This window comes from Rutidosis leptorrhynchoides, chromosome 10, assembly GCF_046630445.1.
Source record: "Rutidosis leptorrhynchoides isolate AG116_Rl617_1_P2 chromosome 10, CSIRO_AGI_Rlap_v1, whole genome shotgun sequence".
Lineage (NCBI taxonomy): Eukaryota > Viridiplantae > Streptophyta > Magnoliopsida > Asterales > Asteraceae > Rutidosis > Rutidosis leptorrhynchoides.
The window spans coordinates 148,785,575-148,857,663 of record NC_092342.1 but is presented as its reverse complement, the minus strand read 5'-3'; positions in this window follow the sequence as shown (position 1 = coordinate 148,857,663).

The window sequence follows — 72,089 nt, the reverse complement described above, 5'->3', positions numbered from 1 at the left end:
ACCTATGGGCTCACACACGTTAGCATTTGGACACCGTTTAATTATTATATTGTTGATATATAATTATATAATCTATAGTTCGAAAAGCATAATTTAATTAAATTTGATTTAATTAAATATAAAATACTCAATTAGCTGTTAAAACACAAAATACTAAACGAGCTAACTTTGTGTTTCATGTTAAAAAAGATAAATAAAATATTTGAAATATGTCTTGGGCTTTTGTGTTATATGATAGTCACAAAGTAAATGGGCTATTTAGTATTAACAAAAGGGTTTTCTAAGTAATATGAAATTACTCCGTGTGATTTTTGGTGTCTGACATCACAAACACACAAAAAGGGTTTTACCCCTTTTGTGTAATTTTTTTGATCAACGTATAAAACTAAAAGAAATAAGAGGTAGCCGTTTTGTTTTTTTCAGTGGTACGACACAATTAAAAGGATACAAATTACGGTGCAACTTGATTTCAAAGGATACAAATTAATCGTTCTCTTCTTGTTTTATATAATTAAATGATCATATTGATTATGTAATTCAACTTTTGATTGTTGTTGACAATCTAGACGTAAACAGAAGGAACGAAAGAAGTGTTTTGATTTTGCTTTTCAACTTATAATTATAAACAATATATGATATTGTTTTGGGTTATACGGACTAGCATCCGATTGGTGTTGATTGACGTGTTGTGTGGATCAACTATAGAGATATTCATATACTTTGAATAAATGTTTCAACCAAAACGTGGACAGTTGTTTCTTCCGTTCTTGCATCGCTCGCTAAAGGTATATCTAAACTCCACTTTCTGAATTTATTATTTGACAATTATTAGTGGTGTAATTGGATCTTGTTGTGAACCGTTAATCATGTGAAAGTTTATAATAAAATAAATGATGTTTATTTTAATGTTAATAAAAGATGTTATTTTAGTCGTTCCGCTGCGTTATAAAAAATTAAAAGTACATACGATATTCCATCACTGGTAATCAGAGCCGTTTTTACACCGTTTTAATTGTCATGTGATTATTCTTTAGATTTAGCTTTGTGGTGAATTGTTGAAAGTCAAAACCTTTATGTTGAAAGTCAAAACCTTTTTGTCAATAATGCATGCACAAATATGATTGAAAGAATATCACTATTTTAAATTGTAGATTTAATTATTTTAGCTTGAATAAATCATATTTATTTCATTCCATGATTGTACACATGCATTTTAACCATGGACAAGCCATATGTAGGTTTTAAATATGTAGTTATTAAAATTCTGGTTGCATACATAGCCCATGATGCCCTGACCTGTGTGATTGTGGGTCATGGTAATTTTAAGTCATGTTGGTTATTGATTTATTAAGAGGCCATGAAGCCAAAGTTGCGTTGTATTTATTTTCAATTTCATAGTTTTGTAATTTGGTTTATTTCAAATTGTAAAGGTATTAGATTAGTTGCGTTTTTCAATTTTAAATAAATATAAAAGGATGAAGATTGAAGAGAAAGATATGACACGAGGTTTTGGCTTAGAAGATGGTGTTTGGATCAAGTTAACGGCACTGGCATTCAGCACAAGTTTTCACTTGGTTCTTGAATTAAGTAGGAGCTATGGTACTGTCCTTAGTTTGACCTCTTGGTCCCATGTCGGCTCATGGGATCAAGCATAGGATTTTTGAGCTAGGGTATGTATGTGTGTGATGCGTGATTGTGTTTTATTTTTTTCTCATATTTATATATAATATATGCTAAATGTTTTTGATGGAAATGTTAAATAAAACACGTAACAAGTTTAAGGATTAAAATTGCTGATTTTAAAAGTTAAACTCTAACGAGTTTAAAATTGATGATTTTAAAACTCAATTAATATATATGAGCGACATCTTTTAAAATTGTTTTACACGTTTGTGTATTTGTTATTTTTATATGCTATAAGTTAAATAACAAATTAGACGCACAAACATAATCGACATATATAATTGATTAAAATATTTTTTAATTTTAGTGTAGCGAATCTTATGTGCATGCATTATTCGTTGACACGAACTTTTTCTAAAATACCCGTCAAATTTAAGTCATGCCATCCAATGAGCTTGCAAACACTCCTCATTATTTTTCTGATCTAGTGAGACTAGGCTAAATTATAGCCACGAGGTGGATTTTTCGATCTAGTGAGACTAGCGTGAATTTCCACTGTTTCCAAATTGGACGACTTAATCGTGTTTACGGTGAGACCTAAGTTCGAGGCAAGGATGGGACAAACATGCCAGTACATAATAGTGGCTTGTTGAACTACATATATCTCTAGGTCCCATAAAGATCTAAGAGTTGTACTTTAATGCAATTGGTACCCGCTACCTACCAATAGACTCCATAACTGCTAGCTGATCAACAAATGTGGCTATGGAACCTTTATGTGGATCTTAGGCTTTCGTAAATTAATTGTTTTTAAAAATTATAAAAACGTGGGTGGTTAATTTATAAAGCTCAATATCAAAAATACTAAATTGAATCTTATATCTGTTGTAGATGTCAAATAATCAAAACGTAAACCAAAACACACATGAGGTCTTTGTTGGAGAAGGATAAACTCAATGTTCAAACTTCCTAGACTGGCACTGCAACCTGAGAATAGTTCTCAAACAAAAATGGAAGTTGAAAATAAATTAGAACCCTTATATGCTTCTCCTGGTATGGCAGCAGCTGCTACTCAACAAAATGCTTATCGGATGTTGTTCGATGATCAGGAAGAATTAAGATGGAAGGGTGAAAAAGAATAAGACGAATACTTTGTGGAAGGGAAATGAAAAAATATTCCACCTTCCAAGAAAGAAAGCCCAACAAAAGACACCGAATGTTTCCATTGTGGAAAGGTTGACAATTGGAGAAGGAAGTTATCCTATCTACCAATCTGAGTTGAGAAAAAGCAATGCTGGTAAGACTAGCATACTCAGGTATATTTCATATACAGTTATATACTTCTTCTAGTGATTCTTGGATCTTTGTTAACCGGTTGTAGCCTTCACACCTGCAACAATATAAAAAGAATGAGAAGAAGTAATAGACTGAAGAAAGGCACATGGAATTTGCGAGTGGGCGCTGGGAATCAAGCTCTAGTTGAAGCCATTGGTCACTATGAGCTTACTCTTCCAAGTGTCCTTATTTTTTTGTTGGAACAATGCTATTTTGCTCCTAGTATTAGAAGCAATATAGTTTGAAAGATGTTGCTTTTCAACTTGCATTTACGCACTTTGGTTTTTCAATTTCTAAGGATGATATTTTTTATCTTAATGCCTATCCATGTGATTGTGTTTTTGAAATTAATATACATGGTGTGATTTCAAATGATAAATTATGTGTATACCTGTACTGCCAAATAATTCAAGTAAGACTTGAATAAAACCCATCTATGACATTGTCTTCTTGGGCATATAAACAAGGCATTTCAAAACTCCATTTAAATGGATTTTTGAAATCATATGGCTATGAGTCATGTAATGTATGCGAGTCATGTTAATATAGAAGATGACAAACACTCCTTTCTCTGGTTTAGATGAAAGAGCTAAAGATCTTTTAAGACTAATACATACTAATGTATGTGGCCCTTTTAGAACAATGTCTAGAAATGACGAGTGTTACTTCGTTACAATAACTGATAGTTATAGTAGATATGGTTATGTTTACTTGCTGAAACATAAATATAGAAGATTTTGAAAGGTTCAAAAGTCTTCCAAAATGAAGTAAAGAGTCAGCTTAGAAATACCATTAATTCACTTGTTTGTGATGGAGGAAGTGAGTTCATGAATCAAGAGTTTATAGACCACTGAAGAATTGTGAGATTGTCTCACAATTCACTTCATCTTACACACCACAACACAATTGTGTGTCTGAGTGGAGAAATTAAACTTTATTTGATATTGTTTGATATATGATGAGTCTGATTACTTAACCACTATCTTTTAGGGATATATATTAGAGTCTACTACAGGCACACTCACTATGATTCCAACCAAGAAGGTAGAAAAGACACCATATGAACTTTGGCATAGGAAGAGTTCCAAGTTGTCTTATTTAAAAGTCTGGGTTGTGAAGTGTTATGTGAAACATAACACTTCAAACAAATTAGAACCCATAAGTATCAAATGCCACCTTGTGGGATACTCAAAGAAAATAACGGGTTACTACTTTTACTACTAAACTGAAAACAATGTGTTTTTGGCTCGGTCTACTAAGTTTTTAGAAAGAGATCTTCTCTTACAAGAATTTAGTGGGAGTAAAGTAGATCTTGAAGAAATTCATGAACCACAAAGTAACATACCTTCTATAAGCACTAGTTATCCACACATTGAATCTGAGCGCATTGTTGGTGAGCCAGAAGGTGTTGCACCTGCAGTTCATAGATCTTTGATATCGGCCAAAAAGTCACGTTTTACTCCCGATATTGAGCCTTAAATCAATAAAGTTCCAAACTTTGTTCGCAAAATTGTCACTTTGTCAGTTTATTTTGTAGATTAAGTAATTACAAAGGCGATGCAAAAGAATCAAGTAAAACGGAGCTAAAATGAAGAATCTAGAGCGAAAACGGTGAAAGATAAGTTACGACCAAGGAAATCAAATTACGATCCAGGAAACAAGCTGACCAGGGCAGACCGTACGGCTTGTCATACGACCTGCCATAAGGGAAAACGGCCTGTCATCCGGCCTGGGCAAACGGTCCTGCAAAACGGCTGACCAGAGCAAACGGCCCTGCAAAACGGCTGACTAGAGCAAAAGGGCAGCAAAAACGGCCTGCCATTTGGCTTGCCAGCCGTATGGCAGCTGAAAATTTGCCTATTTAAAGGGCCTCTTCCATTCATTTTTACACACACTCAATTTGTACTTAACTTTATATTTATAAGCCTTTTAGTTAGTTTTTAGTGGTAGCTAGGTTAGCTTTTATTTTCTAGAGGATATCCCGGCGAGTCGCTGCGATCTCGGGCAGATTTCTTCAGCCTTTTCAGGTTTTTATCCGAAACGCTTATCTTTTGTATTAGACATATATTGTTACCATTTATGTTTAATGCGTTCCGATATTACCATGTTAGCTTAATTAATCTGTATGTTTCCATGATAGAAGTTTGGGTTAGCGTAGTTATGTTGAATTAGTACGGTTACTATTGTTATGCTGAACGTGTGAGTCTGATAGATTTGTATGCTAGCATCTTAAGAATTGACCAACCTAGGTTGTGATCAGGACTTGTCCACCAATATGAACTTAGCTACTTCATAGGATTAAGACCCCTGGTTATACTTTATCTGAAGATTCTATGAACTCAGTATGGCTGGAGTTCCCGAGAGGCATCTAATGCGCTTTTAGGACCCGAAACTTAGGAATTGAGACATGAATGACCTAGTATGCCTATTGACTGTTCCAAATAGACTTCTTAGAAGTTGTTAAGATCTAGTTAGTGCCTTGACTGTATGACCCAAACCTATTGCATGTTCTTGTTTGATTGTGCCCTAGGATTAAGTCATATCAACCGTTTAGGTATCTGTTAGGTTTCTATCTACTTTACTTTCATTATATCAACTGTAATGTTGTATAATGTTTGGATTGGTATGATCTCATTAGTATGATAAAATGGTTCTTAGTTTTCATTTAAGGTTTTTTCAACTTAACCCGACGGACTCCTTCCGTTTGTGATCAGTGTTTAATCAACATGGCACGTTGTTATTCAGTTAACTAAACTGATAACGAGGGTTAGGGTTAGAACTCAACTCACTAATAAACCTAGTGCGTTACTGAGGATAACCTTCGAGGTATAGTTACCTTTCAATTATACAACCAAGTGACATACTTTTCACTACTCAACGAGAACTCTGAGAGTCTAAAGATAAGTAGGTCTGTATAATTGGATCATCCATCCAGATCTACGCCATTCTAATCTTAGCTTTAACATAAACATAATTACCTTTTCCTAGCCCAAACAGATATCCTGGTCAACATTTCCCTGATCTGCATACTCCGGATATCCTTCCACTTTCTTTACTTTTCCGCAATTAGGACTATTAGCTTAAAACCAACTACTATCCTTTACATAGGTAATTTAAACAAAGACAATTATCACTTGATCTTCAATTCGTTAAACCATTCAAAAGCACGATCCTAGGTTAACTTACACCTTCTACCATTAGAAAGTCAAAAGTAAATTTAGGCCCCGCAAAATATAAATAATAAACCACCATTCGCTGTCCTGATCAGTTGATTCTGACGCCTTACGGTCTAATGACACCGCACGAATAAAATTATCCGTTTCGATCATATCAAGGTAGTGACAAGTTTTTTTCACCGCTGTCGGGGATCGAATATTTTGATTGAGAAAGATTTTAAGCAGACAAAAGTATTGTTTGGTGATGTCAAAGAAAGACAATTATACAGGGACTTGGTTGTTGTTGAATTTTTGAACAGTCTCCAATTATATTGTAACCAAAAGGATCCTGCCTCTCCGTAGTTGGCCTGGCCACCTAGATACCAAGTAATCTGTAAAAATTCATATTAGTTGAAATATCTGATAAGGTTAGCGACCGAATTTCAAGAATAATTGCTTTAATTAAATTATCGATCCTTTTAGTTAATTAATATTTTCTGAAAGTTATTTTTAAGTCTTTTAAACAGAAAATCAGAAAATCAAAAAAAATAGAACAACAAAACACCCTTGCTTCTATGCAAAAGTCATGCTTAGAAGAGAGAGGTGGACCAATCACCTTAGGAACCGAAGGAATTCCTGAAATCAGTTCACACATGATCAAACTGGTCAGTATGATCTGTAAATTTCAAGGATTACCGACTGACGATCCGAACTTTCATTTAAACAAATTTATCAGTCTGGTTGACTCTTTTAAGAAGGAAGTAAACGAGAAAAACAATTTGAAACTTCATCTTTTTCAATATTCTTTGTCTACACGCGCTTTAACATGGTTTGATGAGCATAAATCGAATTCAATACATTCATGGGAGGAACTAGCCACCAAATTTTTTAACAAATTTTATCCACCCTCCCAGCAAACCTGTTTAAGAAATGACATCACAAACTTTTCTCAAAAAGTAAACGAGTCATTGTGTCTAGCATGGAATAGAGTAAAGATGATGCTTAAAAGATGTCTGAATCATTCATTAAGTAGGGCGGACATAATCTGCACGCTTTACAATGGTTTGACCAAGGATGATAAGTCTCTCTTAAACATGGCCTCGCAAGGCATTTTCATGTCACGAACAGCAGACGAAGCATGGAATCTCTTAGATACAATATCTGCACAACAGGAAGATTGGAACAATGAAGCTGCTGAGAAGGATGACGTCTTCACTCATACGGTAAAAGTGCTGGAAACCAGGTTACAAGATCTCACCCCTCAATCTTCAAAGTTTACCAATTCCTAAAAGTACCTATTCTTCTAGAACCAATCTAAGGTATCCTTACCCTAGATGGGCATATAAACAGCAAAATAGCTCGGACTTTAATCTAATCCTCCCACTACACCAACCTACTCTCCACTCTAAGGAAACTTTAGTTGAATTTATGAAAAAGCAATACATGATAAACCTTCAAGTCATAGAATGCCAAAACAAGTTTGACACTTTAATAAAGACTTTTGAAGAATTAATAACCAATTTTCAGCTTACGCTTAAACGATTAACCACTGAAGTTGAAATAGAGTGTAGTGAGTCTGATGCCCTAGTAGTCACTAAAGGTGGGAAGGAAACAATTGTTAATGTACCCATACAAGATTTTTCCGATACGTAAACTGTGTCAATTGACCAGTCGTCAATCTACGGTACCGTGCTACCTGCAAGATGTCCAAATTAGCAATGCGTTAGCAGACTTAGGAGCCAGTGTAAACCTAATGCCCTATTCATTATTCAAAAAGCTAGGACTAAATGACTTAAGGCCTACCAGAATGACTATCCAACTCGCGGACAAATTAGTTAAGATTCCTCGAGGAATAGCTGAAGATGTCCTAGTCAGAGTGAATAAGTTTGCTTTCCTCGTTGATTTCGGCATTATAGATATTGAGGAAGACAAGAAGGTCCCACTCATACTTCCCAAACCATTTGTGAATACTGCCAAATTCGTAATTGATGTACACGAGAAATCATTGAAATTAAGAGTTGGCAGTGAATAAGTCACATTTAATGTTAACCGACTCATGAGCTATCCTCGTGAAGAAGATCTCAATCTCTGTGATTCTTTTCAAGAACTCGTCAACGAATTTCTGGAGGATACCATGGCTATATGCAGTCAAGATCAAATTTCTAAGGATCTGTTCTTTACACCTCCTAAAGAAAATCTCGACATCCATTCGGCCATAGATCCTGGTCAATATAAATCTCCCCACTCCGAAAGTAACTTTCTTGGTAAGACTATCTGAATACCACCGCTAGGTCAAGGCATTCCTAATACTCTATGAAGGAGAAGACCGAATGAAGAAACAGATTTCATTCCAGTATTTCAGGAACCACAGTTAAAAGAGGACTGTGTTGAAATATCTGAACCAACCTTTGAAACTAAAGAAGAAGTTTCTGAAGAGGAAGCATTAAGAAGGACAATTTCCAAAACCAAAGAACAAATAGCATCAATGACCGCTATTAAGGAAGAAGAATCAGAATTCCAGGAGAGATATGACTCCTTAGATAGAGAAGAGATAGCTAGAATAAAGTCATCTATCGAGGAACCTCCGAATTTGGAATTGAAGAAATTACCCGAACATCTGAAGTATGCATTCTCAGAATGAGAATCGCAACTCCCTGTAATCATTTCGAAAGACCTCACGCCACAAGAAAAGGCGAAATTGATTCCGGTTCTGAAATCACATAAGAAGGTAATTTCTTGGAAGATCCCCGACATAAAAGGAATCAGTCCCAACTATTGCACCCACAAGATCTTCATGGAAGATGAATTCAAATCTTCAGTTCAGAGACAAAGAAGGGTCAACCCAATGATTCAAGAAGTCATCAAGAAAGAAGTAATCAAACTTCTGGATGTCGGTCTGATCTATCCTATTTCCGATTTGCCATGGGTCAGTCTTGTTCAAGTGGTACCTAAGAAGGAACGGATGACCATAATCCAAAATGAGAATAATGAACTTATTCCAACATGGGAGGTCACCGATTGGAGGGTTTGCATAGATTATCGTAAACTAAACGATGCAACCGGGAAAGATCATTTTTCATTACCATTCATTGATCAAATGTTGGAACGTCTATCAAGAAATGAGTTCTATTGTTTCCTTGACGGTTTTTTCGGCTACTTTCAAATTCCCCTCGATCCAAAGGACCAAGAAAAGACAAAGTTCACTTGTCCTTATGGAACATTTGCCTATTGACGCATGCCCTTTGGGTTATGCCATTCACCAGCTACATTTCAGCGATGCATGGTAGCAATATTCCACGACATAATCGAACGTTGTATGGAAGTCTTCATGAATGACTTCTCAATCTTCGGTAGTACCTTTGAGTCGTGCCTTTCTAACCTTGACAAGATGCTCACCCGATGTGAAGATTCGAATTTAGTTCTAAATTGGGAGAAATGTAACTTCATGGTAATAGAAGGAATAGTTTTAGGATATAAGATTTCAAATTCATAAATATAAGTCTATAAGGCTAAGATTGAGACCATAACTAAGCTTCCAGAACCTACCACAGTAAAAGCTGTAAGGAGTTTCCTTAGACACGCCAGTTTCTACCGACGTTTTATCAAAGATTTTTCAAAGGTCATGCGACCTATTACTCATCTCCTTGGAAATGAAGTTCCCTTTGTCTTTAATGAAGAATGTTTTCAAGCATTCAGCTATCTGAAGGAACGGCTCACACATGTACCCATCATGATAGCTCCTGATTGGAGTTTACTATTCGAAATCATGTGTGATGCGAATGACTTCGTAGTTGGAGTTGTACTAGGACAACGGAAATATAAGCACTTTCATCCAATCTATTACGCCAGCAAAACCTTAACCGGAACTCAAGAGAATTACACCACTACAGAAAACGAGCTGCTAGCGGTAGTTTTCGCCTTCGACAAATTCTGTTCCTATCTCATCATGTCTAAAACTACGGTTTACATAGATCACTCAGCCCTAAAATATCTATTCACTAAGCAAGATGCTAAACCAAGACTCCTACGATGGATCTTACTCCTTCAAGAATTCGATATTGAAATCAAAGATAAGAAAGGAGCAGAGAACGTCGCAGCACATCATCTTAGTCGTTTGTAGAACCTAGCGATGGAACAACTTCCTGAACAAGATATCAGAGACAAATTTCCAGAAGAACAGCTTATGAGCTTAGGACAAACTAACATAGGATCACAATTCACTGATACTCCTTGGTATGCTGACATAGCCAACTACCTAGTTGCTGGAGTGGTACAAAAAGGAATGAATACATCCGGGAGAAGGAAGTTCTTCAGGGACGCTAAGTACTACTACTGCGAAGATACGTACCTGTTCAGAATTTGCCCTGATCAGATAATCAGGAGGTGCGTAGATGATAAACAAGCAACAGGGATTCTTCACCAATGTCACCACGGACCAACTGGAGGTCATCATGGAGCAAACTTAATCGCAAGAAAATTGTACGAATCAGGATTTTATTGGCCGTCGATATTCCGAGATGCTCAAGAGCTTGTAAAGCGTTGTGACACATGCCAAATACAAGGTATTATCTCTATGAAGAATGAGATGCCTCAGACCAATATCCAAGCTTGTGAGATCTTCGATATATGGGGATTAGACTTTATGGGGTCATTCTCTAAGTCTAATGGAAAAGAATATATCATCGTAGCAGTAGATTACGTCTCCAGATGGGTCGAAGCCCAAGCGTTTCCAACCAACGATGCAAAGGTCGTCACCAACTTCCTGAAGAGACTCTTCTACCGATTCAGAGCTCCCCGCACCTTAATAAGTGATAGAGGCACCCACTTCTGTAATACCCAATTTATGAAGGTAATGCAACAATACGGAGTCACCCACAAGATGTCTACTGCCTATCATCCGCAGACAAATGGACAAGCAGAAGTCACTAACAGAGCACTCAAGAGAATTTTAGAACGTACCGTCAGCCATCATGGGAATAAATGGGCCGAGAAACTAGATGATGCTCTGTGGGCATTCTGGACTGCTTACAAGAATCCTCTAGGGACTACACCCTGCTGCATGATCTATGGAAAAGCCTGTCACCTTCCACTGGAACTAGAGTATAAAGCTCTCTGGGTGTTGATGACCTGTAACATTGATCCTTCAGTAACCGCTGGGCATCGGAAGATGCAGATGAATGAAATCGCTAAATTAAGAGATCAAGCATACGAGACGTCATATATCTACAAGGAACGGATGAAGCTGACACACGATGTAAAACTGATATCTAAAAAGTTCACTCCTAGAGATAAAGTTCTACTCTTTAATTCTCAGTTCTAGAAATTCGCTGGTAAATTCAGATCAAGATGGAGTAGGCCATACAAAGTAATACATGCTTTTTCGCATGGAGCAGTAGAATTAGAAAGACCTACTGGAAACTTCAAAGTCAACGACCACCGATTGAAAGCTTATCTAGAAGACCACGACAGGGAGGAGCATCTCTTCTCCTTTGATCCATTCTGAAGACATACCAGGAGTAGTCGAGGTGTAATGACTTGATAAACAAAGCGCTCTTGGGAGGCACCCCTTTCTTATCCTTTTTATTTTCTTAATTTTTATTTCAAATTATTTTCAGTCTACAAAAATATTTTTCTGTGCACTAACCCTAAGCGTCGTACTTGCGCTTAGAACAAACGAGTTTGTTAAATGTATTCTGGAAAAAATGCCAAGTTCAGGAGCTTCCTATTGCATTCCAGTTCACAGGAGGAGGACTCCCTGAGTTTACCTATCAGAGAGTAGCACAGATCAGCACAGGCGTTCAAGGAGACAGTTAGGCTCGAGGGGTTTGATCCTTGAGAGTGTTGAGGAGGACATCAGTACAGCACCCCAGCTCCTCCAGTATGATGCTCTAGGCGTTTATCTTTGAGACCCGCTGAGCATCCAGAGCCACTAGAGACACGTGAGCTGCAGACTGTGATTCATTATGGAGCCACCTTGAATGACCCAAATGTTGCGTGGGCATTACTTAGAGACCAGCAGAGACTCTATCGAACTCTCAGAGCATACCTTCAGCGTGAAGGAATACCCTGGAATACTCTAGAAACTTTGTCATTCAGACTAGTACGCCGTGTTCCACAAAAAGAATCTAGAAAAACAGAGCTAAAATGAAGAATCTAGAGCGAAAACGGTGAAAGACAAGTTACGACCAAAGAAAGCAAGTTACGATCCAGGAAACAAGCTGACTAGGCAGGCCATACGGCTTTCCATATGGCCTGCCATAAGGGAAAACGGCATGCCATCCGGCCTAGGCAAACGGCCCTGTAAAATGGCTAACCAGAGCAAACGGGCAGCAAAAACAGCCTGCCATACGGCTTGCCAGCCGTATGGCAGCTGAAACTTTGCCTATTTAAAGGGCCTCTTACTTTCATTTTTACACACACTCAATTTGTACTTCACTTTATATTTCAAGCTTTTTAGTTAGTTTTTAGTAGTAGCTAGCTTAGCTTTTATTTTCCGGAGGATCTCCCAGCGAGTCCCTGCGATCTTGGGCAGATTTCTTCAGCCTTTTCAGGTTTTTATCCGAAACGCTTGTCTTTTGTATTAAACATGTATTGTTACCATTTATGTTTAATAATGCATTCTAATATTACCATGTTAGCTTAATTAATCTGTATGTTACCATGATAGAATTTTGGGTTAGCGTAGTTATATTGAACTAGTACGGTTACTTTTGTTATGCTGAACTTGTGAGTCTGATAGATTTGTATGCTAGCATCTTAAGGATTGACTAACCTAGGTTGTGATCAGGACTTGTCCACCTATATGAACTTAGCTACTTCATAGGATTAAGACCCCTGGTTATACTGTATCTGAAGATTCTATGAACTCGATATGGTCGGAGCTCCCGAGAGGCATCTAATGCACTTTTAGATTACGGAACTTAGGAATTGAGACATGAATGATCTAGTATGCCTATTGACTATTCCAAAGAGACTATTAGGAGCTGTTAAGATCTAGTTAGTGCCTTGACTGTACGACCCAAACCTATTGCATGTTCTTTTTTTTATTGTTGCCCTAGGATTAAGTCATATCAACCGTTTAGGTATCTGTTAGGTTTCTATCTGCATTACTTTCAGTATATCAACTGTAATGTTATATAATGTTTAGATTGGTATGATCTCATTAGTATGATGAAATGGTTGTTAGTTTTCATTTAAGATTTTGTCAACTTAACCTGACGGACTCCTTCCGTTTGTGATCAGTGTTTGATCAACCTGGCACATTGTTATTCAGTTAACTAAACTGATAACGAGGGTTAGGATTAAAACTCAACTCACTAATAAACCTAGTGCTTTACTGAGGATAACCTTTGAGGTATAGTTACCTTTCAATTAAACAACCAAGTGACATACTTTTCACTACTCAACGAGAACTCTGAGAGTCTAGAGATAAGTAGGTCTATGTAATTGGCTCATCCAACCAGATCTACACCATTCCAATCTTAGCTTTAACATAAACATAATTACCTTTCCCTAGCCCAAACCAATATGTTGTTCAACATTTCCCTGATCTGCATACTCCGGATATCCTTCCACTTTCTTTACTTTTCCGCAATTATGATTATTAGCTTAAAACCAACTACTATCCTTTACCCAGGTAATTTAAACAAAGACAATTATCCACTTGATCTTCAATTCATTAAACCATTCAAAAGCACGACCCTAGGTTAACTTACACCTTCTACCATTAGAAAGTCAAAAGTAAATTTAGGCCCCGCAAAATATAAATAATAAATCACTGTTCGCTGACCTGATCAGCTGATTTTGATGCATTGTGGCCTAACAACACCGTACGAATAATACTGTCCTTTTGGCCATATCAATCTTGTAGAACTCCTCATCAGCATAAGAGGTTTGATTATCTGATTAATTAAGATGAACCTCACCTAGGGAATTATGATTAACCCTCGAGCTATCGTGAGGTCTTATTAGATTTATCTACCAAATGACGAGATGATGTGAATGCAAGGATGTGGTCCATGAAAGATAATCAAGTATGTGACTTGATTGATCTTCCACCCAATTGTAAGACAATGGGGTGTAAACGAGTCTTCAAAGAGAAGACTAGCATGGACAGTAATGTAAACACTTTTAAAGCTCGATTCCCGATAAAAGGTAATGATGAAATTTTTTCACTGATCGAGAGCTTTATAAATTAGGATACTTGCTGCCATAGCTACTTTTTATTATTATGAAGTATGGTAAATGGATATTAAAACCGCTTTCCTAAATGGCGACCTATGCAAGGACGTATATATGGTTCAACCGAAAGGGTTTATATATCCTAAGCATCCTAACAAAGTATGTAAGCTTCTAAAATCCATTTATGGATTAAAGCAAGCATTTAGAAGCTATAATATTAAGTTTGATGAGAATATCAAAGAGTTTGGTTTTTCTCAAAACCAAGATGAGATCTGTGTTTACATTAAATCTAGTTAGTCTTCTTGATCTTGTATGTTGATAACAAACTGCTTATTGGAAATAATATTTCAACTTGCAAGATGTCAAGTCTTGGCTTGAAAAATGTTTTTTTTCATAAAAGATCTTGGAGAAGCTACTTATATAATTGGAATCATGATCTATAGAAATAGATTCAAATGGATTATTGGTTTGAATTAATGTACATATCTTATCTAACAGAGATTTAGCATGCACTACTCCAACCTTGGAGCATTGCCTGTGCAAAAGGGCATAACATTGAGCAAGTCTCAAAGTCTTATCAAACATGATGAGATAAGACGAATGAAATGTATCCCATATGCTTCGGCTATAGGATCCATTATGTATGTCATGTTATGTACTAAAATGATATCTTGTTATTTTTGAGTTTGACGAGTCATTATCAACAAAATCTAGGTTAAGAACATTAGATTGTTGTTAAGAATGTTCTTAAGTATTTGCAGAGTACTAAAGATATGTTCTTGGTTTACGGTAGTTTGGAAGAAGAGTTGAAATACTGGTTTCCGAACTGATCGAGATGATTCTCGATCCCACTCAGGCTATGTCTTTGTCATGATGGATAAGATAGTTGATTGGAAGAGCTCAAAGCAGAGCACTGTTGCACAATCTACAACAAAATCGAAATACACTACTGCCTGAGAAGCTGCTCAGGAAGATGTCAGGTTAAGAAGTTTGTTTCAGAACTCAGAGTAGTACCTAACATTTAATCTTCTATAAAAGGTGTACTGTGATATTTCGAATGTTAATATACTATCGAAAGAATCACATGTACATAAAAGTATCTGACACATTCTTTAAAAGTTTGACAACATTCGTGAAGTCATTGAGAGGAATGAAATTAGTATTCCTAAAGGTTCACACAGATGATATCGTGGCTAACATGTTCACGAAACCCTGGATGCATAACATGCATGATGATCATGCTAGTAATATTGGACTTCGTTATGCTACTGATCTTTTTCATCTGTAATTTAGTATTTGGATATTTTGGAACATTAAGCAGTTTTATCATAATGAATTGAGATACTAGGTATGGTCGTTTTTATTTATATCACTGTGTTCTATATTAGCATGTTTAATCCAAGAATAATTTTTGATTATTCTAAATCTCCATAATCGATCATGTATGGAATAACATGAATTAAGATTATTATGAATATTGGTTTTATTCATTGATGATGAATTGTTAACTTGTTGAGTCCAAAATTCATATGTATTCATTGATGATGAATATTGGAATGACCCAATCATGAGATGTCACTACATGGATCGTCATCAATAGTGAATCTCATAATGATTATGTCTTTGTATCCTTAGACCTGAGATGTATATATTGGTTCTGATTATGTGACATATTATATTTTGATGTGGTTAAACGTTGTCCTGAACAAGTAGTTATAAAAGCCATTATTGGGTATGATGTGAAGTACATGATGAATGCATATAATCAAAATGGGATTTATTCTTCTATGTGAAACTATAATACCACTGGGCCCCTCGATGAAAATGAATGGATATTTACACGGTCGTGTCCAATCTATATTAATTGTTAATCAATTTTTAACTTGGTGATCGCATTCAGTATTTCAAGATTGAGAAACAGAATTAGTTGACAAATGAGAATGACTAGATCCATGTCTCATGTCAACTTGGTATCGGCAATAAAGGGACATTAGACACTCAATCATTAAATCATTTTTAATAATGATAGTTCGTTTAGCTGAAACAAACACTTGAATATTTTTGGGGGCATTGATGTGTTGCAAGACGCCAATATATATCTGTATAGTCTTCTAGATGTTATGGCATGCACAAGTGGGAGTTTTTTGATTTAGTATGTACATCATAACACAAAACTATATTACCGATTATGTACAGGCCTATGGGGTCACACACTTTAACATTTAGACACCGTTTAATTATTATATTGTTGATATATAATTATATAATCTATAGTTCGAAAAGCATAATTTAATTAAATTTGATTTAATTAAATATAAAATACTCAATGACCTATTGAGACACAAAATACTAAACGAGCTAACTTTGTGTTTCAAGTTTAAAAAGATAAATAAAATATTTGAAATTTGTCTTGGGCTTTTGTGTTATACGATAGTCATAAAGTAAATGGGCTATTTAGTATTAACAAAAGGGTTTTCTAAGTAATATGAAATTACTCCGTGTGATTTTTGGTGTCTGACATCACAAACACACAAAAAGGGTTTTACCCCTTTTTTGTAATTTTTTTATCAATGCAGAAAACTAAAAGAAATAAGAGGCAGCCTGTTGGGGGAGAATGTGGGTTAACACGGGATTATGCTTAATGACTATACTAATCTTAACCCACAACAATAAGTATTTTGATGTTGACATATGCACATAACTAAAGGTGATAGTAGATATCTTGACATAAATATACAAGTTCACTAATCCACCATTACTCTAGCAAAAGATCAAAACCAATAAAGCTTAAAAAGATAATGTAAAATGCACGGTTGGGTACACGATCGACCGCAGGTTAGACCGTGGACTCCTGCATCCTTATTTCTAAAATCAGGGATGCACAGTTGACCTCACGGTCAACCATGGGTCGACCGTAGAAGCTTCTGTACCAAATTCCATCGATTTTATTTCGACTACTATGGGGCATCTATAATTTATGAAACCTGTTCAAACATTCTTAGAATAGTTGCCTCCTTCATACCCAACGGATTTTTTTATCACTAGAACACTAATCTTGGTTAATCATGCTTAATGACATCTTAATGATGATTAAACCTTGATTAAGGATAACACATAAGTGTTATAGGAAAACATGTACATCTAAAATGTATCTAGACATACTTAGGATGGTCACCAAGTCACAACCAAGAGTTGCTCCTTCCTTGTACATGTGTTGGATATTAATGTATACTTATACATTAATCTTGCAAATGCCATTTTGCAAGTAAAACTTACATAGTCTTGATTCAATGCTATGTAATCACTATGTGTTTAATTCTAAATTAATTAGTGATCTCTTGCTAGTCATTACATAAATATTACTTGACTACTTGCTACTAATACATGTGTATTATTTGATTATGTACTAAGTGCTAAATGCTAAGTAGTTATTTAATATGTGTATGTATGAACCATGTCTTGTTATGTGTTACAAGTTGGATTCCACCAACTAGTATTTGGACTACTTCAGTATATGCTTGTGCTACTTGGATAATGCTCAAAATGTTATAATCTAATAATCTTAAAAGATAATGAATAATTAACACACATAGGTTTTCTTAAGTCTAAATTTAAGTTTATGAATAAGTTTAAACTTGATTTAACTTGATGTCTTGCAACATTCTTAATTGTTATTACTTGCTTAAATTGTCAAGACATCATTAACACACTTAATTAATTAAAAACAAGTTCAAATTTGAATACTAGGATGCTTTGTGATTAAAGTGGGTTCCCGAGAGGCATCTAATGCGCTTTTAGGACCCGAAACTTAGGAATTGAGACATGAATGACCTAGTATGCCTATTGACTGTTCCAAATAGACTTCTTAGAAGTTGTTAAGATCTAGTTAGTGCCTTGACTGTATGACCCAAACCTATTGCATGTTTTTGTTTGATTGTGCCCTAGGATTAAGTCATATCAACCGTTTAGGTATCTGTTAGGTTTCTATCTACTTTACTTTCATTATATCAACTGTAATGTTGTATAATGTTTGGATTGGTATGATCTCATTAGTATGATAAAATGGTTCTTAGTTTTCATTTAAGGTTTTTTCAACTTAACCCGACGGACTCCTTCCGTTTGTGATCAGTGTTTAATCAACATGGCACGTTGTTATTCAGTTAACTAAACTGATAACGAGGGTTAGGGTTAGAACTCAACTCACTAATAAACCTAGTGCGTTACTGAGGATAACCTTCGAGGTATAGTTACCTTTCAATTATACAACCAAGTGACATACTTTTCACTACTCAACGAGAACTCTGAGAGTCTAAAGATAAGTAGGTCTGTATAATTGGATCATCCATCCAGATCTACGCCATTCTAATCTTAGCTTTAACATAAACATAATTACCTTTTCCTAGCCCAAACAGATATCTTGGTCAACATTTCCCTGATCTGCATACTCCGGATATCCTTCCACTTTCTTTACTTTTCCGCAATTAGGACTATTAGCTTAAAACCAACTACTATCCTTTACATAGGTAATTTAAACAAAGACAATTATCACTTGATCTTCAATTCGTTAAACCATTCAAAAGCACGATCCTAGGTTAACTTACACCTTCTACCATTAGAAAGTCAAAAGTAAATTTAGGCCCCGCAAAATATAAATAATAAACCACCATTCGCTGTCCTGATCAGTTGATTCTGACGCCTTACGGTCTAATGACACCGCACGAATAAAATTATCCATTTCGGTCATATCAAGGTAGTGACAAGTTTTTTTCACCGCTGTCGGGGATCGAATATTTTGATTGAGAAAGATTTTAAGCAGACAAAAGTATTGTTTGGTGATGTCAAAGAAAGACAATTATACAGGGACTTGGTTGTTGTTGAATTTTTGAACAGTCTCCAATTATATTGTAACCAAAAGGATCCTGCCTCTCCGTAGTTGGCCTGGCCACCTAGATACCAAGTAATCTGTAAAAAGTCATATTAGTTGAAATATCTGATAAGGTTAGCGACCGAATTTCAAGAATAATTGCTTTAATTAAATTATCGATCCTTTTAGTTAATTAATATTTTCTGAAAGTTATTTTTAAGTCTTTTAAACAGAAAATCAGAAAATCAAAAAAAATAGAACAACAAAACACCCTTGCTTCTATGCAAAAGTCATGCTTAGAAGAGAGAGGTGGACCAATCACCTTAGGAACCGAAGGAATTCCTGAAATCAGTTCACACATGATCAAACTGGTCAGTATGATCTGTAAATTTCAAGGATTACCGACTGACGATCCGAACTTTCATTTAAACAAATTTATCAGTCTGGTTGACTCTTTTAAGAAGGAAGTAAACGAGAAAAACAATTTGAAACTTCATCTTTTTCAATATTCTTTGTCTACACGCGCTTTAACATGGTTTGATGAGCATAAATCGAATTCAATACATTCATGGGAGGAACTAGCCACCAAATTTTTTAACAAATTTTATCCACCCTCCCAGCAAACCTGTTTAAGAAATGACATCACAAACTTTTCTCAAAAAGTAAACGAGTCATTGTGTCTAGCATGGAATAGAGTAAAGATGATGCTTAAAAGATGTCTGAATCATTCATTAAGTAGGGCGGACATAATCTGCACGCTTTACAATGGTTTGACCAAGGATGATAAGTCTCTCTTAAACATGGCCTCGCAAGGCATTTTCATGTCACGAACAGCAGACGAAGCATGGAATCTCTTAGATACAATATCTGCACAACAGGAAGATTGGAACAATGAAGCTGCTGAGAAGGATGACGTCTTCACTCATACGGTAAAAGTGCTGGAAACCAGGTTACAAGATCTCACCCCTCAATCTTCAAAGTTTACCAATTCCTAAAAGTACCTATTCTTCTAGAACCAATCTAAGGTATCCTTACCCTAGATGGGCATATAAACAGCAAAATAGCTCGGACTTTAATCTAATCCTCCCACTACACCAACCTACTCTCCACTCTAAGGAAACTTTAGTTGAATTTATGAAAAAGCAATACATGATAAACCTTCAAGTCATAGAATGCCAAAACAAGTTTGACACTTTAATAAAGACTTTTGAAGAATTAATAACCAATTTTCAGCTTACGCTTAAACGATTAACCACTGAAGTTGAAATAGAGTGTAGTGAGTCTGATGCCCTAGTAGTCACTAAAGGTGGGAAGGAAACAATTGTTAATGTACCCATACAAGATTTTTCCGATACGTAAACTGTGTCAATTGACCAGTCGTCAATCTACGGTACCGTGCTACCTGCAAGATGTCCAAATTAGCAATGCGTTAGCAGACTTAGGAGCCAGTGTAAACCTAATGCCCTATTCATTATTCAAAAAGCTAGGACTAAATGACTTAAGGCCTACCAGAATGACTATCCAACTCGCGGACAAATTAGTTAAGATTCCTCGAGGAATAGCTGAAGATGTCCTAGTCAGAGTGAATAAGTTTGCTTTCCTCGTTGATTTCGGCATTATAGATATTGAGGAAGACAAGAAGGTCCCACTCATACTTCCCAAACCATTTGTGAATACTGCCAAATTCGTAATTGATGTACACGAGAAATCATTGAAATTAAGAGTTGGCAGTGAATAAGTCACATTTAATGTTAACCGACTCATGAGCTATCCTCGTGAAGAAGATCTCAATCTCTGTGATTCTTTTCAAGAACTCGTCAACGAATTTCTGGAGGATACCATGGCTATATGCAGTCAAGATCAAATTTCTAAGGATATGTTCTTTACACCTCCTAAAGAAAATCTCGACATCCATTCGGCCATAGATCCTGGTCAATATAAATCTCCCCACTCCGAAAGTAACTTTCTTGGTAAGACTATCTGAATACCACCGCTAGGTCAAGGCATTCCTAATACTCTATGAAGGAGAAGACCGAATGAAGAAACAGATTTCATTCCAGTATTTCAGGAACCACAGTTAAAAGAGGACTGTGTTGAAATATCTGAACCAACCTTTGAAACTAAAGAAGAAGTTTCTGAAGAGGAAGCATTAAGAAGGACAATTTCCAAAACCAAAGAACAAATAGCATCAATGACCGCTATTAAGGAAGAAGAATCAGAATTCCAGGAGAGATATGACTCCTTAGATAGAGAAGAGATAGCTAGAATAAAGTCATCTATCGAGGAACCTCCGAATTTGGAATTGAAGAAATTACCCGAACATCTGAAGTATGCATTCTCAGAATGAGAATCGCAACTCCCTGTAATCATTTCGAAAGACCTCACGCCACAAGAAAAGGCGAAATTGATTCCGGTTCTGAAATCACATAAGAAGGTAATTTCTTGGAAGATCCCGGACATAAAAGGAATCAGTCCCAACTATTCCACCCACAAGATCTTCATGGAAGATGAATTCAAATCTTCAGTTCAGAGACAAAGAAGGGTCAACCCAATGATTCAAGAAGTCATCAAGAAAGAAGTAATCAAACTTCTGGATGTCGGTCTGATCTATCCTATTTCCGATTCGCCATGGGTCAGTCTTGTTCAAGTGGTACCTAAGAAGGAACGGATGACCATAATCCAAAATGAGAATAATGAACTTATTCCAACATGGGAGGTCACCGATTGGAGGGTTTGCATAGATTATCGTAAACTAAACGATGCAACCGGGAAAGATCATTTTTCATTACCATTCATTGATCAAATGTTGGAACGTCTATCAAGAAATGAGTTCTATTGTTTCCTTGACGGTTTTTTTGGCTACTTTCAAATTCCCCTCGATCCAAAGGACCAAGAAAAGACAAAGTTCACTTGTCCTTATGGAACATTTGCCTATTGACGCATGCCCTTTGGGTTATGCCATTCACCAGCTACATTTCAGCGATGCATGGTAGCAATATTCCACGACATGATCGAACGTTGTATGGAAGTCTTCATGAATGACTTCTCAATCTTCGGTAGTACCTTTGAGTCGTGCCTTTCTAACCTTGACAAGATGCTCACCCGATGTGAAGATTCGAATTTAGTTCTAAATTGGGAGAAATGTAACTTCATGGTAATAGAAGGAATAGTTTTAGGATATAAGATTTCAAATTCATAAATATAAGTCGATAAGGCTAAGATTGAGACCATAACTAAGCTTCCAGAACCTACCACAGTAAAAGCTGTAAGGAGTTTCCTTGGACACGCCAGTTTCTACCGACGTTTTATCAAAGATTTTTCAAAGGTCATGCGACCTATTACTCATCTCCTTGGAAATGAAGTTCCCTTTGTCTTTAATGAAGAATGTTTTCAAGCATTCAGCTATCTGAAGGAACGGCTCACACATGTACCCATCATGATAGCTCCTGATTGGAGTTTACCATTCGAAATCATGTGTGATGCGAATGACTTCGTAGTTGGAGTTGTACTAGGACAACGGAAATATAAGCACTTTCATCCAATCTATTACGCCAGCAAAACCTTAACCGGAACTCAAGAGAATTACACCACTACAGAAAACGAGCTGCTAGCGGTAGTTTTCGCCTTCGACAAATTCTGTTCCTATCTCATCATGTCTAAAACTACGGTTTACATAGATCACTCAGCCCTAAAATATCTATTCACTAAGCAAGATGCTAAACCAAGACTCCTACGATGGATCTTACTCCTTCAAGAATTCGATATTGAAATCAAAGATAAGAAAGGAGCAGAGAACGTCGCAGCACATCATCTTAGTCGTTTGTAGAACCTAGCGATGGAACAACTTCCTGAACAAGATATCAAAGACAAATTTCCAGAAGAACAGCTTATGAGCTTAGGACAAACTAACATAGGATCACAATTCACTGATACTCCTTGGTATGCTGACATAGCCAACTACCTAGTTGCTGGAGTGGTACAAAAAGGAATGAACACATCCCGAAGAAGGAAGTTCTTCAGGGACGCTAAGTACTACTACTGCGAAGATACGTACCTGTTCAGAATTTGCCCTGATCAGATAATCAGGAGGTGCGTAGATGATAAACAAGCAACAGGGATTCTTCACCAATGTCACCACGGACCAACTGGAGGTCATCATGGAGCAAACTTAATCGCAAGAAAATTGTACGAATCAGGATTTTATTGGCCGTCGATATTCCGAGATGCTCAAGAGCTTGTAAAGCGTTGTGACACATGCCAAATACAAGGTATTATCTCTATGAAGAATGAGATGCCTCAGACCAATATCCAAGCTTGCGAGATCTTCGATATATGGGGATTAGACTTTATGGGGTCATTCTCTAAGTCTAATGGAAAAGAATATATCATCGTAGCAGTAGATTACGTCTCCAGATGGGTCGAAGCCCAAGCGTTTCCAACCAACGATGCAAAGGTCGTCACCAACTTCCTGAAGAGACTCTTCTACCGATTCAGAGCTCCCCGCACCTTAATAAGTGATAGAGGCACCCACTTCTGTAATACCCAATTTATGAAGGTAATGCAACAATACGGAGTCACCCACAAGATGTCTACTACCTATCATCCGCAGACAAATGGACAAGCAGAAGTCACTAACAGAGCACTCAAGAGAATTTTAGAACGTACCGTCAGCCATCATGGGAATAAATGGGCCGAGAAACTAGATGATGCTCTGTGGGCATTCTGGACTGCTTACAAGAATCCTCTAGGGACTACACCCTGCTGCATGATCTATGGAAAAGCCTGTCACCTTCCACTAGAACTAGAGTATAAAGCTCTCTGGGTGTTGATAACCTGTAACATTGATCCTTCAGTAACCGCTGGGCATCGGAAGATGCAGATGAATGAAATCGCTAAATTAAGAGATCAAGCATACGAGACGTCATATATCTACAAGGAACGGATGAAGCTGACACACGATGTAAAACTGATATCTAAAAAGTTCACTCCTAGAGATAAAGTTCTACTCTTTAATTCTCAGTTCTAGAAATTCGCTGGTAAATTCAGATCAAGATGGAGTAGGCCATACAAAGTAATACATGCTTTTTCGCATGGAGCAGTAGAATTAGAAAGACCTACTGGAAACTTCAAAGTCAACGACCACCGATTGAAAGCTTATCTAGAAGACCACGACAGGGAGGAGCATCTCTTCTCCTTTGATCCATTCTGAAGACATACCAGGAGTAGTCGAGGTGTAATGACTTGATAAACAAAGCGCTCTTGGGAGGCACCCCTTTCTTATCCTTTTTATTTTCTTAATTTTTATTTCAAATTATTTTCAGTCTACAAAAATATTTTTCTGTGCACTAACCCTAAGCGTCGTACTTGCGCTTAGAACAAACGAGTTTGTTAAATGTATTCTGGAAAAAATGCCAAGTTCAGGAGCTTCCTATTGCATTCCAGTTCACAGGAGGAGGACTCCCTGAGTTTACCTATCAGAGAGTAGCACAGATCAGCACAGGCGTTCAAGGAGACAGTTAGGCTCGAGGGGTTTGATCCTTGAGAGTGTTGAGGAGGACATCAGTACAGCACCCCAGCTCCTCCAGTATGATGCTCTAGGCGTTTATCTTTGAGACCAGCTGAGCATCCAGAGCCACTAGAGACACGTGAGCTGCAGACTGTGATTCATTATGGAGCCACCTTGAATGACCCAAATGTTGCGTGGGCATTACTTAGAGACCAGCAGAGACTCTATCGAACTCTCAGAGCATACCTTCAGCGTGAAGGAATACCCTGGAATACTCTAGAAACTTTGTCATTCAGACTAGTACGCCGTGTTCCACAAAAAGAATCTAGAAAAACAGAGCTAAAATGAAGAATCTAGAGCGAAAACGGTGAAAGACAAGTTACGACCAAAGAAAGCAAGTTACGATCCAGGAAACAAGCTGACTAGGCAGGCCATACGGCTTTCCATATGGCCTGCCATAAGGGAAAACGGCATTCCATCCGGCCTAGGCAAACGGCCCTGCAAAATGGCTAACCAGAGCAAACGGGCAGCAAAAACAGCCTGCCATACGGCTTGCCAGCCGTATGGCAGCTGAAACTTTGCCTATTTAAAGGGCCTCTTACTTTCATTTTTACACACACTCAATTTGTACTTCACTTTATATTTCAAGCTTTTTAGTTAGTTTTTAGTAGTAGCTAGCTTAGCTTTTATTTTCCGGAGGATCTCCCAGCGAGTCCCTGCGATCTTGGGCAGATTTCTTCAGCCTTTTCAGGTTTTTATCCGAAACGCTTATCTTTTGTATTAAACATGTATTGTTACCATTTATGTTTAATAATGCATTCTAATATTACCATGTTAGCTTAATTAATCTGTATGTTACCATGATAGAATTTTGGGTTAGCGTAGTTATATTGAACTAGTACGGTTACTTTTGTTATGCTGAACTTGTGAGTCTGATAGATTTGTATGCTAGCATCTTAAGGATTGACTAACCTAGGTTGTGATCAGGACTTGTCCACCTATATGAACTTAGCTACTTCATAGGATTAAGACCCCTGGTTATACTGTATCTGAAGATTCTATGAACTCGATATGGTCGGAGCTCCCGAGAGGCATCTAATGCGCTTTTAGGTTACAGAACTTAGGAATTGAGACATGAATGATCTAGTATGCCTATTGACTATTCCAAAGAGACTATTAGGAGCTGTTAAGATCTAGTTAGTGCCTTGACTATACGACCCAAACCTATTGCATGTTCTTTTTTTTATTGTTGCCCTAGGATTAAGTCATATCAATCGTTTAGGTATCTGTTAGGTTTCTATCTGCATTACTTTCAGTATATCAACTGTAATGTTATATAATGTTTAGATTGGTATGATCTCATTAGTATGATGAAATGGTTGTTAGTTTTCATTTAAGATTTTGTCAACTTAACCTGACGGACTCCTTCCGTTTGTGATCAGTGTTTGATCAACCTGGCACATTGTTATTCAGTTAACTAAACTGATAATGAGGGTTAGGATTAAAACTCAACTCACTAATAAACCTAGTGCTTTACTGAGGATAACCTTTGAGGTATAGTTACCTTTCAATTAAACAACCAAGTGACATACTTTTCACTACTCAACGAGAACTCTGAGAGTCTAGAGATAAGTAGGTCTATGTAATTGGCTCATCCAACCAGATCTACACCATTCCAATCTTAGCTTTAACATAAACATAATTACCTTTCCCTAGCCCAAACCAATATGTTGGTCAACATTTCCCTGATCTGCATACTCCGGATATCCTTCCACTTTCTTTACTTTTCCGCAATTATGATTATTAGCTTAAAACCAACTACTATCCTTTACCCAGGTAATTTAAACAAAGACAATTATCCACTTGATCTTCAATTCATTAAACCATTCAAAAGCACGACCCTAGGTTAACTTACACCTTCTACCATTAGAAAGTCAAAAGTAAATTTAGGCCCCGCAAAATATAAATAATAAATCACTGTTCGCTGACCTGATCAGCTGATTTTGATGCATTGTGGCCTAACAACACCGTACGAATAATACTGTCCGTTTGGCCATATCAATCTTGTAGAACTCCTCATCAGCATAAGAGGTTTGATTATCTGATTAATTAAGATGAACCTCACCTAGGGAATTATGATTAAACCTCGAGCTATCGTGAGGTCTTATTAGATTTATCTACCAAATGACGAGATGATGTGAATGCAAGGATGTGGTCCATGAAAGATAATCAAGTATGTGACTTGATTGATCTTCCACCCAATTGTAAGACAATGGGGTGTAAACGAGTCTTCAAAGAGAAGACTAGCATGGACAGTAATGTAAACACTTTTAAAGCTCGATTCCCGATAAAAGGTTATGATGAAATTTTTTCACTGATCGAGAGCTTTATAAATTAGGATACTTGCTGCCATAGCTACTTTTCATTATTATGAAGTATGGTAAATGGATATTAAAACCGCTTTCCTAAATGGCGACCTATGCAAGGACGTATATATGGTTCAACCGAAAGGGTTTATATATCCTAAGCATCCTAACAAAGTATGTAAGCTTCTAAAATCCATTTATGGATTAAAGCAAGCATTTAGAAGCTATAATATTAAGTTTGATGAGAATATCAAAGAGTTTGGTTTTTCTCAAAACCAAGATGAGATCTGTGTTTACATTAAATCTAGTTAGTCTTCTTGATCTTGTATGTTGATAACAAACTGCTTATTGGAAATAATATTTCAACTTGCAAGATGTCAAGTCTTGGCTTGAAAAATGTTTTTTTTCATAAAAGATCTTGGAGAAGCTACTTATATAATTGGAATCATGATCTATAGAAATAGATTCAAATGGATTATTGGTTTGAATTAATGTACATATCTTATCTAACAGAGATTTAGCATGCACTACTCCAACCTTGGAGCATTGCCTGTGCAAAAGGGCATAACATTGAGCAAGTCTCAAAGTCTTATCAAACATGATGAGATAAGACGAATGAAATGTATCCCATATGCTTCGGCTATAGGATCCATTATGTATGTCATGTTATGTACTAAAATGATATCTTGTTATTTTTGAGTTTGACGAGTCATTATCAACAAAATCTAGGTTAAGAACATTAGATTGTTGTTAAGAATGTTCTTAAGTATTTGCAGAGTACTAAAGATATGTTCTTGGTTTACGGTAGTTTGGAAGAAGAGTTGAAATACTGGTTTCCGAACTGATCGAGATGATTCTCGATCCCACTCAGGCTATGTCTTTGTCATGATGGATAAGATAGTTGATTGGAAGAGCTCAAAGCAGAGCACTGTTGCACAATCTACAACAAAATCGAAATACACTACTGCCTGAGAAGCTGCTCAGGAAGATGTCAGGTTAAGAAGTTTGTTTTAGAACTCAGAGTAGTACCTAACATTTAATCTTCTATAAAAGGTGTACTGTGATATTTCGAATGTTAATATACTATCGAAAGAATCACATGTACATAAAAGTATCTGACACATTCTTTAAAAGTTTGACAACATTCGTGAAGTCATTGAGAGGAATGAAATTAGTATTCCTAAAGGTTCACACAGATGATATCGTGGCTAACATGTTCACGAAACCCTGGATGCATAACATTCATGATGATCATGCTAGTAATATTGGACTTCGTTATGCTACTGATCTTTTTCATCTGTAATTTAGTATTTGGATATTTTGGAACATTAAGCAGTTTTATCATAATGAATTGAGATACTAGGTATGGTCGTTTTTATTTATATCACTGTGTTCTATATTAGCATGTTTAATCCAAGAATAATTTTTGATTATTCTAAATCTCCATAATCGATCATGTATGGAATAACATGAATTAAGATTATTATGAATGTTGGTTTTATTCATTGATGATGAATTGTTAACTTGTTGAGTCCAAAATTCATATGTATTCATTGATGATGAATATTGGAATGACCCAATCATGAGATGTCACTACATGGATCGTCATCAATAGTGAATCTCATAATGATTATGTCTTTGTATCCTTAGACCTGAGATGTATATATTGGTTCTGATTATGTGACATATTATATTTTGATGTGGTTAAACGTTGTCCTGAACAAGTAGTTATAAAAGCCATTATTGGGTATGATGTGAAGTACATGATGAATGCATATAATCAAAATGGGATTTATTCTTCTATGTGAAACTATAATACCACTGGGCCCCTCGATGAAAATGAATGGATATTTACACGGTCGTGTCCAATCTATATTAATTGTTAATCAATTTTTAACTTGGTGATCGCATTCAGTATTTCAAGATTGAGAAACAGAATTAGTTGACAAATGAGAATGACTAGATCCATGTCTCATGTCAACTTGGTATCGGCAATAAAGGGACATTAGACACTCAATCATTAAATCATTTTTAATAATGATAGTTCGTTTAGCTGAAACAAACACTTGTACATTTTTGGGGGCATTGATGTGTTGCAAGACGCCAATATATATCTGTATAGTCTTCTAGATGTTATGGCATGCACAAGTGGGAGTTTTTTGATTTAGTATGTACATCATAACACAAAACTATATTACCGATTATGTACAGGCCTATGGGGTCACACACTTTAACATTTAGACACCGTTTAATTATTATATTGTTGATATATAATTATATAATCTATAGTTCGAAAAGCATAATTTAATTAAATTTGATTTAATTAAATATAAAATACTCAATGACCTATTGAGACACAAAATACTAAACGAGCTAACTTTGTGTTTCAAGTTTAAAAGGATAAATAAAATATTTGAAATTTGTCTTGGGCTTTTGTGTTATACGATAGTCATAAAGTAAATGGGCTATTTAGTATTAACAAAAGGGTTTTCTAAGTAATATGAAATTACTCCGTGTGATTTTTGGTGTCTGACATCACAAACACACAAAAAGGGTTTTACCCCTTTTTTGTAATTTTTTTATCAATGCAGAAAACTAAAAGAAATAAGAGGCAGCCTGTTGGGGGAGAATGTGGGTTAACACGGGATTATGCTTAATGACTATACTAATCTTAACCCACAACAATAAGTATTTTGATGTTGACATATGCACATAACTAAAGGTGATAGTAGATATCTTGACATAAATATACAAGTTCACTAATCCACCATTACTCTAGCAAAAGATCAAAACCAATAAAGCTTAAAAAGATAATGTAAAATGCACGGTTGGGTACACGATCGACCGCAGGTTAGACCGTGGACTCCTGCATCCTTATTTCTAAAATCAGGGATGCACAGTCGACCTCACGGTCAACCGTGGGTCGACCGTAGAAGCTTCTGTACCAAATTCCATCGATTTTATTTCGACTACTATGGGGCATCTATAATTTATGAAACCTGTTCAAACATTCTTAGAATAGTTGCCTCCTTCATACCCAACGGATTTTTTTATCACTAGAACACTAATCTTGGTTAATCATGCTTAATGACATCTTAATGATGATTAAACCTTGATTAAGGATAACACATAAGTGTTATAGGAAAACATGTACATCTAAAATGTATCTAGACATACTTAGGATGGTCACCAAGTCACAACCAAGAGTTGCTCCTTCCTTGTACATGTGTTGGATATTAATGTATACTTATACATTAATCTTGCAAATGCCATTTTGCAAGTAAAACTTACATAGTCTTGATTCAATGCTATGTAATCACTATGTGTTTAATTCTAAATTAATTAGTGATCTCTTGCTAGTCATTACTTAAATATTACTTGACTACTTGCTACTAATACATGTGTATTATTTGATTATGTACTAAGTGCTAAATGCTAAGTAGTTATTTAATATGTGTATGTATGAACCATGTCTTGTTATGTGTTACAAGTTGGATTCCACCAACTAGTATTTGGACTACTTCAGTATATGCTTGTGCTACTTGGATAATGCTCAAAATGTTATAATCTAATAATCTTAAAAGATAATGAATAATTAACACACATAGGTTTTCTTAAGTCTAAATTTAAGTTTATGAATAAGTTTAAACTTGATTTAACTTGATGTCTTGCAACATTCTTAATTGTTATTACTTGCTTAAATTGTCAAGACATCATTAACACACTTAATTAATTAAAAACAAGTTCAAATTTGAATACTAAGATGCTTTGTGATTAAAGTGGGTTTATGTCATCAATGACATGTTGACAAACCAATAGAGATTTAGCAAATGTGTTAATTAAAAATAAAGGATTATGACAAAATTTAGATTGCCTCAAATGATTATCATGACTTGTATCCAAGAATGTTAGACTTTCTACTTTGAGCATGACAAGTCACTATTAAGGCAATACATCCAAGGTAAATGGACATTTAATGCATATAGTACTTGTATAGGATGTTGGGTATCTGATGTTAAAGCGAAGGGGTATAAAATACTATTAAATTTTACAAGAAAATACTATTAAATACGATACAATTTTCCACAAGTGATTTATTTATTTATAGAGTGGATATACCTAAACCTTGCTACAACACTTATAGGCAATGTACCTAATCGTACAGTAGTGTAGTTTTTAGTAAGTCCGGTTCATTCCACAGAGAGACTTAGCCAAGCTTAACGCTATATTTTTAACTTATAATTGTAAAAATACAAAAATATGTAAGTAGTATTATTATTATAAAAGGGGGTTTTTACCGTTTAATGACCGGTTTGTCGATTTTAAAACTTTAGTCGCAGTTAAAACCTAATGTAAAATATTAAATATAACTTAATATAAAGCGTAAAGTAAATAACGATAATGAAATTGCGATAAATAAAAGTGCGATAAAATAAAATGACGATAATTAAAGAGTACGATAATTAAAAGTGCAATTAAATACAATGACAGTAAATAAAAGTGCGATAATTAAAAGTGCAATTAAATATGAAATAAATAAATTATGCTTATTTAAACTTCCGTAATCATGATGTTTGATGTGTTGATTTTAGTTTATTACCATGGGTTAATTATTCTTTGTCCTGGATTATTCGATATGTCCATACGGATTTGTCCATAATAGTCCATCAGTCATAATCATAAAGTGCGAAAGTCTTCGTCAAATTATTCTTATTCCCGAAGTCAAATATTCCAACTAATTGGGGATTCGAATTGTAACAAGGTCTTAATACTTTGTTTAATGAATACACCAGGTTATCGACTGCATGTAGTCCAAGGTTTTACTACTTTTTTAACAATTACACCAATTACCCTTGAATGTAATCCACCCCTGTTTCAACAAGTCTATTAACTATTAATTCAGTTCCGTATATTAAATTAACGAGGTATCATTTAGTTAATATAAAGCCCATTAATAGCCCATAGTCTAATTTCTACAAGTGTCGTTCTTTTGTCCAAACCCCAATTATGGTCCAAAGCCCAATTATCCAATTTTAATATTTATCCCAACATCACGATTACTTCGGCATTAAATAAGCATAATAATAATTTAGCTATGAGACATTAAATTAAAAAGGTTGAACATAACTTACAATGATTAAAAATAGCGTAGCGTTACACGGACAGAATTTCGACTTACACCCTTACAACATTCGCTAACATACCCTTATTATTGGAATTTAAAATTAAAATTAAAATTATAATATATATATATATATATATATATATATATATATATATATATATATATATATATATATATATATATATATATTACGTATGAGTAAGAAGAAGGAAAAAGATGGATATATGATCAACCAAAACCGCAAATCTATAGGCATGTGGCCAGCTACCTACTGCCATGCGATCGCATAGAATTATAGCCTTCAGGCCATGCGATCGCATGGCCCCTTTTTCCAGCTCACAAGAGTTTGTTTCCTAGCTTGCCGACGGATTAATAAATAAATATAATATATAAATAATTTTAAGAATTATTTAAATATTATATTATATTTATGTAAATAGTTTACTTGTAATTTTTAGTCCGTTGCGTCGAGCGTTGAGAGTTGACTCTGGTCCCGGTTCCGGATTTTCGAAAGTCCTTGCGTACAATTTAATATCTTGTACTTTGCGTTTTGCGTCTTGTACTTTTGTAATTTCGAGACGTTTCTCATCAATAATTTGAACCACTTTGATTGTACTTTGTACTTTTGAGCTTTTTGGTCGTTTGCGTCTTCAATTCGTCGAATCTGTCTTTTGTCTTCACCTTTTATTATTTAAACGAATATCACTTGTAAATAGAACAATTGCAACTAAAATCTTGTCTTTCTTGAGGGATAATGCTATGAAATATATGTTCATTTTTAGCATTATCAAATATTCCCACACTTGAGCGTTGCTTGTCCTCAAGCAATATGGTCTTGAAATAAAAATACTAGAATCACTTCTTTATTCTTCACACTTTGTACATCAGTGATTTCTATACGGCGGTATGAACAATGGTAGTAATGATGTGGTTTACAGTCCCACATGACTATGAAAATTTAGATCCTTAAAGAAATTGGATCTTTATGAAAACATTTGATCTTTTGAAAATTAAATCTAGTTTTTACCCTAGATAAGTTTTCCGGAATAACCCTTCACCGGTGTTTGCAAATTATTTTTGTGGATTTTGTGGGTTTCAAATTTTAAAATTTTAGCGAAAACTTGCGGTTTTGTGTCACCCACTTGCTAACCTTGTATTAGGAAAGCAACACGTCCAGTATACTTGCTCCGTATATTACCTTTCGATAAACTACCGTCCGGTTGTAAAGGAAAGCGTTGAACAAGCAACTTTTAAGGCAATGTCCCCTGACATGCTTTTAATTATGGTCTATAACGTGTCGGATGCAATTACTATCCTTTGTAGGAGCAATAGTAAATCTCACCCTATAATTTTTCGGTCTGGCACAAGGTCCTGTCTTCGACCATGCTATGCAACCACCGTTCTTACGGTTGACACCCAATTTGGTTCAGGTGACCTAATGAATTCCAGATGAATTCCTAGGATTTTACGTTCAATAGTAATGAACGCATTGAAAATGGGTTTTCAGAAAACAAATCGGTTTGTAATTTTGATCAAAATATTTTCTCGTTCAAGCTCGAGTTTAGATATCATCGAATTCCATGAGTTTGTAATTCTCAATCTTTAAAGTCAATCTCAAAGATTGAGTAATATCAGGCTTAAAAGCTGATTTTTAATCTTTAAGGAGATTATCCTTTCTGGAGGTCTGATTCATTAGTCTTATCAAGCTAATTTGCACGGCGCCCTCCCCATTTTACGAGATAGATCCTCTCATGGTTAGGATAAGTCTGACCACTTGGCGACCCTGTTTGATGCTGAGGTCCGTGGATTTCTAGCTGATTTTCGAGAAAACTTTTTAAGGTTTTTCGTAGACTCTACAACTGTTCTGGACGACAACTTCCTGACCTAAATCAAGAAGCGCGTGTCTTTTTTGGAAGACTTTACTTCCTTTTAATGATGGAATTGATTCATCGTGTAGATCCATCTTTCTTTCAAATATATTACAGTTTTTCGGGTAAAACAGATTAGTTTAGTCCAAAGCAAAATTATCTTCAATTATTTGTTACAAAAATATGTGATATATGTTCAAAATAACTTGGTAAACTTTTCCCACACTTGGCTTTTATTTTCCTTTTTATCGCCTTTTTATTGTCCTCTATTTCATTTTAAATGAATTCTAACATTTTGGGTTGTTTCTCAATTTATGTCCTTTCTGAGGTAACAATAATTTCGGTGTTAACACCTAGTTTTATCGTTCATAAATATGTATAAACATGATTTTGAGTTCATTTAATTGAAAATTTTGAAAAAAATTTACTAGAATTGGGTAGTCAGTATATGAGACTAGGGCTGTTCTTTATTATCAGAGAGCATTAGATTTTAATACAACTACTGCATTACTAGTATTTTTAATGGTAACCAAGTGTTTAAGTCAAAAAATTTTAAAAATCCGAAAGAATTTAACCCCTTCCCACACTTAAGATCTTGCAATGCCCTCATTTGCAAATATCAGTAACAATTTAAATTATTGAGGGTGATTAGCGTAGAAAAATGATTAAATTTTACCAAAGTTTCCAAACATATTGATGTTTAAAAGCAAAGATTTTTGGTTTTTTTTAATGTTTTTTGCATACTTTAATTCAATAAGATTAAAAATAATGATAATAAAATTTCTCGTCCCGCCCTCGGGTAAAGCAATTTTGGTTCAACGACCTAGTCTTCAACTCACGACGAATTTTAAATATCAAATTTTAACTTAGTGAAATAAAGTAAATTTTTGTTTTTAAATTCACACCAAACTAATATTTAAAATGCATAAAATTAAAAATTAATATAAATATCATTAATATTTTTAGTTTTACAAACTTATATTGAAAATATTAATTTTTAAAATATTTATAAACTTAATTATATCGAATTATAAAAATTTACAATATTAATTTAATATTTATATATTAATTTTAAACACAAGGTAAAAATAAAATAGAATTAAAAATCTTTTTGGTCTTTTATCCCACTTTAATCAATCAAATATTATCAAAAATATACGCCCCTCTTTTCGGTTAAGTAATTTTGGTTCCATAACCTAGTTTAACTCATGACGAATTTTTGAAATATTTTGGGTTGATTGATTAAAGATATTTATACCTTAAGAATAAACGGTAAATTTTGCAGTGATGTAATAAATTTTTGTATGATATTAATAATTTCGGTCGCAAAACCTAATTTTATTGAATACCAATTTAATACTTTATAGCGAATGATTTAGCGTTTATTATCAAAAGGTTAATAATAAAAATAAGAACTGTACATACTTACCTGTGAGATAGAATTCTCAGTGACCAGCTTTAGCCCACTCATAAGATAGTCGGACTAATTGGTTTTCCATAGCTACATAGGCGTAACCTCGAGCATTCAACGATTTTTCTTCTAAACATATGAACGGTCCATCTCTGCATAAAGTAACGAACTCGGTATTGGAATATGTCTGATTCGTCGAGCATTTTCCTTCGTGTGACCATTTTCCGCATTTGTGACATCTTTCAAGGTGTCGTGCTCTTCTTTTCGCTGCGGATTTTGATTTTCCTTTACCAAAATGTAACTTATTATGATGGTTTCTGGATTCTTTTCTTACTTCATCCAATTTGGCTCTTATTACTGATACCAGGTTACTCGGGAGTGTGTCATTATTACGTTTAGTGATCAAAGCATGTAGCATTAGACCATGGTTTAGTTCACAGGAAGTCTTCATCTCGTAAAACCTAAAAAAATAAAAATTCAGAATGAGGGGAGAAGACTAGTTCTTTAGGGTCTGCTAGGGAAAGACCATTCGGATTCCATTCTTGAGAACTACACGAAAACATAATATCTAACTCTAACAGAAATACATATTACCCTAAAAAGATTCGAACCTCCCCACACTTAGTTAGATGTGGTGTTAAAATTGTGAGTAACTTCGTTGTCAACTTTCATCGGATCATGTACGTAATGTTTAACTCTGTGACTATTAACTTTAAATTCAATCTCATTTGAATTTATTAACTCTATTGTTCCGTATGGGAAAACTCTTTTGACTATGAATGGTCCAGACCATCTTGATTTTAATTTTCCAGGAAATAGCTTGAATCGTGAATTGAAAAGAAGAACTCTGTCTCCTTCTTTGAATTCTTTTGAACTTCTGATTCTTTTATCATGCCATTTCTTCGTTTTTTATTTATAGATTAACGAATTTTCGTATGCTTCATGTCTTAATTCTTCTAATTCATTTAGTTGACTTAATCGTAGACGTCCGGCTTCATGTAAATCAAGATTACATGTCTTCAAAGCCCAAAATGCTTTGTGTTCAATTTCTACTGGAAGATGACATGCTTTTCCGTAAACGAGTCTAAAAGGTGTGGTTCCAATTGGAGTTTTGTAGGCTGTTCTAAAAGCCCAGAGTGCATCCTCCAATTTCATGGACCATTCCTTCGGATTTGATCCTACGGTTTTCTCTAGAATACGTTTTAAAGCTCGGTTGGTATTTTCAACTTGTCTACTTGTTTGTGGATGATAAGCAGTGGAGATTTTATGAGTTACTCCATATCTTTTAAGAACTTTCTCAAGTTGATTATTACAAAAATGAGTACCCCGATCACTTATTAAAGCTTTCGGTGTTCCGAACCTTGCAAAAAGATGTTTTAAGAAGTTGACTACAACTCGTGCATCGTTAGTTGGGAGAGCTTGTGCTTCCGCCCATTTAGATACATAATCAATGGCAACGAGAATGTAGAGATTATTATGAGATTTTGGAAATGGACCCATAAAGTCAATACCCTAAATGTCAAATACTTCGCATACTTGAATGACATTTTGTGGCATTTCATCACGTTGACTTATTTTTCCGGCCCTTTGACAAGCATCACAGGATTTGCAAAGAAGGTGTGCGTCTTTGAAAATTGTAGGCCAATAGAATCCAGCATCATAAACTTTTCTTGCTATGAGTTGAGGCCCATAATGCCCTCCTGTTGGTCCTGTGTGACAATGGTTTAAGATTTGACTAGCTTCATCTCCGAATACACATCGGCGTATTATTCCATCGGGATAACTTTTAAACAAATGTGGATCTTCCCAGAAATAGTGTTTTAAATCACTAAAGAATTTCTTTCGTTTTTGGTACGATAATCCTTTTTCAAGGAATCCACATACTAAGTAGTTTGCATAGTCTGCAAACCATGGAATTTCATTATAATCTATCTTCAATAGATATTCATCAGGAAAGTTGTCTTGTATGGCCGATTCATTTAGAACTTCTAATTCAGGATTTTCAAGACGAGAAAGATGATCAGCGGCGAGATTTTCTGCTCCCTTTTTATCTCGGATTTCAATATCGAACTCTTGTAAGAGTAAGATCCAACGGATTAATCGTGGTTTAGCATCTTGTTTCGAAAATAGGTATCTAAGAACAGAATGGTCGGTATAGACCACCGTTTTTACTAGAACGAGATATGAACGAAATTTTTCAAAAGCAAAGACAATAGCAAGGAGTTCTTTTTCAGTAGTTGTATAATTCGTTTGTGCTCCTTGTAACGTTTTACTAGCATAATATATAGGTTGAAATCGTTTTTCAATCCTTTGTCCTAAAACGGCTCCCATTGCAAAATCACTTGCATCGCACATTAGTTCAAACGGTAGATTCTAATTTGGAGTTATCATGATTGGCGCATTAGTGAGTTTTTCTTTAAGAATATTAAAAGATTTGATGCATTCATCTGAAAAGATGAATGGAGCATCTTTTTCAAGGAGTTTATTCATAGGAGTGGCAATTTTAGAAAAATCTTTTATGAAACGTCGGTAAAAACCGGCATGCCCTAGAAAACTCCTAACTCCTCTAACATTGGTGAGATGTGGAAGTTTAGCAATTACATCTACTTTAGCTCTATCTACTTCAATTCCTTCCTTTGAAATTTTATGTCCAAGAACGATGCCTTCTTTAACCATGAAATGGCATTTCTCCCAATTAAGAACTAGATTTGATTGTTCGCATCTAATAAGCATTCGTTCAAGATTAACTAGACATGATTCAAATGTATCAACGAAGACTGAAAAGTCATCCATGAAAACTTCCATGCATTCTTCTATCATGTCGTGAAAAATCGCCATCATGCACCTTTGAAAGGTTGCAGGGGCATTGCAAAGTCCAAATGGCATACGTTTGTAAGCAAAAGTACCATAAGGGCACGTGAATGTGGTTTTCTCTTGGTCCTCGGGTGCTATTGGAATTTGAAAATATCCGGAAAAACCATCAAGAAAACAATAGTAACTATTTCCGGCTAATCTTTCCAACATTTGATCAATAAAAGGTAAGGGAAAGTGATCTTTTCTGGTGGTGTCATTTAATTTTCTATAATCAATACAAACACGCCATCCTGTTACAGTCCTAGTAGGAATAAGCTCATTTTTCTCATTTGTGATGACAGTCATGCCACCCTTCTTAGGTACGCATTGAACTGGACTTACCCATGGACTATCAGAAATTGGATAAATTAAACCTGCATCAAGCAGTTTAATAATTTCTTTTTTAACAACATCTTGCATATTAGGATTTAGTCTTCTTTGACGTTACACATACGTTTTATGACCTTCTTCCATAAGGATTTTATGTGTGCAATACGAATGACTTATTCCTTTAATATCATGAATCTTCCATGCAATAGCTAGTTTATGAGCTTTTAGCACAGAAATGAGTTGAGATTTTTCATTTTCAGTAAGAGAAGATGATATTATTACAGGTAATTCAGATTCACCATGTAAATAAGCATATTCCAAATGGCTTGAAAGTGGCTTTAACTCTAATGTCGGTGGTTCTTCTATCGATGATTTGTATCGATATCTATCTTCCTCTTTTAGCATTTGAATTTCTTCTATTGTTGGTTCATATCCATTAGCCATAAGTGTAGCTAACATTTCAGCTTCATCAATTTGTTCAGTTCCTTCTCCTAAAGAACATTCTCCTGTTCCTTGTAATTCTGGAAATTCTTCTAACAATTTTGCATGTGAATCTATAGTTTGAATATAATAACATGTATCATCTGCAGATTGTGGTTGTTGCATGGCTCTATCAACTGAAAAGGTAACACTCTCGTCCTCTATACTTAGGTTCAGTTTCTTACCAAACACGTCTATTATTGCTTTGGCCGTGTTTAAGAATGGTCTTCCTAATATGAAAGGAACTCGAGAATCTTCTTCCATGTCCAGAATAACAAAATCTACTGGAAATACTAAGGTACCAACTTTAACTAGCATGTTCTCCATTATCCCTCTAGGATATTTTACTGATCGATCGGCTAGTTGTATACTTATTCGTGTTGGTTTCAATTCTCCAAGGTCTAGTTTAGCGTATAGTAAATACGGCATTAAATTTATACTAGCACCTAAGTCTGCCAATGCTTCTGTTGAACTAAGACTACCCAGAAAACATGGAATCGTGAAACTTCCTGGATTAGATAATTTTTCTGGTATCTTATTCAAAAGCACTGCAGAATAATTAGCATTCATAGTAACAGCCGAGAGTTCTTCCATTTTCTTTCTATTTGTGATTAGATCTTTCAGAAATTTAGCATATCTTGACATTCCTAAAATCACATCAATGAAAGGAAGATTGACATTTATTTGTTTAAACATATCCAAGAATTTGGATTGCTCGGCTTCAAGTCTCTCTTTTCTCATTTTACTAGGGTAAGGAAGTGGTGGTTGGTACGGTTTAACATAAGGTTTAGCCTTAACTGTGTTATCTTCATTAACCTTTTCAACTACCGGTTCTTTTTCCTTATCTTGTTCAGACTGTGGTTCTTGTGGAGTAGGAATAGAGTCGTCAGAAATTACAGGCTATTCAGGTGGTTTAAGTGTAATACCACTTCTTGTGGTAATGGCTTTAGCTGTTTCATTCCGGGGGTTAGCATTTGTATCACTAGGTAAACTTCCCGGTTTTCTTTCACCTATCAACCTTGCTAGGTTACTCACTTCTTGTTCAAGATTTTGAATAGAAGCTTGTTGATTTCTAAATGCTTGAGCATTTTGTTCATTGGTTTGTTTCTAAAATGTGAAAAACTGAGTTTGAGATTCAACTAGCTTTGACATCATGTCTTCTAAATTTGGCTTTTTATCATCGGTTTGTGGTGGTTTATTTTGAAAAATAGGTCTTTGCTGATTGTAAGTATTATTAGATACTTGTTGATTACTAGGACCTTGTTGGTTGTTGTATGGAACATTTCGGTTATAATTCTAATTTTGATTGTAGATTGGCCTTGGCGGTTGATAATTATTCTGATAATTATTTCCAGGCCTTTGGTTTATGTATGAAACATTGTCTCTTTGTTCCATTGTTAGTTCAATACTGAGACAATCTTTTGTCAAATGTGGTCCTCCACACTGCCCACAACTAATTCGTATTGAATGGATATCTTTAGTCATCTTTTCCATTCGTCTCTCAACAGCATCTATCTTTGCGGAAATGGAATCAATGTCATGGCTAGAATCGGCTCTAGCTGCTTTAGATGATCTAATGATATCTTTTTCTTGGTGCCACTCATGTGAGTGGGAAGCAGTGTTATCAATAATTTTGTAAGCATCAGTTGCAGTTTTCTTCATAATGGAACCACCAGCTGCTATATCGATGTATTTTCGTGTAGTGATGTCGCATCCTTGGTAGAATATTTATACTATTTGACAGGTGTCTAAACCATGTTGCGGACATCCTCTCAATAACTTTCCAAATCTTGTCCACGCCTCATATAGAGTTTCATTTGGCTTTTGTGTGAATGTGACTATTTCTCCTTGAAGTCTCACGGCTTTAGATGTCGGAAAGAATTGTTTAAGAAATTTTTCAACTAAAACGTCCCATGTATCAATCGCCCCTTCAGGTAACGATTCTAACCAATCTTTGGCTTCTCCCTTTAAAGTCTAGGGAAATAACATGAGATATATCTGTTCATCCTCCACTTCTCTTATTTTAAATAGTGTACAGATCTTATTAAAGGTACGAAGATGTTCATTTGGATCTTCCTTCGGTGCACCACTAAATTGGCATTGATTAGTTACCATATATAGGATTTGTCCTTTGATTTCATAATCTGGCGCATTAATGTCTGGTTGAGTAATTGCATGACCTTGGCCAGTGCATTTAGCTCGCATTCGGTCATCCATACTTAGAGGTTCCAGATTCTTCATAATTGAATTTGTTGAATCTGAATCACTAGAGGATTCTGATTTAATGGTAGGTTCCTCATTAATCTCTGTTTGAATGATTGGTGGTTCCGGAGGAAAGATTAATGGTTCAGAATCTCTGAATTGTCCCTGAATATCCTCCGGATTCTCAATTGTGAGGTCGGGTTCAAAAAATGGATTATCGGAAATTTGAATTGGAGTACTTAGTTGACTGGATGACGATTCTAAAGAAAAATCAACGGCGACAATATTGGCTAGATGTCTTGATCGAGTTACAGGTGGTGAACGTACAAAAGGTGGTGAACGTTTTGCTCGGTGCATTCACTGAATATCCTATTAGTTATAAAAGATAAAAATTATTAAAGTTATCAAATTAACAGACTTTTCTGCTTTTGCCCACGTTTCGAATAGCCAAAAGATGTAGCAGGGAGCCAGAACCCTTTAAATCAGAAGCTCACAACTCAGCCACTAACAAATTCAACTATTACTACGAAGCAGAAAATTTGGATGTCTATCAATTTAACCACTTAAAATAATTTTTTGTTGAAATTTAAAGAAATTTTAGAAAAGAAATAGAAAAAAGACTAAGTCCTAAAAACTAGAGCGGCGAAAAATAAGAAAGAAAAAGAGCGTGTCGAAAAACGTCAAAAAATAAATAGTCGAAAAATAATAAAAAGAACGTAGCGCGTTGAAACTTAAAAGTCTAAAAACTAAAAATTAAAAGTTGCGTCCAAAAATATTAAAGCTTAAAAGAAATACTATATCCCAAATGGCAATAACTTAAAAAGGTACTAAAATATAAAAACGGCATCGCAAAATTCTAAAGCTCCTAAATCTTAGTCTAAAGAAAAAGCACTTAAGGGATTTTACGGCAAAGCCTAAAAATCTAGAAATAAAAATAACTATGGCAAAAACTATGACTTAAAAGTAAATACGAGCGAAAAATACAAATATTACGCTAAAACAAACAAAAAGATACAAAATATAAAAAAATAATCTTAAAGTTGCAAAAAGTACAATTTTTATAAAAATATTATTTTTATATTATTTATTTTATAAAACTATTAATTTTTATAATTTATTAAAACTAATTAAACTAAATAATACAAATTAATAATAAAAACTAAACTTAATTAATTAAATAAACAACCCTAATTAGGGTTTTAATTATAATAATTAAAGTATACTCCGTAATTAATGCAGAATTAGGTCAAGTCTAGCGTGTCAGTGCTACTCATGCCATCGCATGAGATATACACCTCTGAGCCATGCGATCGCATGGCTATTAGATCCGGGCCAAGATCTAGGCTGCTACAGTGATCGGTCCGAGTGGTTTACTCTTTTTTTCTGTTTTAATTTTTTGTATAAAATATTTATAATAAAACTTATATTTTTACAAACTTAAAATAAAAATAAAGAAACTTTATAAAACTTATATATTTAACAAACTCTTTAAAAATAAATATATAGATATTTTTCTTTTATATTTTTGTATATTTTTGAATTTTTAATATTTAAAACGTATATTTTTTTATACAAAGAACTTAATAAAAAAATCTTTTTTTTAGATAGCGTTTCGCTTCCGGCGTTTAAGCTCTCCCCGGTAGCGGCGCCAAAAATACTTGATGTTAAAGCGAAGGGGTATAAAATACTATTAATTTTTACAAGAAAATACTATTAAATACGATACAATTTTACACAAGTGATTTATTTATTTATAGAGTGGATATACCTAAACCTTGCTACAACACTTATAGGCAGTGTACCTAATCGTACAGTAGTGTAGTTTTTAGTAAGTCCGGTTCGTTCCACAAGGAGACTTAGCCAAGCTTAACGCTATATTTTTAACTTATAATTGTAAAAATACAAAAATATATAAGTAGTATTATTATTATAAAAGGGGGTTTTTACCGTTTAATGACCGGTTTGTCGATTTTAAAACTTTAGTCGCAGTTAAAAGCTAATGTAAAATATTAAATATAACTTAATTTAAAGCGTAAAGTAAATAACGATAATGAAATTGCGATAAATAAAAGTGCGATAAAATAAAATGACGATAATTAAAGAGCACGATAATTAAAAGTGCAATTAAATACAATGACAGTAAATAAAAGTGCGATAATTAAAAGTGCAATTAAATATGAAATAAATAAATTATGCTTATTTAAACTTCCGTAATCATGATGTTTGACGTGTTGATTTTAGTTTATTACCATGGGTTAATTGTTCTTTGTCCTGGATTATTCGATATGTCCATACGGATTTGTCCATAATAGTCCATCAGTCATAATCATAAAGTACGAAAGTCTTCGTCAAATTATTCTTATTCTCGAAGTCAAATATTCCAACTAATTGGGGATTCGAATTGTAACAAGGTCTTAATACTTTGTTTAATGAATACACCAGGTTATCGACTGCTTGTAGTCCAAGGTTTTACTACTTTGTTAACAATTACACCAATTACCCTTGAATGTAATCCACCCCTATTTCAACAAGTCTATTAACTATTAATCCAGTTCCGTATCCGGTAAAATGAACAATTATTGGTATTTATAGATATCTCGCCCACCATACCCAGTCAAGCGTATGTGGTTATATATAAATACGTCAAATTATAAGTCTATATATTAAATTAACGAGGTATCATTTAGTTAATATAAAGCCCATTAATAGCCCATAGTCTAATTTCTACAAGTGTCGTTCTTTTGTCCAAACCCCAATTATGGTCCAAAGCCCAATTACCCAATTTTAATATTTAGCCCAACATCACGATTACTTCGGCATTAAATAAGCATAATAATAATTTAGCTACGAGACATTAAATTAAAAAGGTTGAACATAACTTACAATGAATAAAAATAGCGTAGCGTTACACGGACAGAATTTCGACTTACACCCTTACAACATTCGCTAACATACCCTTATTATTGGAATTTAAAATTAAAATTAAAATTATAATATATATATATATATATATATATATATATATATATATATATATATATATATATATATATATATATATATATATACGTATGAGTAAGAAGAAGGAAAAAGATGGATATATGATCAACCAAAACCGCGAATTTATAGGCATGTGGCCAGCTACCTACTGCCATGCGATCGCATGGAATTATAGCCTTCAGGCCATGCGATCGCATGGCCCCTTTTTCCAGCTCACAAGAGTTTGTTTCCTAGCTTGCCGACGGATTAATAAATAAATATAATATATAAATAATTTTAAGAAATAATTTAAATATTATATTATATTTATGTATATAGTTGACTTGTAATTTTTAGTCCGTTGCGTCGAGCGTTGAGAGTTGACTCTGGTCCCGATTCCGGATTTTCGAACGTCCTTGCGTACAATTTAATATCTTGTACTTTGCGTTTTGCGTCTTGTACTTTTGTAATTTCGAGACGTTTCTCATCAATAATTTGAACCACTTTGATTGTACTTTGTACTTTTGAGCTTTTTGGTCGTTTGTGTCTTCAATTCGTCGAATCTGTCTTTTGTCTTCACCTTTTATTATTTAAACGAATATCACTTGTAAATAGAACAATTGCAACTAAAAGCTTGTCTTTCTTGAGGGATAATGCTATGAAATATATGTTCTTTTTTAGCATTATCAGTATCTTTTGCAGGTGTAAAGTGAAGTAAAGTGTCCAAAGAGTGATGTCCAAAACTGATTCAAATGGCTATACAACGGATAGGTATTTTGGACTGGACCGCGTGCGGTCGACCCAGGGTCGACCGTGGTCCAAGCCACAGAGATGGGTGACTTGTTTATCTCTCCATATAAATAGCAAGGCTTGGAGAACTTTGAAGATTTAGACCTCTTGCATGCTACAACTCAAAATCAACAGAGAATCATGTAACGACCCGAAAATTTCCGACCAAAATTTAAACTCAATCTTGATATGATAACATTATTCCGACATGATAAGCAATAAATTTTGACAAGTTTTAAAACTTTTGGAATGAGTTTCATACAAACAATTGACCAACCATTTGTTCGACGATTCACGAACGTCATAACTTGTATTAAATATATACTTATGTATATATATGGATATATGGATTATATCTAACTTGAATATATGATAGTTAAGTATCTCATTAAGTATATTAATAATGGGTTATATATATATAAATTGATACTACTAACTTATGAAATATCCCGTTCATATTGATTATAAACGTTCCATATTAATTGATTTGTTGCGAGGTTTTGACCTCTATATGAGACGTTTTTCAAAGACTGCATTCATTTTTAAAATAACCATAACCTTTATTTTATCAAAAAAGGTTTTAAAAATATTACGTAGATTATCAAATAATGATAATCTAAAATATATTGTTTACACACGACCATTACATAATGTTTTACAATAGAAATATATTACATCGACATATATTTCTTAAATGCAGTTTTTACACAATATCATACAAACATGGACTCCAAATCTTGTCCTTATTTTAGTATGCAACAGTAGAAGCTCTTAGTATTCACCTGAGAATAAACATGCTTTAAACGCCAACAAAAATGTTGGTGAGTTATAGGTTTAACCTATATATATCAAATCGTAACAATAGACCACAAGATTTCATATTTCAATACACATCCCATACATAGAGATAAAAATCATTCATATGGTGAACACCTGGTAACCGACATTAACAAGATGCATATATAAGAATATCCACATCATTCCTGGACACCCTTCGGATATGATATAAATTTCGAAGTACTAAAGCATCTGGTACTTTGGATGGGGTTTGTTAGGCCCAATAGATCTATCTTTAGGATTAGCGTCAATTAGGGTGTCTGTTCCCTAATTCTTAGATTACCAGACTTAATAAAAAGGGGCATATTCGATTTTGATAATTCAACCATAGAATGTAGTTTCACGTACTTGTGTCTATTTTGTAAATCATTTATAAAACCTGCATGTATTCTCATCCCAAAAATATTAGATTTTAAAAGTGGGACTATAACTCACTTTCACAGATATTTCCTTCCTCGAAAATAAGACTTGGCCACGGATCGATTCACGAACGTATACAAATATGTACATATATCAAAGTATGATCAAAATATAATTACAACCATTTTTATTATGTTTTAAAGATTTGAGTGTATTAAGTCAGCTGTCCTCGTTAGTAACCTACAACTAGTTGTCCACAGTTAGATGTACACAAATAAATCGATATATATTATCTTGAATCAATCCACGACCCAGTGTATACACGTCTCAGGCTAAATCACAACTCAAAGTATATATATTTTTGGAATCAACCTCAACCCTGTATAGCTAACACCAACATTACTGCATATATAGTGTCTATGGTTGTTCCAAATAATATATATACATGGGTCGATATGATATGTCAAAACATTTGCATACGTGTCTATGGTATCCCAAGATTACATAATATATTAGAATACATGTATAATACAATATAAGTTAGCTAGGATATGATTTGCATAGATTTGTTAAACATTTCCCGTAGCTAAAAAGATCAAAAATATCCAATCTTGTTTTACCCATAACTTCTTCATTTTAAATCCGTTTTGAGTGAATCAATTTTCTATGGTTTCATATTGAACTCTAATTTAAGAATCCAAACAGAAAAATTATAGGTTTATAGTCGGATATTTAAGTTACATGTCAATTACTAAAGAGGTAGTCATTTCCGTCGAAAGAACGACATCTTGATGACCATTTTGAAAAACATACTTTCACTTTGAGTTTAACCAAGATTTTTGGATATAGTTTCATGTTCATATGAAAAATTATTTTCCCAGAAGAACAACTTTTAAATCAAAGTTTATCATAGTTTTTAATTATCCAAACCAAAACAGCCCCCGGTTTCACTACGACGGCTTATATCTGATTTTATGGTGTTCATCGTGTTTCCAGGTATTAAATCATTAAGTTAGCATATCATATAGATATAGAATATGTATTTAGTTGATTTTAAAAGTAAAGTTAGAAGGATTAACTTTTTTTGCGAACAAGTTTAGAATTAACTAAACTATGTTCTAGTGATTACAAGTTTAAACCTTCGAATAAGATAGCTTTATATGTATGAATCGAATGATGTTATGAACATCATTACTAACTCAAGTTTTCTGGATAAAAATACTGGAGATGAGAAAAATAGATCTAGCTTCAAAGGATCCTTGGATGGCTTGAAAGTTCTTGAAGCAGAATCATGACACGAAACAGTTCAAGTAAGATTTTCACTCGAAATAAGATTGTTATAGTTGTAGAAATTGAATCAAAGTTTGAATATGAATATTACCTTGAATTAGAAAGATAAACTACTATAAATAACAAAGGTTCCTTGATCTTAGATGATTACTTGGAATGGATTAGAAAGCTTGGAAGTAGACTTGCAAACTTGGAAGTATTCTTGATTTTTATGAAACTATACTTATGGAATTTATGAAGAACACTTAGAAATTGAAGATGGAACTTGAGAGAGATCAATTAGATGAAGAAAATTGAAGAATGAAAGTGTTTGTAGGTGTTTTTGGTCGTTGGTATATGTATTAGATATAAAGGATATGTAATTATATTTTCATGTAAATAAGTCATGAATGATTACTAATATTTTTGTAATTTTATGAGATATTTCATGCTAGTTACCAAATGATGGTTCCCACATGTGTTAGGTGACTCACATAGGCTACTAAGAGCTGATCATTGGAGTGTATATACCAATAGTACATACATCTAAAAGCTGTGTATTGTACAAGTACGAATACGGGTGCATACGAGTAGAATTGTTGATGAAACTGAACGAGGATGTAATTGTAAGCATTTTTGTTAAGTAGAAATACTTTGATATGTGACTTAAAGTCTTTAAAAAGTGTAAGAATACATATAAAAACACAACATGTATATACATTCTAATGGAGTCGTTAATCTTCGTTAGTCGTTACATGTAAGTGTTGTTTTGAAATCTTTAAGTTAACGATCTCAATTAATGTTGTTAACCCAATGTTTATTATATCAAATGAGATGTTAAATTATTATATTATCATGATATTATGATGTATGAATATCTCTTAATATGATATATACATTAAAATATCGTTACAACGATAATCGTTACATATAAGTCTCGTTTCGTAATTCTTGAGTTAGTAGTCTTGTTTTTACATATGTAGTTCATTGTTAACACACTTAATGATATATTTAAATATCATTTTATCATGTTAAATATAGTGTATCAATATCTTAATATGATACATATATATTTAGTAGACGTTATCATAACGATAATCGTTATATATATCATTTCGAGTTTCTTAACTTAGTAATCTCATTTCTTATGTATATCACACATTGTTAATATACTTAGTGAGATACTTACTCATCATAATCTCATGTCAACCATATATATATGTCTATATATACCACAACATGTAGTTTTTACAATTTTGTAACGTTCGTGAATCGCTGGTCAACTTGGGTGATCAATTGTCTATATGAAACTTATTTTATTTAATCAAGTCTTAGAAAGTTTGATTGCTTAATATGTTGGAAACATTTAGTCATGTAAATATCAATCTCAATTAATATATATAAACATGGAAAATTTCGGGTCACTACATTACCTACCAGTTAAATAAATTTCATCCCGAAATTTTAAGCTGTTGAAGGTGTTGACGAATCTTCTGGAAATAGATGCGGGTATTTCTTCTTCATCTGATCTTCACGCTCCCAGGTGAACTCGGGTCCTCTACGAGCATTTCATCGAACCTTAACAATCGGTATCTTGTTTTGCTTAAGTCTCTTAACCTCACGATCCTTTATTTCGACGGGTTCTTCAATGAATTGAAGTTTTTCATTGATTTGGATTTTGTCCAACGGAATAGTGAGATCTTCTTTAGCAAAACATTTCTTCAAATTTGAGACGTGGAAAGTGTTATGTACAGCCGCGAGTTGTTGAGGTAGCTCCAGTTGGTAAGCTACTGGTCCGACACGATCTATAATCTTGAATGGTCCAATGTACCTTGGATTTAGTTTCCCCCGTTTACCAAATCGAACAACGCCTTTCCAAGGTGAAACCTTAAGCATAACCATTTCTCCAATTTCAAACTCTATATCTTTTTTTTACTGTCTGCGTAGCTCTTTTGTCGACTCTGGGCGGTTTTCAATCGTTGTTGAATTTGGATGATTTTCTCGGTAGTTTCTTGTATTATCTCCGGACCCGTAATCTGTCTATCCCCCACTTCATTCCAACAAATCGGAGACCTGCACTTTCTACCATAAAGTGCCTCAAACGGCGCCATCTCAATACTAGAATGATAACTGTTGTTGTAGGAAAATTCTGCTAACGGTAGGTGTCGATCCCAACTGTTTTCGAAATCAATAACACATGCTCGTAGCATGTCTTCAAGCGTTTGTATCGTCTTTTCGCTCTGCCCATCAGTTTGTGGATGATAGGCAGTACTCATGTCTAGACGAGTCCCCAATGCTTGTTGCTGTGACGACCCGGAGATTTTCGATCAAATTTAAACTTAATCTTATATGATTCCGATATGATAAGCAAAGTCTGATAGGTGGAGTCTCAAAATTTTTAACTATTTTCATATAATAAATTACCCAGTGACGATATTCGATGATTCACGAACCTTTAATTGTAAATAGAAATGTATATATATATATATATATATATATATATATATATATATATATATATATATATATATATATATATATATATATATATATATATATATATAATCTATAGATACGAAATTGTTATATATAAATGATTGTAGTATTATTATTACTAATATTATTATTAACATTAATAATATTAGTATTATTATAATTAGTATTATTATCAACATTAATAATATTATTATCATTTTCATTATTATTATTGTTACTTATTATTATTATTATTCTTAATATATATGAAATTTGATTAGTGTCATTAATATTATTAATATTATTATCATTATTATTATTTTATTATTATTATTAGTATTTTAATTATTATATAATTATAATTATTAATTCAATATATACCAATATTATTTATATGAAAATCGTATATATAGGATTGGGAAGATCAGAAGTGGTTAAACATTATTATCATCCTGTGTCTAATTGATTCTTCAGTACCAATTTATCGTAGCAGTTGTTAGAAATCTCAATCAACTTTTAAATACTTTTCTTATTTTATTTATGATCAAATGAATTCTATCCACTCTTTTAAACTACAAAACAATCGATTAAACTGTATTCTGGATCAACTCAATTGACATTACAATCTCAGTATCAATTACAACCATCACTCTCTTTTACTGTGTCTAGTTCCATCACAAACAACTTTCTGTTACCTATCTCTTTCCTTCTATCTTTTTCTTTATATATATATATATATATATATATATATATATATATATATATATATATATATATATATATATATATATATATATATTACCTAGATAAATACACTAACATTTCCACATATAGAGGAATACCACACTAGGTCTTCTTTCCTTTCATCTTTTATGTCGAATACCATTTTTTTAACACACGCCACCATCAAACACCAACCCAACACCCCTTTAGTTCATGACACCTTTTATTTTCGGATCATAACCACTGTGACCACCATCCTCTATTTGTCACCACGTTGATCAACTCCAATGAATCACCATCGAATCATGACGTAAACTAAACCACTTTACCATCTTCATTAACCCACCAAAAACTAACAACACTTCAACAACACTACTCAAACCCATTTAAACATCATCATCATCGTCATTCTCACTGTTTCCATATTCGATTTACAACAGCCGGTTTACTACCTAATTGCTATTCGATATTCACTAAAACAAACACACATACATACACTTATATTTATAGATATATACTTCTTCTTGTAGGTATCGAGTACCATATTGTTGCCAGTATCTTCTCATGATTAATCATAACAAAAACTTAAACCTCACTTGTGTTTTCAAACATAAACCTGCGTATACTACTGCACCTTTTACTGTTTCTGTCGATCAGCACACGAAACCACCAAAAATCACCAAAGATTAACCATTCGGCTACTGCGTGTTCTTCTTTTGTTTCTGTCACATACCACAACACCACCAATTATTTTCGCCATACCTCTCTCTCTTCTTTTTTTTAATTGTAAACACACCTGCTGCTGCCCGACTGTTTATGGTTGATGTTAATCATTCCAAACTACCACGCTAATGTAACTATTGCTATTGCATGATTTGAAGTGGACGAGAATAATAGCAATACCAGTCGACAAATAGGAAAGGGTGTGAGTAATTGAGTATGTGAACTATTTAATTATGTTATATATTTTTTTCTCAAAAGAATTACACCACATGATCTTAAAGATAAGAGTTGAGCTGTAAAGTTGTCATATTAGTTGGAAACTGTCCAATACACTTATGATAATAGATAGTGGATAATGAAGTGTTGATGATGAAAGCATGATGGATATACGCGTACTTTCTGCCTTTCACAATTTGGTTACAGATACACAAAGGCCACAAATTTTCTTTCCTTTTGTTGGGCTGTCTCTTTTCCTTTCCTATTGGGCCGTTATTTTTCTTTTTGGTCCATGTTGATTTCCTGTCGAGCTTTAGGGTCATTTTCTTTTTGGCCGAATCATTTATCTCCTGCTTTTACTTCTGTTGTATAACCGTAACCCACGCTTGAACATCTTGAATCAATTATGGTATAAGATTTGATGATAATTATTCGTTAATAATTTATGAAGGTGATGATGATATTGATGATAATAGTAGAATAATAGGTAACGATGATGAGATGAATATGTTAATTAGGTTATGTTGACGATTAGTGAGGATTATGATGTTAATAACAATTCGATAAAGATTCTGTGATGTTATGGAAACGATGATGATGTTAAATATTGAAGATGATAAGCTGAGGTGCTTTCAAGGATGTTGTTGAATGGCGTATGATATTATGATTAGTATTTGATCACCGACTAAATTAAGTTTGTAGAAGATGAAGAAGTAAGAAAACCAAAACATAATAAGTAAATATAAAATCCAAGATAAAATAGAAAGACGCAAGGCAGTGTAATGGTTGAGGGGATTGTGTTTAATTGAGAGGTCCTGGGTTCGAAACCAGGCCTAGGCGCGACTGGTCTTTTTTTTTATTTATAAGCTGGGCTTGAGCCGTTGTCAGAACTTGAGGTGTTGGGCCGAGATAAACATGGGCTTGTGATATGGATCTTTAATATAGATTAAATAGATTTGAGTTGGATATTAAAACAGAAATTACTAACAGTGGATTGGTTAAGGGGTTTGCAGGTGAGCAAGGGGTCGCGAGTTCGAGCCCGTGCAGTGGCATTTATTTTTAGCTTGTTTCCTTAAAGGTAGTTTTTACTGTTATTTTTATTAGATTATCATCATCATTATTATTATTATTATTATAAGTATTTTTATTGTTATTATTATTATTATTATTATTATTATTATTATTATTATTATTATTATTATTATTATTATTATTATTATTATTATTAAAACTATCATTATTAATATTATCATTACTAATAATTACTTTTATCATTTTTATTAAAATTATTTATTTTTATTTAAAAATTAATATTTTTATCATTATTATTATTAGTATTATTTAAGTTATCATTTTATTATCATTAAAACTATTTTTATTACTATAACTATTTTAAGTATTATCATTATTATTATTATAAAATAATACAACTTTTTATTTATTATTACTAATATTATTTTATCAAGAAAAGGTTAGTTATATAAAACTATAATTAATATATATGACATAACTATATTATCATTAGTTATAATAAATATCAATTATTTAAGGTACATAAAATTTATATATATATATATATATATATATATATATATATATATATATATATATATATATATATATATATATATATAATTAAGTTATTAATAACACACCTGATATAAAATAACAAATAAAATCACTAATAATATATATATTCTTTCGATTACCGTTACATGTATTAATATACATGATTAAATATAGGTTCGTGAATCCGAGGCCAAACCTACACTTGTTCAATGTCGTCATATGTATTTTTACTACAAAATACAGTATGGTGAGTTTCATATGATCCCTTTTACTCTTTACATTTTTGGGCTGAGAATACATGCAACGTTTTAATAACTGTTTTACAATATTTATATTCATGAGTTTCATTTGATTCCCTTTTACTCTTTACATTTTTGGAACTGAGAATACATGCGCTATTTTTACAACTGCTTTATTAAATGCTTTTGAAATATAGTTTGAACTGCGAATACATGAAATACTTTTATAAATGTTTGACGAGATAGACACAAGCAAAACATTCCTCGAAAGAATTATTATGCAGACATAAGTTCTGCGGATTATTATTGAATTATGTGGACATGATAATTGCCACCATTGAATTATGTGGACATGATAATTGCCACCATTGAATTATGTGGACATGATAATTGCCACTATTGAATTATGTGGACATGATAATTGCCACCAGTTGATGTGAATGTTATATATCGAGAGAATGCTTTTATACACAGGTTATGTGTATGTTATTTTTGTACATAAGATATGTGTAAGGTTACTATGATTTATGAAAATGGTTTCGTACACGAGAAAGGTGTACTGTATTTAAAAGATATCGCATGTACATTACAGGTGGGTATAGGATTCGGGCCCATTTGTACCATGCAGGATTTAAATCTTGTGGTCTATCAAAATGATGAATTTTATTATTTTATGATAAACTTATGAACTCACCAACCTTTTGGTTGACACTTTAAAGCATGTTTATTCTCAGGTACGAAAGAAATCTTCCGCTGTGCATTTGCTCATATTACATGGAGTCGTTCATGGCATATAGAGGTCAGAACCTCGCAATGGGACCAACTGTTGAAGACTTCGTCCAAATGGATTAGGACGGGTTACTACAGGTGGTATCAGAGCGGAGGTCTTAGCGAACCAGGTCTTGCATTAGTGTGTCTAACTGATAGTTGTTTAGATGCATTAGTGAGTCTGGACTTCGACCGTGTCTGCATGTCAAAAGTTTTGCTTATCATTTCGTGTCGAAAATTACCTGCTTATCATTCTTAGGGAATCACTTGCTTATCATCTTTAGTCTAGACACATCTTATTGCATTGATTGCATGATTAGTGTATAGACAAAATTCATATCTTAGCATATCTGCTAATTCATATCTTTGCGTATCTGCTACTGTAAACTTTATCTGACATATTCTGTAAATCCCTCCGTAATCTACGAAATCTTTTGTTCTATATAGATATAGATATTCTATGTAAATTAGAATACCATCCGATAGCCAGAAAATCATTTCATATCGAAAAATCCTTTACTCAATCGTACGAAATGGAACTCGTCACTAGTTCAAGTTCTTCGGAACCCGATAGCTATTCTGACTTGGATGTTCACCTAACTCCGAAAGCAGTGTCACCAGAATGAATCAACCAATCTATAACATCCCGCCTTTTTCCGTTTACTTTTCCGTTTAACTATTTAAATTCCGTTAAATGTTTATAACATCTCCCGTTAATACGCGTTTTAAAAATATCTCGTTTAGGTAATTCACGCACCCGCAACCAAACTCGAGGGACTAGTTTCGCCAAAGTGCCAAAGAGGTGACTAGCATTTGACTAGTCAACCCACCTCCTCTTTCTTTTCCATTTCATTTTCCTTTTCTTTCTATACTTCCCATTTTTCTCTCAAATCTTCAAACAAAGAATCATCATCTAAATTCAAGCTAGCGGGTGTCTTGCAAAACAAATTACATATTTGGAATCCTTGCAACTTCCTCTTCGATTCCATACCGATTTCATTATATTTGGGTAACTTTCTAAAATCACTAGATTTTATGTTCTTGATGTTTTTAACTTATAAAGTTGTTAATTAGTGTCAATGGCTTAAGTCTAACATGAATATATGATTTATATGTTCAATTTTGTTATTTGAAGTAACTAGCATGAACATAAACTTTGGTGTGTTTGATTTAGTGATTTGGTTGTTTGAATGATGTTAAATGTTATAAATGCATGTATTAAATGTGTTCCTAACATCACTAGCTTCAATTTGATGTGTAGGTTGCTTGAGAAAACTCCATAAACTTGATTAGTGATTTTGGTAAATTTGGGTTAGGGTTTGATAAGCTTGAAATGAATATTTGATGCATTGAATGCCATGAATTATTGTTAGTAAGTAGTTAGTTGGATTGTATGCTCGATTACCTACAAAACGGCGTGTTGTATGTATGCATTAAATGCCCGAATCATACATGTTCACTTATCAAATGTGAGTATTAAATGTGTGCATTAATTGATCATTTATTTTGGAAAGCCGATTGTTACAATTAACGTTTTTGGTTGGTGAAATGTATTTAGTTGTGTTCTTTGTCAAATTAGCTTTCCAACGATATAAATGCATGTCGTAAGAGTTTACGGTTTGTGATTTATGTGAAAATGAAGTTTGATTTGAGACTTGGACAATTGAGCCTGACCAGGTACCAGCAACCGTTGATCGCCGCAGCGCGGCCATCCTGGGTCGCGGCGCGACATATAACGTATCCAGGTTCTGACCTCCTTGGTCAAAATAAGAAAAATGTTTGGCACACTATGGACCTCCGATTCACATGAGACTTGTTCTAACATGCTTATATATGAATAAAAACCTCAGAAAAATAGTTCGGGACCCGACCCGAACGTGTTGACTTTTTCGTTGACTTTGACCGACCAAAGTTTGACTTTTTGTCAAACTTAACCAAATGATTATGCAACCTTCCTAACTTGTTTCTATTCTTGTATCTTGCATGAAACTTGACAATTTGATTCACATGCTACATAATCGAGTCGTAACGAGCCATAGGACTAATTGAACATCTTTGACCTATCGTGTTTACCGTTATTGATACGACCTATTTGTTTATGTCAAGACTAGCATTATCCTTCGCACACGTTACTTTGTGAAGTACTTTTCATACGTGCACTCAAGGTGAGATCATAGTCCCACCTTTCAAACAACTTTTATGCTTTAAACTATGGGATGAGAAACATATACGTATCATACTTTTACACTTGAACACAAGTACGAAAACGAACATTCCACGTACGGGTTTGAACGAAAATCCTCAATTCAATTATCATTAGTTACACTTGCAGGGTGTAAACGTGAACTTATATTATGTGATCACATGGGCTTGACGAGCCTCATTCGGACGGTTCGCTACCGATAGCGGATGAAATATATTTTCGGGTCTAGTGTATGTTCTAACACTACGCAAAGGGTGCAAAACAGTTAAGTTTGATAATTGGGTGCCCACGAAACAATTAACAACTTTGGAATGCAAATGATTTTGATAATCATATTATATTAAATCTTGTGGTTCAAATGCAACGTTTACTAAAACACCTATGATTTCACCAACGTTTTCGTTGACAGTTTTCTATATGTTTTCTCAGGTCCTTTAACGCTACTTGATACATGCTTCCGCACTCTTTTTGATACTTGCTTGGATGTTGAGTATACATGCATAGTTGGAGCGTCTTTTGACTACTTTAAATTGTGTCGCAAGGGTTTCATTCGTACGTTAAACATTGTAATGTAACTAGTCTTTTGAACTACATTTGCAAACTTGAAACATCCTTTTACTTATGAAATAAATGCGACATATTTTGGTCAAACGTCATGTTAAAGACTTATGACCACGTAATGGGACCTAAGTAGTCAGCGCCGTCAAACATGATTTGGTTGGGTCGCTACAAATGGTATCAGAGCGTTGGTTGTAGGGATTTAGAGTCCATTAGTGTCGACCCCGAGTCATAGGATACATTGGTGAGTCTAGACTACAACCGGCATATAGACTTGAAGTAAGGATTACTTGACTACTTGTGCATTATACTCGAACTCGTCTATCATATCTAATTCTTATTCAATCTTAATCTCACGTTACTTGATTTAATTGACGCGCCACCTTGACTATATGAATTAGTGTCGAATGCACATATGAATTAGGGTAATATAATTTTCGGGATTATATTACGGTGACTCATATGAACATTCCGACATTATGACATAAAGAATTTAAGGCGAGTCAAGGAAAATTTCTCTCTATCCTTATTCCATATCATGGTTAGTATTATTAAGAATACTAATCAACGGTTTTCTTGTGTTTTGAAGGAACAATGCCTCCTCGTCGTGTGCCACGCCATGAGACTCCCGAACAAGCTCTACAACGAATGATAGCCACCTCCGTGGAAGCGGCCATGGCCGATCACTTCTCCAACAATAACAACAACCACAACAACAACAATCAAGGGGCCGGTAACTCAAGCGAAGGGTGCTCCTACAAAGCCTTCATGGGGTGCAAACCTCACACTTTTGATGGAACCAGGGGACCGGTTGTACTCACTCGATGGTTCGAACAAACGGAAGCCGTTTTTAGCATAAGCGGTTGTCGAGACCAAGATAAAGTCAAATATTCCACCCACACCTTTGTCGGTATCGTCCTCACGTGGTGGAACACGTATGTACAATCGGTGGGTACCGACGAAGCTCACGCCCTCTCTTGGGCCGATTTAAGGGAAAGGATGATCGTCGAATTTTTCCCTCGTGAAGAATCCCGAAAGCTCGAACAAGAGCTAAGAACTTTAAAGGCGGTCGGAAACGATCTCAAGGCCTACAATCAACGATACGCCGAGCTATCCTTGATGTGTCCCAACCTCGTGAACCCCAAATCTCAAAGGGTTGAACTCTATATGGATGGTCTTCCAAAGAGCATCAAACAAGGAGTGATGTCATCCAAACCCGCTAACCTACAACAAGCTTTAAACATGGCCCGCCAATTGATCGAAACGGTTGATGAAATCATAGTTCCGGCACCTAAGGCCGAGGATAAATCGGGCGGTAACAAAAGAAAATGGGAAGCCCCCCAATCAAGCAACAGCTACAACAACAACTTCACCAAAAAGCCTTTCACCTCCGACGCCAAGAAAAGTTATGGCGGAAATAAACCCTTTTGCAACAAATGCAACAAATGCCACAAACACCACTATGGTGAATGTAGCAATCTATTTTTCCATCGGTGCCAAAGGGGTGGTCATGTGGCCAACGATTGTAGAAGTGCCGCCCCCGTCGCTCAAAAGGTGCCCAATGCACCAAAATCGGGTACTTGTTATGAATGTGGCCAAACGGGTCATTTTAAAAATGCATGTCCCAAGAAGAAAGCCAACCCCAACACACGCGGTCGAGCTTTCAACATCAACACCGAGGAAGCCCGAGATGAAAATGAATTAGTCACGGGTACGTTTCTCCTCAACAACACTTATGTTACTTGTTTATTCGATTCGGGTGCCGATAAGAGTTTTGTATCCAAGACTTTGACTCATTCTTTTAACACTCTACAACTTCTACTAGATACCACTTATACCATTGAAATGGCCAACGGAAAACTATTGAGTGCCGACATATATTACCGGGGGTGTACATTAAACATTTTGGGTAATGAGTTTGAAATTGACTTGATACCCATGGAACTAGGAAGCTTCGATGTAATAATTGGCATGAATTGGCTAGGCAAAACGAAATCTCACATCCTTTGTGATCTTAACGCAATCTAAATTCCTATCGAGAATGGTGAACCTTTGATCGTCTATGGCGATAAGAGTTGCACCGGACTCAACCTCGTTTCATGCATTATAGTTATGCCAAACCATCCTACTGTTACCTACTTTCTTGATTTACTCTGCACTTGAATTCATTTAAACCAAAATTTGGGTTTTGTGAGTTATGCCAATAGCCTAATGAAATTTTTGGCCCAACTGCTCATAATACACGGCCCAATTCTAACCAAAAATTTAACGGCCCAAAATGCAGCACCTTAACAGCCTGTTTGGTTATTTCGTGAAGTTTGGCTCCACAGATTAGAAAAACGATAGTAGCAGCACCCTTTACAGCTCATCTAAATGTTATCATCATCATCCTCATCATCAAACATAAATATAATCATTACAGCATCATCGTGATCATCATAATTATCGGGTATCATCATCATCCCTTTTATTCTAACATTGATATCAATATCATCATCTATATTTGTTCATCCTAAAAAAAAATACTGCCCATGTTACAACTAGTGGCCCAACCTCACTAATCACAGCCCTAGTATCAAATAATCCAGCCTAGTACTATAAACCCCTTACTGATTTACACAGGGTCGATTAGCTCACTTTTAATGGCGAGTTCTGTCGTCCGAGATGTAGGGATAAAAGCAATACCGCATCATATCAAACTATTATTATCAATCATCCATCATCTTCCACCATCTCTATAACTTCATCATAAAAAAAATATATTACAACGTCATCTAGGTGACTCTTTTGGGTCGGCCATTTCAAGTACTAGTCCCACTAACCCACAAATCCACTAGTACATCATGACATCAACTTTGAAGAAAAAAAAATAAATAAAAAAAATAAATGATACTTAACATGTAAAGTGTCGGCCATGTTTATAAACTCGTCCCACCATAATATTTATATCATATTTTCGGTCCAGTTTTCATGTATCATTATTTGATTAGTTGAATTCAAAAGTTCACCCACATGTCCTTTTATACCCACTAATGAATCATGGGGTTGAAGTTTGAGGACTGTCGGCCAACAGAAAAAAAATATGCCATGCAATAGAGAAAGCGAGAGAGAAGGAATACTTAAAAGGTAATGACGTTTATTTATATCTGAGAGCAGAAGTGAAGTAAAAAAAATACGGCCATAGTACACATATGAGAGTGTTGTGGTGATGGCTGTCGAGATGAGTAGAGATAGATAGTATACCGCACAGTAGTAGCAATAACTATAATGAAGTGATGAAGGATGTTGCTTGCGAAGGTTTTGGTTTATTTATAAGTAGGATTTTAGAATTCAAGAAAAAAATCTTGCAAGTGGTTTATGAGATGGTGTTACATGCTGGTGGAATGTCGACCATAATAGAGAAAAAGAAAAGAAGAGCATACGTAATTATCAAAAAGGCTTGGTCTTGGGTGGTTGTGTTGATTGATCCGAAAATATATACATATATATATATATATATATATATATATATATATATATATATATATATATATATATATATATATATATATATATATATATATATTAGTCGTGAAGTTGTGGTAGTGTACTTATTCGACTCCAACAAAAATAGAAATCAGATATTTAAATTTGCAATGGCAGCATAATAGTGATGGCGAAAGTTAGGTGACCTCGTTCAATAAGAAGAAACAGAAGGAAGAAACATAACAGTAGATGCCTGCTATTTCTCGTTTGATTCTAACCTCCAACAGAAGGAGAATTTATAATAGTATGAAGGTTTATTAGATTGATTGTAAAAATGGAAACTCATTTTGTAGCAGCTGTTGTGGTGTCGGTGTTGGTGAGGAGAGTTCAATGGATGTGATGATTGGAGAAATAATGAAAATGGTGGTTTGAGATGAGCCAGGAAGTAAAGAACAAATTTTGTAAAGCAGATAAGAATATATAAATATAAAATAACTTTAATATCGATCCATAATTGAATTTGGATAGTTCCTGTGGCTGATTTATGGATTGTATGAAATTATAGATTGAAGAATCAATTAAGAATAGTTTGAAAGCTATGCTAAACAGAATCATACATATCTTCCTATAATTCATGACATCAAATATACTAATCTATAATAGATTATAATTCATATAATAGATTGTGATTTATAAATAATATAGATATAGATATAAATATAGTATTAATAATAATAATAATACTAATTAATAATAATTATACTAATAATACAGATTATTAATAATAGAAATAATAATAATAATATTAGAAGTATTAATATTATTAATGATATTTATAATAATAATAATATAATAACTTTTACTTATCAAATTTTATTTATATCTCATATTAGAATTAGTAATATTAATAACACAAATATTAATATCAATATTAATATTAATATTAGTAATAATAATGAAAGTGATAATAATATTATTGATATATCATTTATATTTTAACTTGTAATTAAAAATAATTTATTTATTTTACACTATATTATATAGTAATATTTATTAAATAATATATATCACAATATATTAATAACTATTATTAGAATTCATATATAACTCATAATAATATATATGTATAATGGAAATTTATTTATTCTATTTATTATTTTACATTTTTAATTCCTAATGTTTAAAGTCTACTTTATGGATTCAAAATATAATATATGTCCATATATTTATATTTATATATACCTATTTATTTACAAACTAATGTTCGTGAATCGTCGGGAGTAGTCAAAGGTTAAATGCATTCATGTAAAAAGTTCAAAAGTTTCTGAGACTCAACATTATAGACTTTGCTTATCGTGTCGAAATCATATAAAGATTAAGTTTAAATTTAGTCAAAAATTCCCGGGTCATCACAGTACCTACCTGTTAAAGAAATTTTGTCCCGAAATTTGAGTGAGGTCATCATGGCTAACAATAAATATGTTTTCCTGACAATATGAGCTGATCAAAAGAGTTTTATCATCATTGAGTAATATGGATAAAACAATTTGATTATTTGAAGAGTACGAATGAAGCTATCACAAAAGATTGAGATAGAGATTTTATTTTTGACGTAGTCATGATTGAATTTAGAAAATAAGGTGTTTCTTTACTTTTGACGTTGTCTTGGTGGAATTCCGGAATTCCAGGGATTTAAAAGAAAATCTTCGAAATCTATAAGATTTGATTCTTCGGCGAATAAGGAAATTACGATCTTTCTAATTAAATGCGGAGATCTTTCTCGCTTCCTTTATCAGACATTTTACTATAAATTAACTTCTCCCGTTCCATTACTTTTACCATTCCTATACTCAATTCCCAAATTCAAAAGATTGAACAAATGCTTAATCCAGTTCAAATCGTTGTTCTCACCCTTACTGTCGTAACAATCATTCTCCTTTTTCCAACTTCCACCTGACGAATCTGTTTACTTCTACTTTTAACTTGGGGGGATACTATTCTTAATTCTACCTGTCTTTATATTGCTATTCGTATTAATATCCTCGGTTTGAAACCTCCGTGTTGTTTTTGGGTTTTATATTCTCTCTTATATTTTGGAATACCTGTTTCCGTCTTCTGTAATCATTGTCATTCACAGTTAATGCTCTCTCTTATTGCTGTGATTTATACCCCCTTTCTATCTCGGAGCTTCATGCTTTTGTTTACTTTTCACAAGTAACAGTCCAGAATTCATAGGTATGGAGTTTCAAATAAACATAATGTTCTAAATAAGGAAGAATGTATTGGCACGACTTGATTTGTCAAATTACCAGAATCACTGAGAATAGAACTATCAAAAATATATTTTCTTGATATGTTCATAAGTTAAGCAGAATCAAAGAGTTATGTATCATGGCACATGATGACGTTATGATCTGTGAATCATCACGTTCCATTGGAAACTCAGCATGACTTACTGTAATATAATCACGTTGATCAAGTGTCATTATATTATACTAACTCATGCATCAGTTCCCAACATTACTTCAATAACATTCATATTTTAAGCTCGAAAGTTTACAGAATATAGAAACTAACAGTTTCTATATGATGTAATACTGATAGCACGAAGAGATTAATGATTTCAGATAAGAATAGTTATAAAAATATCTCCAGAAATATGGAGGATATTTATAATGAAGATACGATAATATCTCGGAATATCTAAGATCAGAGGATAATAGAAACTATTATCTGTAAGGGTTTAGAGTAAGGAGCAAGATATTCACTAAAGACTTTAGCAGACATTGAATCATTTGGATTCTTTGAAGTCAAACTTATTCTTTGTGATTTGTCCACGGCTTTCTTCCTAGTTTCGCATAATCTGCTTTTCGGTACTAAATTTTCTATTGAATGTTTCCAATATAATGATACACAGGAAGCACGAGGAGGTATATAATTTCGGGCGAGAATATTTATGAAAATATCCTCAGAAATATCGAAGATATTGATGATGATATTTTGGAATTTCTAAGTTCGATGGTTGATGGAGAAAGATTTTCCGCAAGATTTTAACATGACTTCGGAGCAAGATATTCTCTAAAGATTTCAACAGATCCAGAATTACTTGAATCCTTTGAATATAGGGTTTGGTCCTTGTATTTGTCCTTGGTCTCCTTCATGGGTAGCTCAATCTGTTTTTTCAATACCCAATTTTCTATCGAGCGTTCCTGACACTCCTTTCTTTATCATCAACTTTTGGTCGTTTAGACCATCTATCATTTTTCTATTTCCTCTGCATTTAATGCTATGATATCTGAATCATCAGTTATTAATCCGAGGTGGTTTCTGGAAAATTGTGTTTTTAGATGATTAAACGCTGATGTAATATGGTGGAATATGAAAGGTTCCCTGGTAACAATAAAAGAGCACGCGTATATATCAACGTTATAATAAGGTTGTTTCGTACGAAAAGTCGAAGTTGTCTTGCTGGAGTTGTGACAAAACTGGCTATCTCGAACAGCAGATACAAAGTTATTTTCGGTAATAATAACGCTAAAGGAATTAGCACAGCTACGTGTTAAACGTTTACTCAGGTTCCGAGTGTTTTCAGGTGCATAACTATATGCATCAATCTTTTCTCCCGTAAATGAAGTGCGGTTGGTTCATCCTCTCGATTGAGGTGTTTTCAAGAATCATGAAAGGTTTGAACGCAGAATATAATCGTGAAGATACAAATGATGTTTAAGATGAAATCAAGTGGCAACTTGAAGAATTGTTTAGTTTCATATGTTATAATCAATATTTTAATTCATTTTAATTATCCAATGTTATTAGTCCACAGTCGATAGTCCACAGTTGACAGTCCAATAATTCATATAGAGTTTAATATATAATATTCAAATTAATTAATACGTGTAGTGACCCGTATACGTCTCAGACTCGATCACAACTCAAAGTATATATATTATTTGAGAATCAACCTCAACCCTGTATAGAGAACTCGATCATTACTGCATATAGAGTGTCTATGGTGATTCCAAATAATATATATAGATGTGTCGATATGATATGTCAAAACCTTGTATACGTGTCCCGATATTTAAAGTGCGTAAAATAAATACAGAAATTAAATGACGATAAATAAAATGCGTAAAGTAAATAACAGAAATTAAATGAAGATAAATAAAATTGCGATAATTAAATTGCGATAAACAAACTGCGATAAATAAAATGTAATCAGTTAGCTAGGAACAGTTAGCTGGAACAGTTAGCGTGGATTCTTAACAAAAGTTTTCGTAGTTAATTTGTTTGTTTCTATCAAATTTTTATTTCGTCAAATGTTTTCTTCATTATGCCACTTGTTGGATTCTGATAGGTCAAAATCCAAATATGAAATTGAATGAAAATGGTTATTCTGCGGTGAACGGATACGTATATCGGTGGTTCTAAGTAGGATAGTAAATGACTGTTGAATCAGCTTCATCGACTGTACAATGTAACTTATTAAAGTGAAATCTAAATATTCCTAGAGTATTACCTACCCGTTAAAATATTTTCACCATTAACAGTTTGTACGAAAGAATATTTAATTACAATCTTTATGAAAATATACTTGTATATATATTTTCTTCAGATGCAATCATAGATTTAATGAGTTAATATGATATTAAACTCATTTGATTTATGTTAGAACAAGAATATATAATCCCTAAAACATTAGAGATTTCATATTCGCCATGTTGAACGAAGATAAATGATGCAGAACGTCATGTAGAACGATGATTATGTTCGGGGTACCGATTGTGATGTTGAGGCCTGTGTTGTTGTGGTTTGTGTTGTTGCTGGTGGTACAGTTGATGCCGTTGATGTTGCTGAAGCTGGTACATTTTGCACCATATTTTGCAAGGCCACAACTCGGGCGCGAAACTCATTGACTTTATTACTCTGGGATGATTGTTGGTATGAACAAGCGAATGAATAAGGTTTAGAATTGTGGATAGAATATAATCGTGTCGAGCTATTATGGAAATGAGTGTGAAAATGGTGTTTCGGATAGGTTCGCCGGTAAGTACTTCAAATTCTTCACCAAGAGGGAACTGTGATGGATGGAAGGGATCTTCTTCTTATCTCCAATGATTAAGTAGGCTACGAACCCATCAGATGAATTGGGGATGGTTGATTGATTGATTCATTCTGGTGACACCGCTTTCGAAGCTTAGGTGAATATCCATGTCGGAATAGTTGTTGGAATAACTATCGGAATAGCTATCGAAATCTGAGGGACTCGAACTGGTTGAGGGATTCATCCCGTACAATCAGATGAAGGATTTCGATAAGAAATAGATTATAGTATGTAGATTAGTACCCTGCAATACATAATTTACATATGCATCAATATAATACTAAAATCCCATAAGTTACGGAGGAATCTATGGAAGCTGTCAGACAAAGGTAACAATAATAGATACGCTAAGATATGAATTCATCTATACACTGTCTATGCAATAGAGGCAGTAAGACATGTCTGGACTAAGAATGATAAGCAGGTAATTTCCTAAGGATGATAAGTAGATGATTTCCGACTAGAAATGATAAGCAAAACTTTTGACATGCAGACACGGTCGAAGTCCAGACTCACTAAAGCATCTAAACAACTATCAGTTAGACACACTAATGCAAGACCTGGTTCGCTAAGACCACTGCTCTGATACCAACTGAAAGGACCCGTCCTAATCCATCTGGACGAAGTCACCAACAATTGGTTCCATTGCGATGATCGACTCCAAATAATGTCTTTAAAATGAGCAAATGCACAGTGGAATGTTTCTTTCATACCTGAGAATAAACATGCTTTCAAGTGTCAACCAAAAGGTTGGTGAGTTCATTAGTTTAACATAAACAATCATTTTATAATTTTAATAGACCACAAGATTTCATATTTTCATTTCTCATAAACATACGTCCCATGCATAGAGACAAAAATATCATTCATATGGATTGAACACCTGGTAACCGACATTCACAATATACATATAAGAATATCCCCATCATTCCGGGATCCTCCTTCGGACATGATATAAATTTCGAAGTACTAAAGCATCCGGTACTTTGGATGGGGCTTGTTGGGCCCGATAGATCTATCTTTAGAGTTCGCGTCAATTAGGGTGTCTGTTCCCTAATTCTTAGATTACCAGACTTAATAAAAAGGGCATATTCGATTTCAATAATTCAACCATAGAATGTAGTTTCACGTACTTGTGTCTATTTCGTAAAACAGTTATAAAAAAACAGCGCATGTATTCTCAGTCCCAAAAATGTATATAAAAAGGGAATAATGAAACTCACCTAATGTATTTTGTAGTAAAAATACATATGACTATATTGAACAATGCAGGGTTGGCCTCGGATTCACGAACCTATATCGAGTATATATATTAACACATATAATTATCATGTAATAATAATCAAACCAGTTTATATATATTAATTATATAATATATCACTTATTATAATGTATTTGTTATTTCAGTGTTATAAATATCTTTCGTTTATAAAATTAATAATTTGTAGTAATACTCGCTTAAGGATAATGAAAATAGTGAAGTGATAGTAATACTGGTAATAATAAAAATGTAAATTTCAAAAATGATAATTTTAATAAGGATAATAACTTTAATAATAATGTTATATGATAGTTTTAATAAATAAATAAAAAAATATAATAATATTAATGCTAATAAAATAATAATAATAATAATTTACTACCTTAAGAGTATAAGCTCAAAAAGATATAAAACTGTCTCTGCCAAGACTCGAACCCGCAACCTCCCGCTCACCCACAAACACCTCAAACCATCCTACTGTTACCTACTTTCTTGATTTACTCTGCACTTGAATTCATTTAAACCAAAATTTGGGTTTTGTGAGTTATGCCAATAGCCCAACGAAATTTTTGGCCCAACTGCTCATAATACACGGCCCAATTCTAACCAAAAATTTAACGGCCCAAAATGCAGTACCTTAACAGCCTGTTTGGTTATTTCGTGAAGTTTGGCTCCACAGATTAGAAAAACGATAGTAGCATCACCCTTTACAGCTCATCTAAATGTTATCATCATCATCCTCATCATCAAACATAAATATAATCATTACAGCTTCATCGTGATCATCATAATTATCGGGTATCATCATCATCCCTTTTATTCTAACATTGATATCAATATCATCATCTATATTTGTTCATCCTAAAAAAAAATACTGCCCATGTTACAACTAGCGGCCCAACCTCACTAATCACAGCCCTAGTATCAAATAATCCAGCCTAGTACTATAAACCCCTTACTGATTTACACAGGGTTGATTAGCTCACTTTTAATGGCGAGTTCTGTCGTCCGAGATGTAGGGATAAAAGCAATACCGCATCATATCAAACTATTATTATCAATCATCCATCATCTTCCACCATCTCTATAACTTCATCATAAAAAAAATATATTACAACGTCATCTAGGTGACTCTTTTGGGTCGGCCATTTCAAGTACTAGTCCCACTAACCCACAAATCCACTAGTACATCATGACATCAACTTTGAAGAAAAAAAATAAAAAAAAATAAATAAATGATACTTAACATGTAAAGTGTCGGCCATGTTTATAAACTCGTCCCACCATAATATTTATATCATATTTTCGGTCCAGTTTTCATGTATCATTATTTGATTAGTTGAATTCAAAAGTTCACCCACATGTCCTTTTATACCCACTAATGAATCATGGGGTTGAAGTTTGAGGACTGTCGGCCAACAGAAAAAAATATGCCATGCAATAGAGAAAGCGAGAGAGAAGGAATACTTAAAAGGTAATGACGTTTATTTATATCCGAGAGCAGAAGTGAAGTAAAAAAATACGGCCATAGTACACATATGAGAGTGTTGTGGTGATGGTTGTCGAGTTGAGTAGAGATAGATAGTATACCGCACAGTAGTAGCAATAACTATAATGAAGTGATGAAGGATGTTGCTTGCGAAGGTTTTGGTTTATTTATAAGTAGGATTTTAGAATTCAAGAAAAAAATCTTGCAAGTGGTTTATGAGATGGTGTTACATGCTGGTGGAATGTCGACCATAATAGAGAAAAAGAAAAGAAGAGCATACGTAATTATCAAAAAGGCTTGGTCTTGGGTGGTTGTGTTGATTGATCCGAAAATATATACATATATATATATATATATATATATATATATATATATATATATATATATATATATATATATATATATATATATATATATATATATATATATATATATATTAGTCGTGAAGTTGTGGTAGTGTATTTATTCGACTCCAACAAAAATAGAAATCAGATATTTAAATTTGCAATGGCAGCATAATAGTGATGGTGAAAGTTAGGTGACCTTGTTCAATAAGAAGAAACAGAAGGAAGAAACATAACAGTAGATGCCAGCTATTTCTCGTTTGATTCTAACCTCCAACAGAAGGAGAATTTATAATAGTATGAAGGTTTATTAGATTGATTGTAAAAATGGAAACTCATTTTGTGGCAGCTGTTGTGGTGTCGGTGTTGGTGATGAGAGTTCAATGGATGTGATGATTGGAGAAATAATGAAAATGGTGGTTTGAGATGAGCCAGGAAGTAAAGAACAAATTTTGTAAAGCAGATAAGAATATATAAATATAAAATAACTTTGATATCGATCCATAATTGAATTTGGATAGTTCCTGTGGCTGATTTATGGATTGTAAGAAATTATAGATTGAAGAATCAATTAAGAATAGTTTGAAAGCTATGCTAAACAGAATCGTACATATCTTCCTATAATTCATGACATCAAATATACTAATCTATAATAGATTATAATTCATATAATAGATTGTGATTTATAAATAATATAGATATAGATATAAATATAGTATTAATAATAATAATAATACTAATTAATAATAATTATACTAATAATACAGATTATTAATAATAGAAATAATAATAATAATATTAGAAGTATTAATATTATTAATGATATTTATAATAATAATAATATAATAACTTTTACTTATCAAATTTTATTTATATCTCATATTAGAATTATTAATATTAGTAATAATAATGAAAGTGATAATAATATTATTGATATATCATTTATATTTTAACTTGTAATTAAAAATAATTTATTTATTTTACACTATATTATATAGTAATATTTATTAAATAATATATATCACAATATATTAATAACTATTATTAGAATTCATATATAACTCATAATAATATATATGTATAATGGAAATTTATTTATTCTATTTATTATTTTACATTTTTAATTCCTAATGTTTAAAGTCTACTTTATGGATTCAAAATATAATATATGTCCATATATTTATATTTATATATACCTATTTATTTACAAACTAATGTTCGTGAATCGTCGGGAGTAGTCAAAGGTTAAATGCATTCATGTAAAAAGTTCAAAAGTTTCTGAGACTCAACATTATAGACTTTGCTTATCGTGTCGAAATCATATAAAGATTAAGTTTAAATTTAGTCGGAAATTCCCGGGTCATCACACAAGAGTACTGTCTTTACCGATCACAAAAGTCTCCAACACATCTTCGATCAAAAGCAACTAAACATGAGACAACGAAGGTGGATTGAAACCTTAAACGATTACGATTGCGAGCTTCGTTACCATCCCGGAAAGGCAAATATAGTAGCCGATGCCTTAAGTCGAAAAGAAAGAGCAGTGCCTCTTCGTGTCCGAGCCTTAAACATCACCATCCACACAAACCTTCATAGCCAAATTCAGGTAGCCCAAGATGAAGCTCTCAAGGATGAAAACGTTTCACACGAGCTCTTGAACATTCTCGTCTCTCGATTCGAAACTAAGGAAACCGGACTCCGATATTTCGCTGGAAGGATTTGGGTGCCTAGTTATGGGGACCTACGAAGTCTTATTTTAGATGAAGCCCATAAGTCACAATACTCGATTCACCCCGGTGCCAATAAGATGTACCATGACCTTAAACAACAATATTGGTGGCCGAACATCAAAAAGGACGTAGCTACTTATGTTTCCAAGTGTTTGACATGTTCCAAAGTCAAAGCCGAACACCAAAGACCGTCCAGACTACTTCAACAACCCGAGATCCCGCAATGGAAGTGGGAAAGGATAACGATGGATTTTATCACCAAACTACCAAAAACGACGGGCGGTTATGATACCATTTGGGTTATTGTTGACCGTCTCACCAAATCCGCACACTTTCTCGCCATGAAGGAGACTGACAAAATGGAGAAACTTGCATAACTTTACATCAAGGAGATTGTAGCCCGACACGGTGTACCTTTATCGATTATCTCCGACCGAGATGGCCGTTTTGTTTCTAGATTTTGGTGTACCTTGCAAGAAGCATTGGGAACGCGTTTAGACATGAGCACCGCATATCATCCCTAAACCGATGGGTAAAGCGAACGCACAATTCAAACCTTGGAGGACATGTTACGAGCTTACGTGGTTGATTTTGGAAAAGCTTGGGACAAGCACTTACCTCTCGTCGAGTTCTCTTACAACAATAGTTATCACGCGAGTATTAAAGCCGCACCTTTTGAAGCGCTATATGGCCAAAAATGTCGTTCACCTCTTTGTTGGGCCGAGGTAGGCGACGTGCAAATCACCGGACCCGAACTCATTCACGAAACCACTGAGAAGATCGTTCAAATCCGAGATAGGCTTCGGACGGCCCGGAGTCGTCAAAAGTGCTATACCGACAAAAGACGCAACGACCTTGAATTTCAAGTCGGTGACCGCGTCATGTTAAAAGTCGCACCTTGGAAAGGTGTCATTCGTTTTGGAAAACGTGAGAAATTAAATCCGCGGTATATTGGTCCTTTCGAAATCTTGGAGCGTATTGGAACCGTTGCTTATCGTTTAGATCTTCCGCCCCAATTTACCTCCGTTCATCCTACCTTCCATGTATCTTACTTGAAAAAGTGTCTTGCCGAACCCGATATCGTCATCCCTCTCGAGGAACTTACTATTGATGACAAACTTCATTTTGTGGAAGAACCGGTTGAAATTGTAGACACCTCCGTCAAGACGTTGAAAGAAAGCCGAATCCCGATTGTCAAGGTTCGTTGGAATGCCAAAAGAGGACCCGAGTTTACTTGAGAAAGGCAAGATCAAATGCAAAAGAAATACCCTCACTTATTCCCGATTCCGGAAACGCAAAATTTCGAGGAAGAAACACTGACTACTACGCCTACTTAAATTTCGGGACGAAATTTCTTTTAAAGAGTAGGTAATGTAACATCCCGCCTTTTTCCATTTACTTTTCTGTTTAACTATTTAAATTCCGTTAAATGTTTATAACATCTCCCGTTAATACGCGTTTTAAAAATATCTCGTTTAGGTAATTCACGCACCCGCAACCGAACTCGAGGGACTAGTTTCGCCAAAGTGCCAAAGAGGTGACTAGGATTTGACTAGTCAACCCACCTCCTCTTTCTTTTCCATTTCATTTTCCTTTTCTTTCTATACTTCCCATTTTTCTCTCAAATCTTCAAACAAAGAATCATCATCTAAATTCAAGCTAGCGGGTGTCTTGCAAAACAAATTACAT